The 72,089-nt window shown below is 43.7% G+C and overlaps 3 protein-coding genes and 1 long non-coding RNA gene across 4 annotated transcripts; 2 read left to right on the top strand and 2 right to left on the bottom strand.

Moving 5' to 3' along the window:
- Positions 1–33,528: 33,528 nt before the first annotated feature.
- Positions 33,529–34,178, top strand: LOC146701151 (uncharacterized; the record flags this gene model as incomplete). The annotated part of the gene is made up of 1 exon (XM_085469304.1): positions 33,529–34,178. A coding segment is annotated over exon 1 (615 nt), but the record flags the coding sequence as incomplete, so codon positions are not given.
- Positions 34,179–36,167: 1,989 nt separating this feature from the next.
- On the bottom strand, positions 36,168–37,103 carry LOC146701150 (uncharacterized). The gene is made up of 2 exons (XR_014922140.1): positions 36,590–37,103; positions 36,168–36,415 (listed from the first exon to the last, which is right to left on the bottom strand). It is a non-coding gene; the product is annotated as an uncharacterized LOC146701150 (long non-coding RNA).
- A 566-nt stretch (positions 37,104–37,669) lies between these two features.
- Positions 37,670–39,416, bottom strand: LOC146701149 (uncharacterized). The gene is made up of 5 exons (XM_085469303.1): positions 39,316–39,416; positions 38,974–39,205; positions 38,740–38,877; positions 38,558–38,617; positions 37,670–37,843 (listed from the first exon to the last, which is right to left on the bottom strand). The coding sequence occupies exons 1-5, from the start codon at positions 39,399–39,401 to the stop codon at positions 37,670–37,672; spliced, it is 690 nt and encodes a 229-aa protein (XP_085325429.1). The 5' UTR covers positions 39,402–39,416.
- Positions 39,417–44,201: 4,785 nt separating this feature from the next.
- Positions 44,202–45,905, top strand: LOC146701148 (uncharacterized). The gene is made up of 3 exons (XM_085469302.1): positions 44,202–44,432; positions 44,472–45,177; positions 45,742–45,905. Exons 1-3 carry the CDS (start codon positions 44,202–44,204, stop codon positions 45,903–45,905), a joined length of 1,101 nt encoding a protein of 366 aa, XP_085325428.1.
- The last annotated feature ends 26,184 nt before the right edge of the window (positions 45,906–72,089 follow it).

Genomic DNA, 72,089 nt, shown 5'->3' with positions numbered 1-72,089 from the left:
GAAAGTTACGTGGTCTGTCAATCTCTATACCAGGTTGAGATGCAAATGAGGAGACTTCACTCAGGCAAGTCTGCTGGACCAGACGGAGTGAGTCCCCTCGTCCTCAGCTGTGTGGAGTCTTTCATAAACTGTTTATGCTGAGTCCGAGTCTGGAGAGGGTCCCAGTGATGTGGAAGACATCATGCCTCGTCCCTGTACCAAAGACGCCACGTCCCAGTGGCCCCCAGGATTACAGGCCCGTGGCACTGACCTCCCACATCATGAAGACCCTGGAAAGGCTCATCCTGAACCAGCTGCGACCCATAGTAAGACCACACCTGGATCCCCTTCAGTTCGCTTATCAGCCTCGTCTTGGAACTGAGGACGCCATCATCTACCTGCTCAATCGTGTCTACACCCATCTGGACCAGCCGGCGAGCACTGTGAGGGACATGTTTTTTGACTTTTCCAGTGCTTTCAACACCATCAGGCCGACCCTCCTGGGCGATAAGTTAGCAGCGATGCAGGTGGATGCTTCTCTGGTGTCCTGGATTGTTGATTACCTGACAGGAAGACCACAATATGTACGTCTCCCACAGTGTGTGTCTGACAAGGTGATCAGCAACACAGGGGCACCACACGGGACTGTCCTCTCCCCCTTCCTCTTCACCCTCTACACCACAGACTTCAGCCACTGCACAGAGACCTGCCATCTTCAGAAGTTCTCTGATGACTCTGCGGTGGTTGGATGCATCAGCAGGGATGATGAGACAGAGTACCGGGCTGTGGTCGACTCCTTTGTCACGTGGTGTGAGCAGAATCATCTGCAGCTCAACGTGGCAAAGACCAAGGAACTGATCGTGGACTTCAGGAAGACCAGGAAACACTTGACCCCTGTTTCAATCCAGGGGGTCAGTGTGGACATTGTGGAGGACTATAAATACACATTGACAATAAACTGGACTGAGCTAAAAACACCACAGCACTTTACAGGAAGGGCCAGAGTCGTCTCTATTTTTTGAGGCGACTGAGGTCCTTCAACATCTGCCAGAAAATGCTGAGGATTTTCTATGAGTCTGTTGTGGCCAGTGCGATCCTCTATGCTGTTGCATGCTGGGGGAGCAGGCTGAGGGTCGCAGATGCCAACAGACTTAATAAACTAATCCGTAAGGCCAGTAATGTTGTGGGGATGGAGCTGGACTCCCTCAAGGTGGTGTCGGAGAGGCGGATGCTGTCCAAGATAAAGATAATGTTGGATAACACCTCCCACCCACTCCATGACATGCTGGTCAGTCACAGGAGCTCGTTCAGTGAGAGACTGAGATTACCGAAAAGCACCACTGAACGACACAGGAAATCTTTCCTGCCTGTGGCTCCCTGTACAACGCATCCACTTAACACACTGGTTACTGCTACAACTACACGTTTCTTTTCCAGCTATTTATTAATGAGTGACTTATGTATGTATATATATGTATATATTGTACTATTCGTAGTTAGCGTATTGTCTGTCTTGTCTTAATGTTGGTTTATGTTGGTTTATAATGGAGCACTATAACAAAAAATAATTTCCCCCAGGGATCAATAAAGTATTCTGATTCTGATTCTGATTAATAGCTTTCCATCTTTTAATGAAGCTTATGAAAAAGTTCAGTCAGGAAGATCTGCCATCAGTCATCTGTCTGCTTCCCCAGGTGTTTGGTTGCTAGTCTATTAATTGCATCTGTGGCACACCCAAAATGCATGGCCACTTTTGTGTTAATCATTTAATTTAATTTATTTAATTTGTTTATCAGTTATTTTCTGTGGCAATTAATATTCAAAATGACTTTGGTAACATGACCAATTTAACCAGTATATTATTTTGTTGCATGAACTGTACAGAAGGTACAAAAAATGGTGCAACACCTCAGGTGGAACTATTATTTCAAGGCAGGTGCAACCCAGTTGCTTTAGGGGGATGGACTTCCGCCCACTATTCAGATGCAATCTGAGAGGCAAACTGTCTTCATTGCTCCTGAACTTTACCTGTATTTGCAGGTTAGTACCTGGTAAAAAATACTACCACTGTTTGTTACATAGCAATGTTTCATCTCCATGCTAAGTTGTAAAGAAGTAAGACAGTACCTGTAACACTTATGGGCACAGCCGCACGTTTGACCCGCATCAGTCTGAGACAGCGGGGTCAGGCTGCGCAGGCCGCTAGCAGAAACGTCGCGGTAATGTTTTGTATTGTGGGTCGTAGCACCCAGAGCATTGTCTTGTAGGAAGGTCATTGTTACATCCTGGGAGGCTGTGGGAGTGTGTGGGCGTGGTGTTGTCTTCTCTCTCTCCTCCTCCTTCATTCTGGCCCCTCCCCTTGTCTCTCTCTGCCCCTGCCCTCTCCTTTAGGTCACACCTGCTGCTCATCTGCTCTCGTTACAACCAATTACCCTCAGGGGTGATATAAGCTGGAGAAGAGCAGTGTGGAAGAGGAAGGGAGAGGTTTCTGGTGGTTTTCCTCTGTGCTGGGCAGAGTGTGCTACTGACTTAGGTGTGGAACAGCCTGCTGCGTGTGACCAGCCTTCTGGTGTGTGGCTCTGGTGTGTGAGTAGTGCTTAACTGAGCAGTGATTGCCCATGAGTGACGGCGGCCTTCATTAGTTTGTGTGGCCTGCCTGGATATTGTTTGTTAGCAGCGTTGCTGTCTCTTTCTGTTGAAGCCTTATTGTTGCTTTCTTTGTTGAGTGGTCATTACCTTACATCATATAGATTGATTTTCTTTTCATTATGAAGGTTGGTACTCCCGCACACTACTATTTTATATAAAGTTTATGATACAAAGATGTTTTATTGTTAAAGTGTCATTGAGGGTTTGGAAAGTATAAAGCTGTTTAATATGTGAGTGTTAATGACATGTGAAATAGAAAGAAGTTGCCCATGTTATGCAAAAGTGAGTTTCATCTTCAGTGTGCTGTAAATGATGTGTGTTTATTTTTGCTCAATTTCAGTATTCAGAACCGGTACAGTTGTCCACTTTAATTTCAACCAGATAAGAGTGTGGTTTGCTTTAAATACAGTTGTATATTGCTGTAAATTCATTGTAGATTACAGTGGCTTTCAATTGCTTAAGCAAGAGCAGGTGTGTACTTTTGTTTTGCTTTGACTGAGCGATCACATGAAGCACATGTAAAATAGTGGAAAGTGTAGAGTGTGAATCCATTTATTTTTCTACTTGTGACTTTGGAAAAATGGACAGATATGGACACTGTGACTGGAAGAGTCATGCACACATGGATATTGTTAATGCTGTTCATGTTTATTGAAACTTGAATAAGAGATGCAATCTGAGAGGCAAACCGAGTGCACTGCTTCATTGCTCCTGAACTTTACCTGTATTTGCAGGGATTTCTTCTTTGTTATTGTGGCACCATTCCTGGGGCCCGTAACACATCACTTCCACTTTCCAACACTAAACAACTCAATGCCTACATAAATGCTAAGTCCAGTCATTTCTGCCCACCTTCTTGAACCCAATCAGCCTCAACTCTGCATACTTTAAATCGCAAAGCTCATTTTTCATTCCCCTTGCAGCATTCTTTCATGTAACCCATCTCCTCTGCATCTTCTTCATCTGAGCTGCCATTTTTTCTTCACCTCCACCAGCAGCAAGACTCCAGGGGATCCTGCCCTAATTCCTTTTTTTTTTTTTTTTTCTTTTTGGCCTGTCCCGTTTGGCTCTTTTGCCATCAGAATTGTTGTCTAAAGGCAAAGAAAGATGCCCAACGGATTTACTTTACCAAATTGACCATCCCAGCCTTGCCATAATGGTCCATTTGATTCACCTTTTATTGTTTATTTTATTTTCACTTACTGAATACGGGACAGACTTGACTGGGGGAAAGAAGGGGAGAAAGAAAGAGGGAAAGAGAAACAGCTGAGAAGAGGGACGGGGGAGAAGGGCAAAAGACAAAAACCAACAGAATGAGCAGAAAAAGAAAACAAAGAAGAAAAAAAGAAAAAAAATGCATATATCGATCACCTGGATCACCTGCTGAGAAAGAAAAAAGAAAACAAGCAGAAGAGAACAAGAGTAATAGAATAAACAACATCACAATGATATATGGGAATATGACAGTAAATACTAAATATTAAACATTATTGTGCAGCACATAAGATCAACAGAACGCAGTGTGCTTTGAGGTAGGAGCCAAAAAGGGTGTAGTTTGTGGGTGTGATCACCCGTGTGTACACCTCTGAGCATGGACGCGTTTGTTTTTTGTTTTTTAAAAGGTTCCTTCATGTAATGATCTGCTTGGGGGGGGGGGGCACAGCCCCGTCCTCCAGGGCATGAAGCAGGTATGGAGGAGATCAAAACTCCAGACATCCAGAGGCCCCCAGAACACAAGAGACCAAGGAAGACCAACAGAGGGGCAGCCGCGCCACTGTCCCAGAAAGAGCTGAGGAGAGTCCCAGATGAGGGCTCACTCAGCAACCGCGGAGCAGAAGCCAGGGGGAGTTGCAGTGACGCGCCCGTGAGCTCCGCCGGCAGCCAGCCGTGCCTGAGTGACCGAGCCCCAGGCCGAGAGGCCGGGGGCACCCCACCTCCGAAGTGGCCCGAGCGAGCCCCAGGCTCCAGGCCCCGATAAGCGGCCGCCAAGGAGTGAGCCGGTGTGTACCCGGACGCCCATCCCCGGACACAAAGAACCACCAACGCACCGATGTCTGAGGGAGTCCGGCACTGGCAGGGGAAGTGGTGGTAGGGGGAGATAGGCCTCCATACCTTGGAGGGCCTAAGATGTCCCCAGAGAGGTGGCGCCTGACACCCAACCTGACATATAGACACAGAAATACAGGTACACACAGATACAAACATCCATTCCCACCCTCATGCTCTCATATACACTTACTCCACACTCAACCAACGTGGAGACAGACATAAAGAGACGCTGTACACACGATCACACAGCGGTGGGGGGAGGCAGACCGCCCCGACTCCGCAGCAGCAGGGAGGCCCCACACTCCAGACCGCAGTCGGACGGCCAACTCCTCCTCCTAGCCCCCCCGGTCCAGCAGGTCGCAGAGAATGGGGGTGAGCGAAGACTCCAAACCTCCCTCCACCCGCTCATTGTAGTGTTGATGCATGTGTGTTCTAAGGTGCATTTAAAACCCAGGAGGGCATGGAGCTACCTGCCAGAGAGCAGCAGGTAAGCGCATGGTCCCTCCTGCTGGCCCTCAATGTCTACGTGTATTTAACATTGAGAGGTGGGCAACGACGCCAGGGGTGGGGTGTACACCCTGATGGTACTTTGGATTCCGTGTATCGTGCCCTAATTCCTAACACCGCTGGGATTTTATTCTGCTGTGATGGGCCATCGCAGTGTAATCTCCAAATAGCAGAATTCTGTATCTCAATAAATCCGTTACCTCTAATGATCTCTCCTTATTGAATTACCCATGTAGTGTAGTTGATAACAAAGTACCAAAAAACAACCACCAGAAATGAGAAAGAAAACATACAATGCATTAGAGATCATTTTGGTCATTTTGTTATATATCCACGAGGCAATACCAGAAACATGCAAGAGATAAAGTGTTTAAATCTCATTCCCAGATCCCATTTCATCTCCATTACTCTGTTAACTCAAGATAATACTTGGCTACTTGGTTGAACCTGACATAAGAAGTGATCAGGGGAGTTTGGATGTATTAAACACCTTTGGCCACACAGTACCCACATGTAGTAAGATAAAGCTGTCCTTGAACTGACAAAGTTCAACTAGAGAAAATCTGTATCCTCTCTAAAACAAAAGCTTTTCAAGCAATGCCCAATTTTGCCACATTCAATACATATGTCCCAAATAATAACTACAGCGTGGAATGGTGTTGAAGAGACTTAACAAGACTGTATTTAAGGCTTCCTGTTGTACAGCTTCTTTACGATGTTGTTAGCATTGTTCAAGTACACTGGCCATATTAGTTTTGTTGGTTAAACCTAAATAAGCTGGAACCGAAAGATGGTTTGAAAGAGGTTTGAAAGAAGCCATCTATGTCCACTGTGAACAACCATCTTTGAACAGTTCTGAGATCCTTCACAGACGCCTTAACGCCCACTCACATCTTGGGCCATCTGACCTCAGGAAATCACTGATAGAGTGGGGCTAGGTTTCACAGCAGGTTCACCCAAGACCTTAGGTGATCGTGACCTACACCCGTTTTCACACGTTGGCTCGTATGATTAGGTTGAGGATCAATAGGAGGTTCACATCCCTCTTGGGGGGACACTACAAAGAAGCACGAGAGGCAGTCTGTGTGATGTTTCATGTCTGTGCATGCGTTTGGACTTGTGTTTTAATTTATCCTCAAATGTTGCCAGGTCTGACCCAGTAAAACTGCAGTCACGACTTACAATGTTGCTAGGGTGCTTTATGAATGACTTTAAAATATCTAACTTTAATACAACTTTAGAATATATACGCCTGCAGTAAAGCCTTTCAGATGTTTTCCTTTTCCTATACACAATTTCTTTTTGTTTACGCACATGTCATCTCTATAAATTCTAACTTTGCATCAGAACGGATGAAAAGCAACCAGGTCATTTAAATTCTCCTCTCATTATAGTCTGGGAGACACAGATAGAGAGGTCCAATTTACATTTAGATTGTTTCAGCAGAAGTAAATTAATCAACACGGCAACCCAGCCAATTCACTTGTACAGAATACCTATAAGAATGGCACGCATGCATATGTGTGTATATATACATTTTCATCTTTTTGTATCATGTACTGTATTTTCACATGTACATGATACAAAATGAGGTGAATCATATACTTTGACTCATCTCTGTTGATCAGGATAAACCAATGACAAAATCGACTGAATCAGCTGTGAACACCACGCTGTGAATTCTTCGCACAGCAGCGTGGTCAGTTATTTGTAACATTAAAAAAAAGGCTTTTATCTGTCATTACCATGGCATGGTCAGGGCTTCAGCGTGAGTGCTTCAGAGTTTCAATTTGCTGTGCTTGATAAAAGACTTGTACACCTCTATGACTGATCATTCAACACGGACATCCTGAAAAAGCACACCAAGGCCAGTGTGTTTTTTTTTTTTGGGTACTGATCTTGTGCAGAGGACCAGTGCAGTCCTCCTTTTTAACAATTCCCCATGGTGTTAATCTGAACGCTGCCAAAGTGCTAGCTGTCTTTCAGTCTCATGTTGGCCTCCTTCACTTGCATGGTAAATGGTAAATGGCCTGTATTTATATAGCGCTTTACTTAGTCCCTAAGGACCCCAAAGCGCTTTACACTACATTCAGTCATCCACCCATTCACACACACATTCACACACTGGTGATGGCAGCTACATTGTAGCCACAGCTGCTCTGGGGCGCACTGACAGAGGCGAGGCTGCCGGACACTGGTGCCACCGGGCCCTCTGACCACCACCAGTAGGCAACGGGTGAAGTGTCTTGCCCAAGGACACAACAACTGAGACTGTCGGAGCCGGGGCTCGAACCGGGAACCTTCCGATTACAAGACAAACTGCCAACTCTTGAGCCACGATCGCCCAAACACTGTCTAAGTACACTTTTGTCATATTGCTTGGTCTTGTAATTATCCATTAAAAACAGTTCATGCTTTATACAGAGAAAGTCCTTTAATAAATGTCCGGCAGCTGGCTGTAGATATTTCTGGATTACATATTGAGAGTTCAGTTACCAAATGCAAAACTTGGGATTCTTTTATCTGCTTAATTTGTTATGAAATAACAAGGAAAAGGTCAAAATGGGGACTATGTGAAAAAATGTCCCTAATTTCTCCAGATTTAATCAAATGCATTTGTTTGTCCGGCAGAGCTTCAACAGCATTCCGAGGGAGACTGGGGACATTGAGTCCGAATGGACCATGTTCAGCGTCTCCATTGCCGAAGCTGCTGCATTGAGCTGCGGCCGCAAGGTGGTTGGTGCCTGCCGTGGTGGTAATCCCCGAACCAAATGGTGGACACCAGAGGTGAAGGGAGCCACCAGGCTGAAGAAGGAGGCCTATCGGGCTTGGTTAGCCTGTGGGACTCCGGAGGCAGCCGACAGGTATCGACAGGCCAAGCGGAATGCGGCTCGGGCAGTGGCTGAAGCAAAAACTCGGGTGTGGGAGGAGTTCGGAGAGGCCATGGAAAAAGACTTTCGGACTGCCTCGAAGAGATTCTGGCAAACCGTCAGGCGTCTCAGGAGGGGAAAGCGGTGCTCTACCTGCACTGTGTATAGTGCTGGCGGAGCGCTGTTGACGTCGACTGAGAAAATTGTCGGGCGGTGGAAGGAATACTTCGAGGACCTCCTTAATCCCACTGACACGTCTTCCGGGGAGGAAGCAGAGTCTGGGGATGAGGGGTGTGACCCACCGATTTCCGGGGGCGAGGTCACTGAGGCAGTTAAACAACTCCTTGGTGGCAGAGCCCCTGGTGTCGATGAGGTCCGCCCCGAGTTCCTGAAGGCTCTGGACGTTGTAGGGCTGTCTTGGTTGACACGTCTCTGCAATGTTGCGTGGAGATCAGGGGCAGTACCTGTGGACTGGCAGACCGGGGTGGTGGTCCCCATCTTCAAGAAGGGGGACCGGAGGGTGTGTTCCAACTACAGGGGGATCACACTCCTCAGCCTCCCCGGGAAAGTCTATGCCAGGGTGCTGGAGAGGAGGGTTCGTCCGCTAGTCGAACCTCGGATACAGGAGGAACAATGCGGTTTTCGTCCTGGTCGCGGAACACTGGACCAGCTCTTTGTCCTCTCGAGGATACTTGAGGGTGCATGGGAGTTTGCCCAACCAGTCTACATGTGTTTTGTGGACTTGGAGAAGGCATTCGACCGTGTCCCTCGGGGCGTCCTGTGGGAGGTGTTGCGCGAGTATGGGGTGTCTGGCCCATTGCTACGGGCCATTCAATCCCTATACAACCGTTGCAAGAGCTTGGTTCGCATTGCCGGCAATAAGTCGGACTCGTTCCCGGTGGGTGATGGGCTCCGCCAGGGCTGCCCTTTGTCTCCGGTTCTGTTCATAATTTTTATGGACAGGATTTCTAGGCGCAGCCAAGTGGCGGAGGGCTTTCGCTTTGGTGGCCTCAGAATCTCATCTCTGATTTTTGCGGATGATGTGGTTCTGTTGGCTTCATCGGGTGAGGGCCTCCAGCTCGCACTGGAGCGGTTCGCAGCCGAGTGTAACGCAGCGGGAATGAGGATCAGCACCTCCAAATCTGAGGCCATGGTTCTCAGCCGGAAAAGGGTGGAGTGCCCACTCCGGGTCGGGGATGAGTTCCTGCCCCAAGTGGAGGAGTTCAAGTATCTCGGGGTCTTGTTCGCGAGTGATGGGAGAAGGGAGCTGGAGATCGACAGACGGATTGGGGCTGCGGCTGCAGTAATGCGGACGCTGCACCGGTCCGTCGTGGTGAAGAGGGAGCTGAGTGTAAAAGCGAAGCTCTCAATTTACCGGTCGATCTACGTCCCTACCCTCACCTATGGCCACGAACTGTGGGTAGTGACCGAAAGAACGAGATCGCGGATACAAGCGGCGGAAATGAGCTTCCTCCGAAGGGTGGCTGGCCTCTCCCTTAGAGATAGGGTGAGAAGTTCGGCCATCCGGGAGGGGCTTAGAGTAGAGCAGCTGCTGCTCCACATCGAAAGGAGCCAGCTGAGGTGGTTCGGGCATCTGGCAAGGATGCCCCCTGGGCGCCTCCTGGGCGAGGTGTTCCAGGCATGTCCCACCGGGAGGAGGCCCCGGGGCAGACCCAGGACACGCTGGAGAGATTATATCTCTCGGCTGGCCTGGGAACGCCTTGGTATTCCCCCGGACAAGCTGGAGGAGGTGGCTGGGGAGAGGGAGGTCTGGACCCCTTTGCTTAGGCTGCTACCCCCGCGACCCGACCTCGGATAAGCGGATGAAGATGGATGGCATTTGTTTGTCCACTGTGATGGTTTACAGAGAGAAAAATTAAAAAAATAAAAGGTGTTACTATCCACTGCAATAGATGTGACTTACAACACCGAACTGCAGAGCTCATTTTGCAATCTTTGGTGCTTACATGTGTGACTATTTTGTCTTGTGTAAAGAATTGGATGGAAATTAATGGTGACACCATGTCTTAACGATATGAAGACAAACATGTTTTGATGGACGAGCATCATTCCAAGATCTACGTACTAGGGGAGCAACGATACACAAAATTCACGGTTCGGTTCGATACTTTGGTGTCACGGTTCGATAGTTTTTCGATACAAAAAATGTTCATGGTTTTTTAATTTGTCATTTATTAAAATTATAAATATATATTTTAACTCAAAAGTACAGTTTTTAAATTTAATGTTGCTGAAACAACAAAGTAATAAAAAAATAAATCTATCTGATGGAGGAATCACTCATCTTTGGAAAAGAGAGTTTATTACAGAGAAATGTCTCTTTCCAAAATAAAAGCTCTACTATACGCTTCTTCTGGGCTATATTCTCAGCAGCATATTAAACATATCAGGTCCCCATAAGGAGAATCATGTGCTAACGGCTGTCTAAATGACTCGGGTAAAGTTTGTAGCATGCGTGCTTGTTGTTTTTGTCTGCTTCCACTTGTCTTTGCACTAGGATGCTGTCGGAGTAAATGTGCAGTCATATTTGTTGTGTTCCCACTAGTGCTGTCAGCGTTAATCTGAAATGACGTTAACGCCACAACACGGCAAATCTCCGTTAACGAGCTACCGCGGATCGCCCGTGCATGGGGCTGGACGGCGGCAACACGTTAACGAGCTAACTGTGCTAACACACTAGCTCCCACCCATGTAATTGAGCATTGCGTGGCACATCCAACATACTGTTTTACTTTAGTCCATGACGCGCTTACCTTCAGAGTCATACTTCACATGAAAACCAAAATAGTTCCAAACGCCAGATCTGAATGAGGGTGGGGGGGGTTCAATTTGCCATCTTTTTTTTCCTTTTTCTTTTTTTTTTTTTTTTGGCCTGTCCCATTTGGTTCTTTAGCCATCAGAATTGTTGTCTGAAGACCAACAAGGATACCCAATGGATTTACTTTGCCAAATGGATCATCGTGGCATTGCCGTATTGGTCCACGAGCGATCGTGGCTCAAGAGTTGGGCGTTCGCCTTGTAATCGGAAGGTTGCCGGTTCAAGCCCCAGCTCGGGCAGTCTCGGTCGTTGTGTCCTTGGGCAAGACACTTCACCCGTTGCCTACTGGTGGTGGTCAGAGGGCCTGGTGGCGCCAGTGTCGGGCAGCCTCGCCTCTGTCAGTGTGCCCCAGGGTGGCTGTGGCTACAATGTAGCTTGCCATCACCAGTGTGTGAATGTGCGTGAATGGGTGGATGACTGGATATGTAAAGCGCTTTGGGGTCCTTAGAGACTAGTAAAGCGCTATATAAATACAGGCCATTTACCATTACCATTTGATTGATCTTTGTTTTTATTATTTATTATATTTTATTTTCAGATGTTACAGACGGGACAGACATGAGTGAGGGATAGGAAAGGGAGAAAGAAAGAGGAAGGAAAAGAAAAACAGAAGGGGAGAGGGAGAGTGAGAAAGGGGGGAGGAAAAAAACAACCTCCTGGATCACCTGTTGAGAGAAGAAGAATAGAAAACAAGCAAAAAAAAAAAAAAAAAACCAAAGCAACATACTAAACACAACACCATCGCATTAATCTAGCTAAGTGTAAACAGGAGTAAATACTAAATATTCAATGTTGTTGTGCGGCACGCAGGACCGACAGCGCACAATGTGCTTTGAAGTAGCAGCCAAGAAAGGTGTAATTTAAGTCTATGAGCAGTGAACACCCGTGTGCACACCTGTGTGGATCAGCGCGCTTGTATTCAAATGGTTTCCCCATGTAATGGTCTGCAAGAGGATGTAGCGAGCCATAACCCCGTCCCCCAGGGCATGAAGCAGGCATGGAGGAGATCCAGGCCCCAGACATCCAGAGGCCCCAGAGTGCGAGAGCCCAAAGAGGACCACCGGAGGGGCATCGTGCCACCCTCATGGGAAGGGCTGAGGATCCCTAGACGAGGCGTCACCCAGTATCCACCGAGCAGAAGCTAGAGGGGGCTGCACTGGCATGCCCACCGGCTCTGCCGGCAGCCAGCTGTGGCAGAGTGAACCGAGCCGCAGGCCCAGAGGCCGGAGGCCCGAGGGCCCCCTGCACCCCGGAGGAGGCCTGACCGAGCAACAGGCGCCAGGCCCCACCAGGTAGCCACCGGGAGTGAGCCGGTACATACCTGAGTGCCCAGCCCCGGACACGAAGAACCACCAATGCACCGACCCCTAAGGGCATCAGTCACCGGCAGGGAGTGTGGTGAGGGGAGACAGGCTTTGGAGGGCCTGGGAGTTCCCAGAGAGGTGGAGTCTAAGACCCGACCTGACATATAGACACAGACAAACAGGCACACACAGACACAAACATGCATTCCCACCCTCATGCACACATATACAAACACTCAGCACTCACCCAACGTAAGGATTGACATAAATGGACATGTACACACAATCACACTCCCCAAACATACTCTAAACCCCGGGTCCAGGTACCCTCGCCCCCAGAGGGGGAAACAGAACCCAGACCCAAGAGATGTTACCCTTCCCCCCGGGGTGGAGGCAAGCAGACCGTCCCAGGCTCCGCAGCAGCAGGGAGGCCAATCGGACAGCCAACATCTCCTCACAGCCCCCCCGCCCCGATGGCTAGCAGAGAACGGGGGTGTGTGAACACCCCATACCTCCCTCCTCCTGCTCATGTGGGAGGAGGGAGGTATGGGGTCTTCACACACCCATGTTGCAATTTGCCATGTTTGCCATGTTGCAATGAGCTTAGCTTCTGTCTTGCTAGCTTGCGCTGCGCTCAGTGGATCTGCGCTCGACAGTGCAGCCTAGGCGGAGTAGTCGAACGCAGATCTGCTGAGCTCTCAACACAGACAGCATCGTCAGAAGGAAAGTTGATAAAATAAATTAAAAAATTTGTATTCTTCGATACATATGCATACCAAACCGAAAGCACTGTATCGAACGGTACAATATCGATACGAGTATCGTTGCACCCCTTCTACATACACGTGACAATGTAATGGGATACATTTTACTAATACTTTAATATTATCACAGGATGACTTTTGGTGGGACTGAATACAGAAGTGTGGGCTTTGTTTCGAGGACATATAAGCAGCCTCTAGAGAATAAGGAACCTAAGCTGAGCCAAGCCACTAATAACACTCACAGTAGTGCTGCTTCACTGGGGGCACATAATGCACACAAAGACCCAGGGAATCTAGAAGATTATTTCTGTCCTGTGCAGTTATTCATTCATAAGTCAACTCCAGCTCTGACGCCACTATATTTCAAAGCCAACAGAATCCTGCTGCTGTGAAGTGCATTAATTGATTAATCCAAATTGTCACTAGGTGTGAATGTGAGTGTGAATGGTTGTCTGTCCAGGGTGTACCCCGCCTTTCGCCCTATGACAGCTGGGATAGGCTCCAGCGCCCCCCGCGACCCTGAAAAAGGATAAGCGGAAGCGAATGGATGGATGGATGTTATTTTAATGTTAGTCCTGCAGACTTACACCCAGGAGCACTGCAGCACATATGCCACTGATCCTGGGGTCATTTTGGCATGCCCTAAATGGCCAACTGATAATTTAGGAATCAGGAATGTGTTGATGAACCTCATGTGCCAATCTTAATCCATTTCTCTTTGACTATCACCAGCAAAAAGGTACATTCAGCCACATTTCCATATATAGTATTGTTTGATTAATATTGCTTAGGTAATGTACAGGATGGGCACAAACATACAATATGTGATTATTTTATGCTGTTTAAGCTGAAAAGAGATCACTTTTATTTTGGTCTAATTTTAATCAGGGTTGAATTTTTATCTCATTTCCAATGACTAAGCTTTACTGGGTCAACAACATGGGTCAGACCAATATGACCAATGTACCTGTAGTGTCAGATTTATAATCAATTTCTCTGATTTTGCAACAACGTGCACAATGATTTGTAAAGCATTTCCGAAGTGTGACTTTCATTGCTTTTTTCTTAGCATGTATATACTCCATGATACTAAAAATCCAGCGGCATATCACCTACCTACCTAAATTGCCAGTGCATCTGCCAAAGGTTGTGATTAATGTGACCTAAATGTCTTCTGAACTTTGATCTTTTGGGCTGATTAGCAGAGGCTCCTCCAACTCCTCCACAGAAATCTGAAGTACATCAGGACTTTAAAAGATCCATCTGCATACTCCAAACTTAAATTATGCATCAACACCAATGAATTTTTTAGTCACAGGCTCATCATGTTTCACTCTGTCTTTCATGATGTGAGGAGCCTTTTGGTATACAGACAGCAGGCAGAGGGCCTCTGTCGGTTGCACAAATTAAAGTGCAAATGTATCTTTTGTATATTCAGACTGTCACAGGGTGCCACAGCAGGGTTTTAGATTTGTATGCACAATTCAGTATGTATGGTACAGCTTCTTTAAGTTTTCTTTAAAACTGCTAAAGCAAAGGAACGTTCCAACTGGATTTATGCAAATGCTCACAAACTGCTCTAGATGTATGGAAAATAAACAGTGCTTTTTTTTTTTCATCAAAGTGCAGCACGTCCATTTATGGTTTGCATTTTGAAGGGCAACTGTTTAAAACCCTAGTGAAAGCTGGAATACTGAATTCTGTGCCGATGGACCCCCGAGTGCCAAAAACAAAAGTGAAGAACATGACTTGCTGACAGCAATGCAAAGTATCGAGGTATGCTTAGCTAGCTGTGCTCAGGAATCCCAAGTTTATGATAGGGCTGTGCGATATGACCAAAATTCTTATATCCCGATATAAGACGTTTATTGTCCCGACAATGATATAACAATATATATAAAAAAAATCTTATATTTTCTGTAAATTCTGCAAATCTCGGGAAACTCAACTTGCGTGAAGTGTTCTTAGCTGGGCGTCGTGTACCTGGAATAGAGTTTTTTGACCGATGCATGAAACTATACATTTTCAGACATAAGTTGTAACAGCCGCCATTTTCTTTGTGAGTATTTATTACATGGCGTTCTAATGTTTGAGTCTAAGGTTGATTTTGAGCCCTTGCTGACTCTTTTTTTGCTTCTCCTCCCTAAACTCTCTTTGATTACTCTTTCACGTGATCCTTGCGTAGGTGGTAGAAGAGGTTTGTCGTGTTTGAGTCTGGGGTGGGGACCGGTTTCCTACATAATTTCCACAGTTTTCTGGTCCGTGTCAGACTTTTCATAACCAAACCATGTCCATGCCCGTCATTTAGAAATAAGGTCCTCGATTTGTTTTGACTGGTCCTTCTGTTTGTCATCATTTCAGTTTATTTTGAAAAATTTCAACAGGATCTTCAGCTTTATTGTGAACGGTTTATGTGGGAAATAAACAAGCGGACGGTGGCTGGTTTACCACCGTTGTCACTAACGACAACGAGCAAAAACCGAACTTTAAGAAAGTAATATAGCCACTACAGTGACCATCAAAACACTGAAAAAATATTGCCGTAAACATTGTTATTTGCAACACCACGAAACAAACGACAGTGTAATAATAGACATTTTCATATTGAATCGTTATATCGAACAGCCCTACTTTATGCTGTTATTACAAATAAAGGATTGATATCCAAATCCACCATTTGGATAAATGAGAAAAAAACGGTTTTCATTTATTCTAAATGTTGTTGTTTGATTTTCTAAGGATACAGTTCGTTTATAATGCATCCTGTTGATTAAGGAAATAAAATAGAATAGAAATAGAAAACCCAAATTAAAAAAAAAAAAAAAAAAAAGAAATGTTCAGATCATCATGTTTTATCAATTGTTCGTTTTTGATGATATAATCTATAGTATGACTTTTACTTTAACGTCATATAAACTAAAATTATATACTGAAGAAGGCTTATAATACTGCTGTAACACAGGATTTCAAGATTTTGATTTACAATGTTTATATTTTGAAATAAAAAATAAATAAAATTAGTTTTACATTGACAACTCTTAAACACTTTGGAGACATTTGCTTCCTCTTCTCAACATTTAATTCTGTTAACAAACAGACCATGACAGAAAACAATTGCCCCTGTTGTACTTGCGTTACATTGTAAAATAATTAAACTCGCTGAATATCATTATTTAATTTCAACAATTTGTCTTCTAAACGTAGAAGTAAACTCTGCCGCTTTAACATCGCTGTAGTGCAGCTGCGCATCATTTCGCATGAGTTTTCAGCACAGTCGTATTCTACAGCGGAAGATGTCGGACTCGGCTGAAGCGAGTGGCTGTTTTATGAAGTGGGAATATTCCCGTCTCTTCACTTTTCTGAAACAAGCAGACAAGAACATTACAGTAATATGTAAGCTATGTCCTGGGGAGAAAAAACTATCGGCCGCTGTTAATAGCACGAGTAATCTACTGAAGCGCCTGACACGAGAGCATAGACAAACACTTCTGAGCGATCCTTGTTCATCATCCATGGATAACACCGCGGCAACTCCTGCTAAGCAGGCAAAACCTGATTTTACTTCAGCAGCACAGAAAGTGTCTGAAGGTGAGCTTAAAGAATGATTGCAGGCTACAATGTGGAAGAGATGCTACCTCTGCATACTGTAGAGTCTCCGTCTTTTAAAAAAATGATTTATTATCTAAAGAGTTTAATTTCTATTGTTTGCCCACTCTAGGTTTATAGGGATTTTAAAAAGTATTTAGTTAAATTACTTATTGAGTAATTAAGTTACTTTTCTGACACAGTAATTAGCTAAGTATTTTATATACAATATTGACTAAGTAATTAGTAATTAGTTATGAATTACTTTTTTGAAGTAACTTACCCAAAACTGATCGACTGGCACTTTCCAGAGAACAGCAGAACTGGCAGGCCCACCGCTGGCGCCCCGTTCTCTGCACAGATGAGGGCGGGTTCACAACTTCTTTTTGTCAGCTGCTGGCTGGTAACATTCTTGTCTTTCTTTTCATCTTTTGCTGGGATTTATCTTGAAAAGTATCTGGTGAATTAAAAACAACAACACAGTAATTTATAATCAAATAAAAGTTTTTATAACTTAAAAATAAAACAAAAAAAAAAACACTGGGAAATTGAAAAGAACAAGATGGTGGTCTGAACGTTCTTTCTGTACCACAATAGCGTGTTTAGCCCAGCAGGGTTGGGTTTGGGTTTTCTTTTCCTTTATTTCTCTCTCCTCTCCAACTCTTGTCAAGTGGAGTTATTGGGTTGGATCTGCCGCTCGCAGGCAGTCTTCTTGCTCAGGCCAACCTTTCTGCACCTGTACTGAATGAAGTGATCAAGTCTGGTGTATTTTAAAGGTATAGTCAGTTGTTTGGTTCTCGTGTTTTCTAAGATTTGCTTCCAACATTCTCCAGTATCCCACTGTAATTTAATTTACACCATAAAACCTAAAACGATATATTACAAGAAAGATGTGTATAGTTGAATCGGATCATTTTCAAAAAGCGGTAAACTGAAGAGAGTTCTTGAACTAATCATGACGTACAGACTGATACACTGCTTCTTATCCCACTGCACTGCTTTGATTGGTAAATCTGCACAAACTGAATCCTGACTCGATGTCCTGGCATGTTAGTTATACATACTTTTGGACATTTTTAACACTGTGCTTTAGTAAAATGTTGCTAATTTTTGTGCTATATTTGGTAGCAAACACAACAAGTAATTACAGATTAGTTCATTTTTATCCACTGTGTGAAAGTAGCTGTTTTAGCTGTTCTCCCTTTAAGCTACCCTTCTGTTGATATACATGCATCCATCCATAAGGCTGCTGGTCCATTGCAGTGCTAACAGAGGGAGACGGGCCAGCATTCACTCGCTCACAGCAGTTTATGTGTAAAGTAACATTTCACATAAAAAGCTGTGCATAACCACAACTATGTTTGTCACAAGGGGAATTTGGTTTTTGCTTAATCTCAATATTATGACCTTCTACTGCAAATGGAGATATTCACCTTTAACTTTTATTGGATGGTTTGAATTGTTGGTTTCACTATAGAGTGTTTTTCCCCAATGATATCATAATATTAGTAAAGACACTAAAGGCAACATGCTATTATAAAACAAACAAAAACCCATCCCATGCAGGTTCTCAATGTTTCTCACACCAAATAGGTTTGGAATATTCTATCCATGTGAAAGTAATGATCCACCTTGATATTGCAATTCTATTACGATTCACACAAAAGCCCCATTATCGGCCACAACAAGATGTGATGGAACAGTGTGTGTTCAGCTTGCAAAATGATGTCTGGAACAAACTGGGACTGTGTTCGACCAGCTAGGAACAGAGTGATAATGCTCCCCCGTTGTGTGGGGTGAACACAGATAGGTGGTACATCTGAGACACCATTCATCACACCTAACTCCACACACGCAGGGAGAATTTATAAGCAGCCTCCAAAGTTTCTTTTTCAGCCTAACTGGTAGAAAGGGTATTTAATGCCAAGCCTCTGTGAGTGGAGCCAAGCAAGTTGTGCTCTCAGAAGTGTGAAAACCAAAATCAATCAACTATTCCAAAATGGTGTACAACAGCACAAGAAAACAATTACTGTCGTATCTATCTCTCCATCCAGAAAAAGAAAGAAGTTTGTGAGGGATACTGTCTCCAACAGTATTAAATACTGAAGACAGTGTGTGTGTGGACATGATATATATATACAGTCATTTCTAATTGATCACATATTGATAAAAGTGTGATTAGCAATCTAATTACTTGACCAGCTGCAAACTGGTAGTCTTCTAGTTTTATACCTATATAAATGCAAAGTTGAGTGCCTTTATCATTTTGAGGTAAACTGCCATCCTGTAGCAACTACATCACTATTTGTGGAGGAATTTGAAAAATTCTGTTTCACATCTAAGAGGTTTTGGGTGGACTCTGAATGTAAATAATGTTTCTCTTTAATGTAAACTTGAATACTTGAATTTTGGTTTAATATCTGTGCAATTAAACAACAACTGGTTTGCAGATTATCACAATTAATTGGCACATTATCCCAGACATAATACATGTAACTGCAAACTTGAACTAACAGCAGACTCGATCGTATTAGTGTCTAACAGTCCTGATGTTGCTTTCAAGACAGCAACTGATTTCAAGTGGTTGCAGATCAAAGACAACCAAACTGCAAATTCATTGAACACACTCTCAGTGATGTTGGTTGGGTAATTGTCTCCAACCACCATGTGGCAGGGCGTGGTCTGTGATGCTGCTGCAGCACCTGCAATCACGCCTCGCCGGCATAAAAAGCTGTTCTTGCCTGTGGTTGTTGTTAGCGTGTATTTTGTTCACGTATAGCAGCAACCGAACAAGTAGTGTGTGGAAGAAAGATGCCGAAAAGCAGTAAAATGTCATCAGGTCTGTCGTGGTCGTTCACACACCGTTTTGGATAATGTGACTGTAGCATCAGCAACGATGCTAAACGTTTAAGATCTTGTTTGCAAGCAGTAGTTGTTAACATTACTGGCAATATCACTGATGGGATTACAGACAATAAACACGTTCGTTTGTGTTTGAAAAGGTTAAAGAAGATATAGTTGAGTGAATTTTGCCTATCAGTGGATGATTACTTTCACACAGATTATCTGCTATTCACCTGGACACATTTTTAACCGATGTTTACCTGGCAGTGTTTTGAAACGTGTCTAAAATTATAGCTTTACCTAAAAAGGCAAAAAAAACCCTGATTTTTTTAAATAGTAAATTGTACACCTCAGACCTTATGGTTTCACAGACGTAACTTTTCATCGAGACAGGAGCTATCTTTATCTTTATGGCAGATTATAATGTTTTTAATGGTAGCTTTTCTGAGAATATAAAAATAACTTTTTGTGCTTCACTATGGAGTTGTGGTTTCAGTAATTATGTATTCTGATCATTTGACTTGCATTGTCAAGGTGACCTGTTAACAGGGAGGACTCATACGCAGGGCTCCAAGTGAATACGGTGCATTTATTTACAGTGAACTACAGTGAAACATAATTCTGATGGTCAGAGCAGTTTGAGGGTCCAGTCTCCTCGAGTCTGGATCCAAACAGTGACACTATTCTCCCAGAACACACTGCCCTGTCTGCTCACCACTCGGCGTCCTGCACAAAGGAACAAAAAGGTGAATAAACTTTGCAGAACATCCAAAGAGTTGGAGAGGAGCTTCACTAACTGCTGCTAGTACAATAATCCTGCGAAGCAGCTAGAGTCGATCACCCGTTGCATTGGGTGTGTTTGCTTCGCAAGGCAGGGAACTCCTCCGAATCAATCAGCATATGTCCACACACATACACACACAAAAGGGGAAGGACAGAGAATGAAGACACAACTGGGGAGACTGGAAATAGAAAGGAAACACAAACATTGCCTAACCTAATAAGGAACACAGTGTAGAAACAAAGGAAAGCTAACATAATAGAGCAAGAAACCATGAACCAGAAATGGAGATTGTCACATTATTACTGATTACACTGTCTTTAAGATGGCAAAGGGCAACGGCTGTTTTAAGGAAATGCTCCGCATATGTTCCTACTTCAGTTTTGACTGATGCTTTCTCGCTTGTTCTGTCACATCTGGAGTCCTGCACGATCATTTGATATGTGCTGCATAAAATGATCTTAAAAAACAACACTTGGAAAAAATACAAATAAAAAATGTCAAGTTATGCAGAAGAAGAAGCCCGATTAGTTCTTAATTCAGTGGATGATAAACTAAAACAAGTGTTCTGCTATTCATGCAAGCATACTAATAGAGTGAAAGTTATGTCACAGTTCCAGGGTTTTTTGTGATAAATTCTTAAATATATGGGTGAATGTGGACCCCAAGGAGACTAGGTGTGCTCTGTATTGTACAGCGAACTGAAATATGAATTAAATTAACTAAGTTAGATGCTGACCATATGTTTGCTAAAGAGTCTTATAAATACAACAAAACTGAATTGTCCTCTAGGTTTCAGAGCAGTGATACAGTGAACTGTATCACAAGAGTCCAGAGAGCAGGTGTAGAAGAGAGACGAGTGCAAGAAGGAATGAAAAACTCCAAGGAAACGATAGCAGCAGCAGCAGCAGCACTCGGGGCTTTGCCTGTTTTCTATGCAGACAGCTGCACTCTGAACATATGCTCCAACAGATGGAGGTCCCAAGGTGACTTTGCCTCTGAGATATAGCCACCCGCCTCTGGTATTCTTAGCATTTCTGATTACCTGTTGAACAGAAGAGACTTTTGCATGTGCCGAGTGATAAAGTGCGTTCCAAATCAAGCGGTGCCTCTCACCTTCCGCAGAGACAGACTGCTTGCCCTCAGCATTTTTTGCAAAATGCCAGATATTCTAGAGCGGTAAATTAAACAGGAGCCATTTAAAATTCATAACATTGTGGAGGGGAAAAATGAACAAATGCAGCCATTAAGACATTTGTCGCAGCCTTTGCTGGTCCACAGGGGGCAAAGAAGGAGGGGAGGAGAAAAAAAATAAGAGCTGGATGCCAAATGCTCAATATGAGAGTGGGATAACCATTTAAGAATGACAGATAAGTGATTTCTGCAGAATGCTTCTGCTCAGTTGAAAGAGAAATTTATCTGTTGGGAAATTGTTTCTGCAAGGGGAGAGAAAAACATTAACTGAAGAGCCCTGCTGTTAAACGACAAGTACGCAGAGCTTTTGTTTTAACTTTCATGATTGACGAGACACAGCAAAGCTGAAAGTGGAATGTCATTAAGAGATCCCAGAGAAGCTGGAGTGGATGGAGAGGGAAGCGTGAGGTGAGAAAAAGGTGCAGAGAAATGCATGCTTGCACACACACACACATACACACACACACACTTTCTTCTCTCTGACAGGAAATCTTTTGCTTCGCTCACCGTGTGGTTTTTGAGTGCCAGCGTAGGGAACAGGCTGTGTTAAAGCTTGGAGACAGCCACTGCAAGTCTCTGCCTGGGTGGGAGGGAAGTTCATGTGTTCTGTCAATGCCAAATGTTTTTCTTCGGCCTGTCGCTTAGATTAAAGTGGGCCAGCACCTTCAGTCAGTTTCAGACGACCTTACTCATACTGCATCACTGCCAGCTGAGAGCAGGCTTTAGCCATTTTAACACACACACACACACACACACACACACACACACACACACACACACACACACACACACACACACACACACACACACACACACACACACACACACGGCAGCCGTGAACTTTTCTCAACATAGCCAACCATTAGAGGTGAATGTAAGAACACAAATATATGGCACAGTCAAATTGAACGTTTTAGTGGTTTTACTTTGTCAGTACCTTGTCTAATTGTGCCAGCAAATGTGTGCTTGGCGTGGCCCCTACACACCTTACTCGGGCAGCTGCCTGACTCTATCAGTTTTTTTCTTGAGTTCTTTGTGGGTGCATAAACTGTTTCCCTGAGAATGATTAAAAGCATACGTTGAAGTACTTTATTTTTCAGACCATAAGGTGCACCGGATTATAAGGCGCATTTTGTGAAACAAAAGAGTCAGATAAGTCAAACTTTACTCAACTCATTCTGCTTTCTTTATGAATTCTCCCCCTGCTGCTCTATTTCCACGTTGTTGCAGTACATTAATGACTAACCTCGTATTGTGGATGGATTATCTCAGTTGTTCTCCTGACTGGAGTTTGGTCCGTTTACAGCATCCTGCCATGCGATTGCATTTGTCCCTAACCATCGGGAACCCTCACGTTAGTGAGTGAAAAAATTTAGCATTCATCCTCCTGCTTCACTGTGTTTATGTTATGCTAACATAGCTGTGTCGCTAGCGATCACATAGCACATCATTATATAGCAGCTAGCCCAACTTCAGTAACCCTACAAACGTCACTGCTGTTTAGTTTTCTGTCTTCATTTATGTTGGAAGTGATAGCAGAGCTGTACGTTTGAATTGTTCAGAAATCTCTCAGTCAGAACATGCTACATCATGCTTAGGTGGAAACTAGCGAGCTAACTTCCTGCTAACTTCTAACTCTGTTAAATTTAATAAATTCTGTTTTCATGGATGCCTGGATGTTAAACTTAATTGTTACACCTGGTAAAGCAGCAACACTGTTCATTTTATTAGATGAAAGAATTTAGACAGTTTGACTTTGGGACCTGAAGCGGACGGAGTTAAGGACCCAGATTATTCCGTGAGGCTCCTGACTATGGCAGTCGTAATCCTCAGACAATCCATCAAGCGGTGCGGCTTCCTAGCTTACCAAAGTCGTACTAAAACATAAAATCGGTTTGAGGTCAGTAAGCACAACCAGAATTCATCATAAGGCACACTGTCGATTTTTGAGAAAATTAAAGGATTTTAAGTGCACCTTATAGTGGCCTGGAAGTCTTACTGTCAAAGTAGGATATGTCTCAATGTCTCAAATATGACACAGTGGGAATTAAGGCGTTAAGATTTAAGATTCACATTTGTCAGAGGGTTTGAGAAGCACACTCATACAGAGACCTACCCGTTTCTAGCTCGGACTCTGTTTCCACTCACAGGTTCACTTCTCTCTCTCCGTCTTCCTTCACCTCTACCAGAGTGTGATTTGAGCACGAGCCAGTGGAACCATACCTTCCAGGCTGTCTCTCCTTATCTTACATACACAGTATGAATTGTGTTATCAACTTGTGTTTGTGCTTGTGTAGTGTCCACACATATATTGTAGCCTGCAATTATTCTAACTGAGGTGGAGTGACAGCAACCAGAATTCCATTCTTTTCTATGTAACTCAGTCATTTAGCACTTAGCCTGAACGGCGTTCTGCAACTCCAGCCAAAGGCAGCATAGCACAGATTCCTATCTTTGTCAACAAAAAGCACTGATTGTCTCACAGAGAGAAAGATGTAGAGAGAGTGAACATGACAGAGTGAGCATGCTTGCAGTTTCTGGTTGATTTTAGATTTGCTGGAGTGAAGATAATCAGCTTTCATTCCCCCCCATCTCCTCTTCCACACAGAGAATTAGAGGATGGGAAATTGGGAGGAAACAGGTAGACGTTGTAATTATTTGCCTCACTGTCAAAGACATTAACCATGGCTGAGAAAACAATGCAGCTTCAGTATTGGAGCAGAATAGGAAGCAGCGATTTAGTCGCACACTCATTTTCAGTTGCAGAAAGCTGCGCTCTGCATCACGTCACGCTGTTCAGCAACTTCACAGAGCTGATTAGTGTCACGACGAGGCAGCAAGGCTGATGCAACTATCATTACCTCTCTGGTTGATCTCTAAAGCTTTATTCAGCTTTTCAGCTTAAACACAAAGGCTGGTTTGGGGTCAGTATGTTCTACATTTGCTGTGACAAGAAAAATGCATTATGTACTAAACAACATTAAAAATAGGATTACAAGTGGCACAGTGACAGTGGTTAGCACTGTGGTTAGCACTTAACTAACAGCAATGTTCCTGGTTTGAACAGCGTCGTCGGTCTCCTCGGGCCTCTCTGAGTGGAATGAACAAATACCTGTGTGAGTGTCTCCTGTAGTGTGATGTCATACATGTTGTAGGGATGGTTGTAAATGTGTGTGACTGTGTGTTCGTGTGTGGATTAATCAGGTAATGACTTGCAGGGTGTATAGTGGGCAAAATGATGCATAACAGCAACCTTAAATGAATGAGTAATTAAGTCCTAGACATAGTTTAATATAATAATATAATAATACAGTATATGGGTCCTCCGGACAACTTGGTAAGCTATACCAAAGTCCTCTGTTCAGCTTTGTTTATGTAGCACTTTACATTGTAAGGTAAATGCACTACCATAGTGAGAAAACCATAACAATTATACAGTCCTCTATGAGCAAGCACTTGGCAATCTTTGTAAGGAAAAGACTTGAACATGTAGAAACATCTAGCAGAGCCAGGTTCAGGGATTGACAGCCTGTCATGACCAGATGGGGTGAAGGGAAAGGGTGAAAATGGAAACAACACAAAAGACACACCATGGGAGAGAGAGAGATGGAGTTTATTGGTATATAAACACCTGGGGAGTAAAAAGAGCTGAGTGGAAAAACTGGAGACGTACTAAGTGCATCATGGGAAGCCCCCGAGCAGCCTAAGCCTATTGCAGCATAACTAAGGGCTCTAACTATGACCTTTACCAACAAGAAAAGTTTTAAGGCTGTTTTTAAGAGTACAGAGGATGCCTTTGTTCCGAATTCAAAATTATGCAATATCTTTAAAAACAAATTAATTTCTAATAGTTTTGTGTTATTCGCATAAGTAAACTTAACGATATTCTTGCAGATTTCACATTAATGAACTATGTTTTGCTGATGCAGAGCAGGCTGTGGCGTCCATGCTTACTGTTAGGTTAGGTCAGTGGTCGAAATCATGAATTTAAATATGACCGCTTGCCATTATACCACCTTTATATAGTTAGGAGTTAGAAAGCACCCATAATAGCTCCAGTGACGCCTGGACTAAATGGTAAATGAACTCTTATATAGCACTTTTCTACTCTACCTCAGCACTCAAAGTGCTTTATACAACATGCCCCATTCACCCATTCATGCAAGCACTTTTTTCTATGCTTATGTACTTTATGTCTAACATCCAGACACATTCACATGATATTTGGCATGCAGACTGGACCAGCAAGCAATCGAACCACCAATCTTCCAATTAATAAATGACCTACTCTATCTCCTGAGCATGGCCGCTGATAAACTCTGTATTGATCATGTGTATAAACTCTGTTCTTGACACTCAAAACATAATTATTTGCTTACAACCCAGAAAACAGATGTGTGATTAATGATGTGATAGGATATGCTTCAGTCCAGACCGTGACCACCTCTTGTAGTAAATTTGATGAGGTCATTAGAAGCAAATAGTTACAGGGGACTACATCTTGTATCACCTAAGTAATATTCATACATAAAAATTCAAATCCACGCACTGCATTGTACATTAAAACAGGTAGTTTTGATTGTCTTTTTCAGAAGAAATTAAAGAATATTTTGTCTCATTTCGTTTAAAACATGAAAATCCTGCAGCTGTGTCAGTTAGCTTGGTTTGATGGAGGATTGATTTGATAAATACTGACAGAAGTAAAAGTTTACTCTCGGCATAAATTATGATACGGTTTTCTACGTTCCCTATTTCTTCACTAGAAATTCACTAATGAGATCATATGCTATTATACAGCTATACAGCTAGCACAAAGAGCAGTGGTGAAAGTGGGCACCCCTGGCATGTGTCGCTCAAAAGCATCAATGCTAGTGACATCAGATTATTAGTGGAAACCTGGCTTATGGGGTTGTGTAAATTATCTGTAGCCCTCAAATGGCTTTTCAACATCTGAAACTTCAGTGTCTTCAAACACTCAATAACCATCTAACATGATGAGGCACATTTTTACAAAACCGTCCTGATCTAGATTCATCATTGCCAGAAGGACAGGATACAGTCTTCTCGCAAGGAAGCAATAATCTTAGTAACTATTACGTAGTGAAACAACCTTTATGATTGTGAGTGATAACCATGTCAGAAAGCTTCTTCACATAGCAAACAATTTTGTTAGGATAAGTTAATCAATATATCACAAAAAAAAAGAACTTATGATAATTCACAAAAAAAAAACAAATCAAAAACAATTCACAAATTACTTATTACTTTAAAAAAAACACCTGTGTCTTCATTATTTTGTTTCTTTTTGCTCCACGACCATGTGTACATAATTTCGTTCCACCTCATGTTAACATGTGATGTGAATGACAATAAAGCTCCTTGAATCCTTGAATAGGTTTAAATGCTTTACATATTGTAACAGTTTCTTCCTGCTCTGAGTGTGAGAAAGGTCCATTTTAGATGATCAGTCTAATTTAGGATCTGTGCTCTAATTGAATTCCCCAACCTTGAGGATTTTCTTGGGTGAAGAAAGAATTAATGAAAAACACTTTAGAAAAAAAAATCAGGACTGTCATGGTTATAAATTGTGTTTAGAAACTCTGCTGTTTGGAGGGCTCTGAATTAGTGGCTAGCGTGTTTTCTCCTGCCTCTATTCCTTCCATTCATTCTGTGTCTTATGGGCCTTTTTCTAGTTACCAGTTTGTGTCCAATGGCAATGTTTGCCAGAAAGTTGGGGATTTCTGCACACTATTCACTCCACTCTGTGATTTTATGCAGCCTACTTTTTCATGGCTAAGATGCTGTGGTTGTGGCCAATGATTTGGATGGGCGGATGAATACCTTTGGAAATATATTGTAGGAAGCTGAAATGTTCCATGTTTTGATAGCATGCTCTTCTAAGTGCTGTGTAGATTGGGCTAATGCCTTTGGGCACTGACAGCAACATTTAGTTGTGGTAACTGCTGCTTGCTTGTTAATCTTTGCTTAATAGGTATAAGATGTGCAAATCAAGACATGACAAGGTGAAAATGAAACGAGATAGTATGGATGATTAGAAAATTAAATTAAAACCGTTTTCATTAAGGTGAAAGCTGAAGGAAAGCTGCACTCTACAAACACTTATAGAAGCTCTATGCTCATTTTCTCTCACTTCTGTTCCATTTCCTCCTGTCACCACACTACTTTGTATGTACTTAAGGTGGTGTTTTGATGGAAATCTTGATTACTTAGAAGGAAACTTTTCATCTTCAGTTTCAAGCTAAGAAACATCTCTCTAGGTTTGGATTGCAATCAGTGAGCGATTGTCTGACAAGGCTGTAAAGTGAATACTAAACAACTTTCTGTCATTGTTAACCATATTAGAGATGGACCTGGACAGGGATACGACAAAAAATATCTCAGGGGCTGCTGATGTTCCCAAACAATAGCCAAGAGCCTTGTTTGTTGTTCGACTCAAGACTTTAACAAGAGATTTGTTTAAAATGATTCGTTAAATTCTGCTAGCGGCCTCTACAGGTTTCACAAATAAGTACACGCACAACATCAGACAAAATGAGAGTATATGTGTGTAAAACAATGTCATTAAAATCAATTGGTAATGTCAGAAACTGTGATGTAATTCATAGTTAATCGTTTTCAATTCATTTTTGACAGGTGTGGGTTCTCCCTAATCCATCCCAAAACACTTGTCTAAATAGATGTTGAATGTACAGGATGTATCCATATTTGCCCGTTTGAAATTTTAAACTACACAATTTAAATTTAAGTTTCACATACAAAACTTACAATGCTGACAAATGCTCAATGTGTCCCCCCCTCCCGACCCACATCCGTGCACGGGTCGTAACAGCTCTTTCTTTTTTCTTTTCTTTTTTTGTTTTTTGCCTGTCCAATTTGGTTCTTTAGCCGTCAGAATTGTTGTCTGAAGACCAACAAGGATACACAATGGATTTACTTTGCCAAATGGATCATCACGGCCTTGCCGTATTGGTCCATTTGATCAACCTTTGTTGTTATTATTTATTTTATTTTATTTTCAGTTGTTACAGACGGGACAGACATGACTGAGGGATAGGAAAGGGAGAAAGAAAGAGGAAGGGAAAAACAGAAGGGAAGAGGGACAGTGAGAAAGGAAACTTAAAAAGAGAAAGAAGAGAAAAAAATATCCTGGATCGCCTGTTGAAAGAAAAAGAAAAGAAAACAAGCAAAAAAAAAAAAAAACCCAGAGCAACATACTAAACACAATACCATCACGTTAATCTAGCTAAGTGTAAACAGCAGTAATTACTAAACATTGAATGTTTTTGTGTAGCAAGCAGGACCGACAGCGCACAATGTGCTTGGAAATAGCAGCCAATAAAGGTGCAGTTTACGTCTATGAACAGTGAACACCCATGTGCACATCTGTGTGGATCAGCGCGCTTGTATTCAAAAGGTTTCCCCATGTAATGGTCTGCAAGAGGATGTAGAGAGCCATAGCCCCGTCCCCCAGGGCATGAAGCAGGCATGGAGGAGATCCAGGCTCCAGACATCCAGAGGCCCCAGAGTGCGAGAGCCCAAGGAGGACCACCAGAGGGGCATCTGTGCCACCCTCCTGGGAAGAGCTGAGGAGAGCCACAGATGAGGGGTCACCCAGTAGCCACGGAGCAGAAGCCAGAGGGGGCTGCAGTGGTGTGCCCGCTGGCTCTGCTGGCAGCCAGCTGTGCCAGAGTGAACCAAGCTGCAGGCCCAGAGGCTGGAGGCCTGAGGGCTCCCTTTGCCCCGGAAGAGGCCTGACCGGGCAACAGGCACCAGGCCCCGCCAAGTAGTCACCGGGAGTGAGCTGGTACATACCTGAGTGCCCAGCCCCGGACACCAAGAACCACCAACGCAACAACCCCTGAGGGCATCAGTTACCGGCAGGGAGTGTGGTGAGGGGAGACAGGCTTTGGAGGGCCTGGGAGTTCCCAGAGAGGTGGAGTCTAAGACCCGACCTGACATATAAACACAGACAAACAGGCACACACAGACACAAACATGCATTCCCACCCTCATGCACACAAACGTAGGGATGGACATATATGGATGATGGACACAAAATCACACTCCCCAAACAAATTCTATACCCCAGGTCCAGGTACCCTCGCCCCTGGAGGGGGAAACAGCACCTAGACCCAGGAGATGTTACCCTTTCCCCCGGGGTGGAGGCAAGCAGACCGCCCCAGGCTCCACAGCAGCAGGGAGGCCCCGGATCCCGGACCCCAATTGGACGGCCGAACTCTCCTCCCAGCCCCCCCGCCCCGATGGTCAGCAGACCTCCCTCCTCTCGCTCATGTGTAGTGTTGCTGCGTGTTATTCTAAGGTGCATTTAAAACACGGGAGAGCATGGTGCTGCTGCCAGAGAGCAGCAGGTGTTAGCATGGCCCCTCCCAAGAACCCTCAATGTCTACATGGATTTAAAATTCAGAGGTGGGCACCGGCGCCAGAGGTGGAGTTGAATACACAGACCGTCCACTGGACACCGTTAACGTGCCCACCCTCAAGGCCCTATATGTATGTGTTATGAGAGTGTGAGTAATGTGGAAGTTGTGGAATAAAATTGAGGCACAGGTGGCCAGAAGGGAACAGAGGGAGGGGGGGAATGCCTCCCCTGCACCCTGGTGACACACCCGCACCCAAAGGCCCTACTTGTGTGGGTGGGTGTGTTGGAGCGGGAAGAGGGAGGCAGCTGGGGATGGGGAGGAAAAGAAGATCAATCCAAGATCAAAAAAGAAGGGAGGGGCTAGATGCCCCTCCCTGGGGCCAGCTCCCCTGCTGACCCCAGTAGGCACCCCCGTCCTTCGGCACCCACCAAGGCAAGGGAGCCCAGGCCCATTCAGACCAGGGCCTACAGCAGCAGGACCGCCCAGCCCCACAGGACCCGGGGTAGCCCACCCGACCCCACCGCAGAGGAAACTGTACCCACCCTAACATTCAATCATCTCCCAGACTGCACAAGATGGTAGACACCCAGGTTAAGTTTATTCTCCACCCCTCCTATGACTCTCCCCCACTTGCAGAGTGGACTCCTGCAAGGATGGAACAAACTCCCTGTCAGTTGAAGAGCCCCCTAGTTAGGCCGATGCGCCAGAGGCCCCCTGCACCAGGGCTGAGCCCCCGTGCACCCACCCGCCCTCAACCTCGGCGACACACCAACAAGGACCCCAAGGCCCAGCCAGAGCCCTAGCACGGAGGCGAAGCACCCCCGAACCCCAAGCCCCCACACCTGCCCCAGATCCACTCAGGGGCAGCCAGGCTACCAGGCCAGTAACCTATATCCGCCAGCACAGACTTTCCCCCAGCCCTGCTGCATGCAGCCACAAGGAGAACACCCTCTAAGAGCAACCAGAGCCACTAACCAGGTTATGACCACAACCCCTGGATTAAGCCCTCCAGGGATAACGTCCCTAGGGATTCTCCAGACGCCCTAAGCCTGTCCCTACCTCCACATCAACCACAATGGCGAAGGCGGGACCAAACCACAACCCCCCACCCCCGCTAGGTGATGGAGCCGATCAAAGGAGCCCAGAGGGATTGATCTAATGTGGTGGCAGCGGCTGTCTCGAGAATAACGAGATCTATTAGATGGTTTCTATATTGGCTAAAATTAAGATTATTTTTATTTAGAGAGTGGGAATGAATAAGAAAAGAGTGTAGCGGGTTCTTGTCTGGAGTGCAGTCAATATAACCACGGTGTGGTGCCGGGGTCATGGTAAAGCTGTCCGTCCATGTAGAGCCGGTCCACGGCGACGACAGCGCGGGAGCCTCTCTGGATGATGCTACGTCGAACTGGGAACAGGACCTTGTGTCGTTCCAGGATCTCTTTGGGGAACTGGTCGTTCACGCTGAAGTCCGTTCCTTTCAGCTCCCTGCTGCGACTCTTCACCTGTTCCTTCTGTTTGAATTGGCCAAATTTGGCCACAATTGGACGTGACCTCACGGCCCCCAAGCGATGCACTCTTTCGAAGGCGATGTGCTTTACGGTGTCCTCCGGCAGCTCCAGGTGGGTTTTAATGAAGCTTTTCACCGTTGCCTCTGCGTCCTCTCCGGCAGATTCTGGAATACCAGAAAACACAAGGTTGTCTCGCATGCTACGGGCTTGTAGATCGATAACGGATTCTTTTATTTTTTTTATTTTCTATGTTTAACTGGGTCACGTTATCGGTGAGAGATTTGACCGACTCCCGTAAGCATGGCATTTTCAGCAGCGAGCGTTTCCACCTGCTGCTGGCTGAACTCTAGGGATTCTCGCAAGGATTTAAATTCCCAGGGACAGCCTCGCATCGAAACTGGACAATCACTTGTCGATTGACTCCAGGATGTCTGCAATATCTTTGCCGGCAGGCGATGTTGTGCCGGGGGAGTCTGCCGGGCGACATCTCTTCGATGACGGTGTCTCAATTTTGGCCGGGGAAGATGCACTCTGAACCTTCTTCATTACTAAATCTTGAAAACAGCGGTCGATGTAATCTTGGAGAGGGTCTAAACTCTCCCCGTTGTCTTCCAGGGTGTTAGAGATGATAGGACAGATGTTGTTAGTTATATGACAATTGGTTAGTATATTTGGTAATACTGAAGCTTAAAGAAACTTTGTTAAATTCTACGCTACCATTGGCTTTTTTTTCCGCCAAATCTCTGGCGTCTGACGTCACCTACAACATGGGTCGCTTACCTTTTCCCGTCACTTCTGTCACTTCTGTTTCTCACAGCTCTTTCTAACAATATGTGTTTGGATCATTAAAAGCTAACAGCTGCAAAACTAATTGGATGATTCTTTCGAAAACTCTGGTGCTGTGTGAAAAATGTAAGCACTCAGTATCGATAAGTTAATGCTGTGATGTTTTTGGCTGTGACACTTATCGGATAGTGCATAAATGTTATGGGACGATGGTCATAGTTGACATGAACAATGAAAAACATTTCAGCCATAGACTCCATAGTGTAGTGGTTAACACACTGCCTAAACATGAAGTAGGTCATGAGGATGCACTAAAGGATGCAAAAAAGTTCCAGCAAACTAAAAACAACATACAACCCTTCCCTCACAGTACAGGTTATCCTTAATAAACACAGATTAGGAGAAATTTTATAACCACGTGTTATTTTATAAGTACCCCCTGAAAGCAGCTCTGAGCCACTGGGGCAGGACTAGGGATGGGTATTGATAAGATTTTCACAATTCCGATTCCATTTTCGATTCTGTTTAACGATTCGATTCTTTATCGATTCTCTTATCGATTCTTATTTTTAAAAAGAGGAGAACACACAGGTCGATTAGCTTTGAACTTTGTTTAGTATTTAGTATTTATTTATTTATTGTCATTGTCAAGAACAATGAAATTGCGTTTGGGGCTTCCATACAACCCCAAAAAAGAAGAAAATAATAAATACCCCTTAAAACCCAAGTGTACATATTTAACCCAGTGTGACTCCAATGCAATAAGACAATCCTTAGCAATAATGTTCGTAGAAATTCAGACAAAGACCTGAGAAACATGACAAAATACAACAATGCAACCCATTCAATATTATTGTACAATAATAATATTGTTTTATATCTTATCTTTGAACAAGACAGAAATGTAGGAGTAGCATGACCTTACAAACCCAACAGTGAGATCTTAAGCGATCCACAGCCTACTGCTCCTCGATGGGGGGCCACAAGGACCCCAGAAAAAAAGAAGTTGCAAATAATAATGAAATAAATATTCTGTTATAGCAATAACAAAGTATAACATAAATTATTCAGTGGCAATTACACAAGAAAGTCCAGTAACATTCACACTCTCCTTTTTAAAAGTATATATGAGCTGGGCACTCAAAAATAAAACTATATCAGCCAGCAAAAAATACAATCAACTCAAGTCCAATGGAACTGTGCACTGTGCAATTCTGCATCCATCAACTATGGAGAATTAAAAATTATTTTGCAGAAATATAAGCATATCTGCTTTTTCAGGAAGGATACGTGATCTTTCTGGACTTATTAAATGGACATGATAAAAAATTAAGCAAAAAATTAGCAATCCGTTTGGCTCTTGGCGAAGGCGGTCGCACTTTTCTCCTCCTCCTTCCCCTTATCTTCCCTGCTTAGCCTCTTGTGTCCTTGTCTTGTCTCGTGTGTATTACTTTCCCTCGAACAGTCTCTCACTGTCGTTCTCTAAAACCTAAAAGAGAATTATGGATTTGATCAACTGGTCTCTGAATGCTATTGACACCCTTTTCTCAATGAGAAGTCTGGGTTCGGGAGAGCCCGAGTGCCCTGGAGGGACTTTCCCTGCTGGATACACGATGGACGGGTGGCAGAACTGGAGGATCATGTGCCTGGCGGGATTGTCGATTGAGGACGCTGAAGATATCTATCTATTCGGAACCATGATAACAGGGTTCTTGCTGATCGGAGCTGGCTTGGCCCTGGCTTATCGGAGAATTAAGAGAGCGGAACCGGCTGTTCAAACCCCCCCAAGGCTGCCCGCTGGAATTGAAGCGATGGGACGAGGCGCGACCTCTCACACCGAACGCAGCATGGTTAACACCTTGGAGACGCTTACAGCTGCCGTGAAGACTCAAAATAACACCATTGAGCATATGATGGGATACATCAGAGAGAGGCCTGCTCAAAATGAGACCCTTGAGCGAAAGTTGGATCACATCACCGAACGGCTCACTGCAGTTGTGGGGTCTCAGAATCAGAAGAATGACAACACCACGGACCAGAAGTTTGATGCCATCATGGGGAGGCTCGCGGCTCTACAACGGGAAATTGAGAGACCAGTGTCAGAGTGTTACGGTGTGTTCACACCGAACGCGATGGGCGCGTGAAAAAAGCCCCAAACGCCCCTAACTTGACGCGTGCACATTCGCACCTCTACGCGTGTCCAAGAAAAATCCATCGCGCCCCAAAATATCATATTTTAACGCGCGTGAACCGGAAATGTGGGAGGGATGTGGGAGGAAGTTTTGCAAGACCGGTATCTTTGCAAGATGGCAGCTGTCGAGCTAGCGCTTGAAGAGAGAGTCTCCCTTCTCTATTTACTGTGGAGAGCAGAGTAGCGGCGTAAAGGACATCCTTGCCGTACCTGGGTCCATCAGGTCCTCCAGAGGCGTGAGCAGTTTAGTGAGTTTCACCACTTGCTCCAGGAGCTGCGCCTGGATGACGGCCGATTCCAGCGCTATCACCGTCATTCACTCGGCCAGTTTGAGGACCTGCTGTCCCGCGTCGGTCCCAGAATCGCCCGCCTAGACACCAATTACAGGCGCTCAATCCCACCTGCAGAGCGCCTGTCCGTCTGCCTGAGGTTAGTAAAAGTGTTTAATACGGTAGTCCTTTATTGATACCTGTGCTAATATATGCTAAACCATCCATTTATACACTGCTAACATGGATGTGCTATGCTAACAGTGAATGCTCTCGGTGTTTACTGAAAGCAAACTGTGGTACAAAGACGACTGTTTGTAATATTTCTAGTGATACTCAGAAGCTCTCATCAAGCCCCGATTTAATTCGATTTATGCTGTTATCAGTGTTTGCAATGATAGCATGGCTGTGGTGTCCTATCAATGTATGCGCTCGGTGTTTGCTGATATCAAACTGTAGCATTAGCACCACTGAGTTAACCTTGTAGTGATACTCACTCCTTTTTATTTAGACCTGGTTTAATTCTGGGATAGTTGAATATTTGTATATAATCCCTGCAGCTGTCAGACTCTATACAGGGGTCACCAGCCTTTATTAAAACAGAGTTAGATAAAACTGTGAACAGTTTGGTTCATCTTTAGTTACATGGTTCTATCTTGATAAGCTGTCTTATCACAGATTAATTTTTCAAAAATATTAATGATTTAAGCAAGGAAAGGGCTACATGTCAACATCCAACTCTTTATTTCTATTAATGTCTTACTTCATTCCTGCCTGATTGATATGTTTAGGAATTATGAGTGATTGGCTCACTGTAGTGGCAAAAGTTGCTACCAATCAAATTATGATATGTTAAAGATAAAATAAAACACAACTGTTTTAGATATGATCTAATATACATTTTGTAATTATCCTTATAATTACAAAAGGTTTTATGTAAGATTTAAGTTTTGTGATTTAAATCTGACATCACAAAAGTATTTTGGAATTTGAATAATGTATTTTGTAACTGCAGTACACATAATACTGATTTTGAACAATTTTGTCCAGGTTCCTTGTCACCGCGGACTCCTTCAGCACCAAGCGTTCAGTTACAGAGTCGGTGTGTCAGATCACCCCCCAGGCAGCGACGGCCATCTGGGACTGTCTAGTGGACGACTTCATGGCTGTGCCTTCACCTGGAGACTGGCGGTCCATCACAGAGGGATTCCAGGAGCGCTGGAACTTCCCTCTGTGCTGTGCAGCTCTGGATGGGAAGCACGTCCAGACAAAGGCACCCCATATATCATATAGGAGACACACACATTGATATACACTAAATATTTATTTCATTTCTTTTTTTGTGGTGCCCAAATTTATGCACCTGCTTGATTTTGTTTAAACAATTATTGCACACTTTCTGTAAATCCAGTAAACTTCTTTTCACTTCTCAAATATCACTGTGTGTGTCTCCTGTATGATATTTAACTGGTATTTTTTTATTGTAACAACCAACGATTTATACAGGAAAATGATGTCTATTAACAAGGTTGCCCAAACTTCTGCATCCCACTGTATCAGTATATTTTGTCATTAGTATAATATGAAATAAATTCTACATGTGTCAAGTCGTGTGCCAACATTTGCTGTGTAGTAGAACTGAGACATTAGTCATTATAAAAATTTATTTGAAATAATATTAAAATTCTCACACAGAAATACATTAAACATAAATATATAAAATATAAGTATTTACAGAGAGACAGGAATAAAAAGGACCAGCTGCTCTCCAGAGTAGGAACCAGGCTGAGGAGGAAATGCTCCATTGGAGACTGGTGTGGCTCCAGCTCCACCACCGATGGACCGTCCTGGGACCCGTCCCTCATCTGCCTCGGAGCCGTCCTCCCCTGTGGGCCTGTAAAACAGCACAAAACACAAAGAAATGAGAAGGCTGCTACTAGATTTTAATTTCAACATTGAAAAAAACAAACCAAAAACAGGATATAATCAGATTGGTTGTAGATCTTTAGTAAAGGTGATCACAAGGGAACCCACCGACTAAAAAGGTATCAGTGCTTGCTGTACATACCTGTGGGTGCAGCAGCAGGAGCTCAGGGACTGGGGATGCTCTGCTGCAGAATCAGTTCGTTCTATCAATACAGTATTAAATGTTAACAGGTTGAATATAATAATCATAGAGTAGACAGTGGTCCCTCATTTATTGCAGCAGGGGTTCTCAGAATAACTAGCCCCTGGCCACGCACTTTATACACTGTTTTCCACACACACACATGAACATTGGTCACAGTTCTCACAATTGATTCTCAAAGTGCAAACCTTTGTAGATTGCAAAACGTAAAAGTATTATTATGCCGCGGTTTGTCTTCATCTGCCTGCCACTTTCGTGCGCCTTTTTCCCTCGCGGTGCAGGTGTCTATTTCCGAATGAGGCTCATAGTTATGGGTGTTTTTGTGCTGTTTTTTCTATTGGACGTGATGGTTATCAAAACCAAACATGATAAATTTGGCAAGCGCAGGAGATTTGTCAATCAGGCTGCAGAATGCAATGCTGTACGGTGCAAAAAAAAGAAAAAGAAAATCAAAAAAAAAGAGGCAGTGACAGATGAACAGCGGGACCACTGTGTGCTGTTTATTAATAAACAATAAAATATATTCTTAAATGACAACATGCCTAAAAGCAGAACGGTATTTGTACGTCAGTGGGAAAATAGCGGTGGCTTGCTAGCTTTTGTGCGGCTTCCCCGGGTCAGTGAAAACTTTAGAGAAAACTTAAGAAAAATGAATGAACTTACCAGGTTGCCCGATCTCTTTACATATCTTCCTCCAAGCTCGGTCCTTTATATTCCTGTCTCAGTCCAGAAAGCAGCTGATGTCGTACGGCTCCGGGTTGTTTGCTACGGCATTGATTAGCCTTCCTTCTATTGAAGAATAAAGGGTTTTGGCTGGATCTGCCCCTTTGAACTAGGTAACAGCCACGTCACCAGGCTCCTGATTGGTTGTCGCGGCGCGATTTGACGCTGGAGTTCAGATTTTTCCAACTCGAGCGGGGGACGCGAAACGCGTGTATGCACAAAATGCAACACATAAACTCACGCGCGTGGTTTTTTTCGCGAGTCAAACGCCTGAAACGCGCTACACTCACGCGCGTTTCAGGCGTTTTCGCGTTTTCGCGACGCAAATCTGCTTCCGAGTTTTCGCGGGAGCCGCAATCGCGGGTCAGCGCGCCTTTCCATTGACTTTACATGTAAGCCTGACGCTCCGCCTGCTTCTATCGCGTTCGGTGTGAACACACCGTTAAAGATCAGCTTTGAAATTCTCCTGAGCTGCTCGCATAAAAGAAAAATCAACAACATCAACATGCGAACACCACGGCGCCAGCTGCACGGCCCAAGGCTGGAGCCGAACAAAAACTCCCTGATAACGACTGTGTGATGACTATTCTTCCCATTCCATGCAACGCCACCTGGGTTGGCTAGCAGACTGTTTACTTAGCCTGATAGGGCGAAGGACACTGTCTCAGCTGAACTATGGACACGCACACACATACACTTACACTGATAAGCACTCACACATCCCCCCTCCCCTTCCAATGCCTTCGATGCTTGTTGCCTCCTGGGAACACGGCGGGTCTGAGCCCGCGCTGGTGAGTCGGCGCAGTGGCAGGATGGCTGCTGTGTTGCCTGGGATTACTCCTTTTCCCTACCCAACCCTGTTGCTGGTCACGTGCTCTATAATGTTGTGCTGTGGCCATTTATGTGCTTTTTTTGTGCAGAGGAGTTTTTTTGTTTCCTGTTCTCATGCTGTCCTCCTGTAGCCCAGCATGAGTAGAGGTCTCTGTTTTTTCCTCTTGTACTTTCCCATTGTAGTGTACATTTCAGTGGTTTTTCTGTAATGCAACCGCTCTCTGACTTGTATCCGCATGTGATGTCTGTGTTGTGTGTGTAAGGTCGGGGGCGGGTTCATTTCACTGCATGTGGCGAATAAAAGTTGATGATGATGATGACATTTAAATTATCATCACAATGAACTAAACTTACACAGTCTTCTTCATCCTCGTCTTTGAACAGCTCTCCCTGTGTGTCTCCTTGCTCCAGGTGCTTGAGTAGAAAGTGGCAAATAAACAAACAAATCAAACTAAGTACCACAGATCCATAGATGAAAGGTCTCACTCTCACAATGGAAATGTGCTACAGTGACAGACACCGTCATATTGAAATACCTCATCTGCTCCTGCCTCTGTCTTTGCTGCAGTTGCTGCTTCCCTGATCCTGTAACAGACTTCATCCTTATCCACTTTGGATTTAAATCGGGGGTCCAAGATTGTGGCCTCCTCCAGGAAGCTCTTGATATCAGCATTCTTAAATTTTTAAGAGGGAGGAAAATGTGACATCATGACAATCCTTCAGTATTATAACTGTTATTTTATTTATGATAAATAAATCATCAATTGTACCTGGTATCGTTTGGAAAGATCTTTCCAAATGTTGTACTTTATGCTCCTTGTGAAGGCAGAGTCATCTTCTTGTACGGTGTAGTGTTGCTGTAGCTTTTGCAGGATGGGCAAAATCTCACCACAGGTCGGACTTTTGTCACTGGACACTGCTAGTGTGGAGGTGTAGTGCTTCCGCAAGAGTACCACAAACTCCTCTGCTTTTCTTAAGTCATCATTGCCCATTGTAGCCAGTCTGCAATATCAACAAAGCAAAAATACAACAGATATGTTGCATAAAACAAACAAAAATAAAACCTGAGTCCAAATTAAGCCATGTTATGATTATTTTTCAATACCACTCACCTTTCCTTTTCTATGGACTTTCTTATACGTGGATCGATGGCTCCAGCCTGGATGGCAGGAAACTGCTCGCAGAATCTCTCCATCATCAAATACAAAGAGTTCCATCTGGTCTTTACATCTAGGAGCAGCATATGCTTGGGCAGCTCTGAGGGGTAACACGTTCTCAACTTAAATGCTAATGTAAGGTCCCATATGGTCCCACATATCTTAGTTTATAAATTTAATTTGATCATGATCTAATGATTATAATATACACAATCTTAAAAAAAATATTCATTATGCTTACTGAGCAACTCTTGCTTCTCCTTCAGGACCACTTTTGCCATGTGGGACCTCTTCATCCATACAATCACAGAGCGAATTCTTGCCGCCCAGTTGGAAATGGCAGCACAGTTGTAGAGCTTCTGAGCTCCAAGGTTCAGGGTGTGTGCAAAGTATGGAAACTTGAGAATTTGTAGCTTTTTGACAGCTACATCCATGTTGGCCGCATTATCAACAGTGGCTGCCACAACCTTGTCTTTGATACCATACTCCTCCAAGATCTCATCAATCTCCTCTGCTACAGCTGTCCCTGTCTGTGCCCGGTGGTTTGGTTTTGAGGACTTTTTCATGAGTCTGGCCATTCCTGACATAATGCAGCGTTACTGTGAGGTAATGATCTTGACAAAAACTTGTCCATCCATCTGCAGTGATGGCTGCCTTCAACGTGTTTCAGCAGAGAAATCAGATTTGCCTTTTTGACTGCATACCAAGCAGGGATCAAGTGGTTGGTTAAACTGTCTCTGTTTGGGGTTTTGTACTTAGGGTTCAGAGTCTTTATCATTTCTCTAAAAGATATAGAAATGGAAACGGATGAAACATCTGGTAAGAGGATAAAATGCAACTTTGACATTCCCTGACTTAGCCTACAATTAAACACATTCACTTACCGAAACTCGGGGGCATCTACTGTGGCAAAAGGGTGCAAGCCTTTTACAACAAACTTAGTCAGTGCTCGGTGACATTCGTCTATCCTGGCCTGTGTCATTTTACTTTTCCCTGCCTCTGTGAAAGGAGAAGCCACCCGTAGACTGCAGCGAGAACTGCCAGCATCTGAGCCAGACAGACTCGTCATGGTTATCTTAATGCAACGCAAAGTAACCCATATGGAAAAGAAATAGTAAAAACATATATGATTTACTCATGAAAGTGGCCACTTTCATGAGTAAATCATATATAAATCATATAAGGCTTACATGATTTACTCATGAAAGTGGCCACTTTCATGAGTAAATCATATATAAATCATATAAGGCTTAAATGATTTACTCATGAAAGTGGCCACTTTCATGAGTAAATCATATATAAATCATATAAGGCTTACATGATTTACTCATGAAAGTGGCCACTTTCTCATTACATTCATATATTTTTTAGTAAGTATACTCTTAGGTTTTGTATTGTTGATTGTCATTTATGCTTAGAAATATTTAACCATATATGCTTAGAGGTGTATAATCAATTGTGTAGTGATAGTCTGCAAACTTTGTGTGTATTAGAGAGCACTCTGGGAGCACGAGAGAGGTCGTACCTTGTCTTATTGTTTTATGGTAGGATTAACGTAGCTACGTCTGTTCTAGTCTAAGTGCTTTAACTGCTGGACTTCCTCACCATGTTATCTAGGGTGAACCATCTAGGGTGAGGGGGAGGCTACCCTCTTCCTGACCAAGGATGTTTGCGTTTGTGCTTTTATGTTATAGGACCCTTTGATCAGCAGTACACACACACACACACACACACGGTACTCTTTGTGTGTATGTAGACGTCATATGTTAATGAACCTATGCATATTCATGTAACCTCAATAAAAGAGCGGTGTTACGGGAGAACGGTCGAGAGCAACTGGGGTCAAGCGAAGGAACGGCGTCTGTCCGGTTCTCTCCCGTGCACGAGAAACATGAAGAACTTTGCCTACTTCGTGTCTTGCTTGCGGTGTAATTATATTGTCTTCAACGTTCCAGCGAATAGGTTCAAGCTACAAACCTATCATTAATTGGTCCTTCGATGCCGGAGCCCTGGAATCTGCATTCACCGAGGGGAGGAGGGACACGTTGAAAGACTGACGTCAGCCAGGAAGTTCCTGTGGATTAACTGTCTGTCTTTTCTCCTTGATGAGTGACGATCGGCGGGATCCGAGGCTGATATTACACGCTAAGCAACACCAAGTAAGTTGAGAGAGCGAATCTATAACCGCAGAACTGGGTTAGTGTCCCGAAAAAGAGTTTTTGGTAAAATCGCCCAAAGGCCTAAGCGTCCGGTGTGTGTCCGGTTTTGAAATCACCCTGGGTGTGTGTCCCGAGCGTCCCTTCATTGGGTTTTGTCGCGCGACTGGGTGAGGGTCCCAGAACTGGGTGAGGGTCTCAAAATTGGGTGAGGGTCTCAGAACTGGGTGAGGGTCCCAGAATTGGGTGAGGGTCCCGAAAGATTGGGTTAGTGTCCCGAGCGGTCCGGTGCGAGTCCGGATTAGGCCTATTTTGTGTTGTTGTCGTTGTCGTTGTTGTCGTCGTTGTTGTTGTTGTTGTGTGAGTGTGTGCGGAGCAGAACACGTGGTCTGTGACGTCAGCAGCTGTTGTTGTTGTCTGTTGTTATCATGGGTTCCTAAGCAACCAAGAGTGAGTCGGAGGGAGACAGACGTTGCTGGACTTTGCTCCTGGCAGCACAAAGTATTTAAATAAAAACGAAAGAGAGCGACGGCTCCTTAGCTGCGCGCGTTCACGCGAGCACGGTCGCGCGGGTTTCACGCGGACCTGAGCCGTGCGGTTAATCGCAGGCTTATAAATGGAAGAGATTCAAATGTTAGAAGTTTTCAGAAAACACACCAGCCTTGAAGAGCGTGCGGAGAAGGCCAGCCCACATCAGCAGCACTTGAGATGTGCTTTGGTGAATGGCTTTCCCCCCACCCCTTGCTGACACAATGTTTATTCTTTAGCTTGCCCTGATCGACAACAGCCTGTGTGCCAGACCATAGATTTAATTGAGGTGGATAATTGCTAAAAGTAATCTGCATTAAGCTTAGGGGTTGCTCAAATTCAGTATAATGACATATGAGGTGAAGCGATATAGGCAAATATTTAAACTAATAATGTGCATAGAGGCACTTGACCTGTGTGAAAGCCTGTCGTCTTATTATGAGCCATTGTTGAGATATAGAGCACACCTGTGAAAACAACTAATATGCTGAACCCTGTATGAAACATCTAAAAGTACATGATGGAGAAGCTGAATTGAATATGAAAGTGCAAGACTTTGCCACTGTGTGGCAAAGCATGCGACCACTGTGAGGTTGCGTTGCGTTTTTTTTTTCTGAGCTGATGAGCAAGCTACACATTATCAGATTGAGAGCTGTCTGAGAATTCCTCGAAGAGAGAGAAATAGAACTATGATAACTATGATAAGTAAACATACAAGTTTCATTATATAATTTTTCAAGGGATATTATATGTGTTTTCACTCTTGTATGCTTTTCATACAAGTTTCATACAAGACAGATAAAAACTTTATAAGATTTATATATATCTTTTCCATATGGGAATAGCAGGTTTTGTAATAAGGTAAATCGCGCTAACATAATATGCAATGCTAGTTGATTAGTTACCTGCAGTATTAACGGGAGAGGACGTGGAAACGCTACCGCTGCTGTTGCGTTGAGCTTCGCTAGTCCGGAGCGGATCAAAAACACAACATTCGTTAAAAGCAATCGCATGTTTTTTGAGCAAATGCTTTTGCATATTCGTAGTGTTTCCTCCCTTTGATGAAATCTGTACTTTGCAAGTATTGCCCTGTTGTCATCCTGTCTCATAAAGTATAACCAAACTTTTGAGCCTTTGAGCTGCTTAGGCAGAGACATAAGACAAGTATAAATAAAGAACGCAGGCAGTGATGAGACGCAGGTCGCAGAGTGTGCGTCACTGCCCACGCGTGTAAAGACAACTGCAGTGTTTGTGTTTTCTAACTCAGGTGTCTTAGCTGAAGAACTACGGGGTGATTTAAAGAAATCCCCCGTCAGGAGCTCAACAGATGGATTGGTGCTGCGGCTGCAGTGATGCCCACGCTGTACTGGTCCGTCGTTATTGTTACGGCCTCCGGCCTCAGGTGGCCCCGCCTTCCTCTAGCTAAATCAATGTGTTCCAGGACTCGTGTGTGATTGGTTACTGGGAGACCCGTGCCAACCCTCACTTATGCAGAATGAAGTGTGCCAGACCACACGGACGATTGGCTGCCCCGGGATCCCATGATGCTCCAAGAGGCAATCAGTGGCTGATCGTACCCACCTGTGGCTACAAAAGGCTGGAGGTCCTTCACTCAGTGGCGGCTGCTTAGGACTGAACATGCAGTTTGCCCTTCATGCCTCCCTCGTCGATCTTTGTTGAACTTATTCATATTGCTGACCTTTGTCGAACCTTGGTGCATGCTTTAAACCTAGCCTGATTAGAGTTTTGAGCTGCTAGCTGGCTGTGAGTAGGATTGCGTGAAGCTGGCTTGCCTTAGTTAAAACCCTAGCTTTTATTTTGTGTGCGGCCAGCCTGCCTTAGTTACCCTTTAACTTTTACTCGTGACTGTTCTTTCTTTATGTAATAATTGTCTGCCCAGTGGTCTGTTGCACAGCCCTGTCGGTTTTCTGTTTAAAGTTTGGAATTAAAACCTTTTGCTTTACTCAGTTTTGTGTTGGGGGGCTCGTGTATGTTACTCCCTCCCTGACGCCTAGCAGAGGGGGTCGTAACATAAGTGGGGGCTCGTCCGGGATACCTCATAGGGGGTCTTTGTTCCTGGGAGTGGGGGTTAAACAAAAAAAATAAAAATAAAAAAAAAAGGAGAAGAAGAAAAGGGGTTTAAATAGGTTAAGCACTATGTCGGCTGCGTTTTGTTTACAGCACTTTATAGCTGCCCCATCTCTTGAGATTATTAATAGCTGTCGCAAAAATGATTTGCTGCAAATTGTGGATCACTTTCAGCTGCAGGTTTCAAAAACCCTCCGTAAGTGTGATATAAAAGCCTTAGTGGTGGACAAGTTGGTGGGAGCTGGTGTGCTTCAAGTGCCTGTTTCACCTGTCTCTGGTGTGCCAAGCCAAGCTGCCGTAGTTGAAGAGGGCCAAAATGGTTCTAGTGGGGATGGTGAGGGGGATGAGCGGGGAAAAACGCCGCACACGCTTCCTCGCTATGACCCACTCTCTTCTGGGAGTTCAGAAGGCAGAGAAGGAGCTCGGCTGAAGGTGCGGCTGGCACGTCTCCAATTGGAGGCTGAGGAGAAGGCTCAGAACAGGCGGGTTCAGCTCGAAATAAGAAGGCTGGAAATAGAGGCAGACAAAGCCGTTAGGCTCCGAAAGCTTGAGCTGGAGTCTCAGTCTCAAGCCTCATCTGTCTCTGCTGACAATTCCGGTCCCACCTCCTCGTCCGCTTCTGCTTTTAAAATTAATAAGTGCATTTCTTTAGTGCCCACTTTTAGAGAAACTGAGGTTGATACATACTTTGCAGCATTTGAACATATCGCTGGCGCGCTGCAGTGGCCTAGTGAGATTTGGCCTCTTTTGCTACAGTGCAAACTGTCCGGCAAAGCCCAAGAGGTGGTGGCTGCACTTTCTTTAAAGGACAGTTTAGATTACGCGTGCGTTAAAACAGCTGTCTTGCAGGCATATGAGCTAGTTCCCGAGGCCTATAGGCAGAGGTTTCGCCAGCAAAAGAAATTGCCAACTCAAACTTATGTGGAGTTTGCAAGAGAAAAGGGGGTTCTCTTTGATAAGTGGTGTGTTGCTTCAAAGGCGAGTGACTATGACGCTCTGCGCGAATTAGTTTTGTTAGAGGATTTTAAGAAGTGCATTCCTGAGCGTATTGTGCTATATTTGAATGAACAGAAAGTGACGTCACTCGCATCTGCTGCTGTTCTTGCTGATGAGTTTGTACTCACTCATAAAGCCTCGTTTACTGACAGTGAGAAGCCACGGGTTAGCCCTGTGCAACAGCGCCACACAGCTAAAGTGTCTGGGTCTAGGGAAAACCGTGAATGTTTTTACTGTCATAAAACTGGACATGTGATTGCTGACTGTTTAGCCTTAAAACGCAAAACATCAAATGCTCAGCAACCCAAAGGGGTGGGTTTTGTAAAAGCTGAGGCCCGTCATGAGGTCCATGGTTGTGATGGTAGGGTGCCCGACCCCTGTTTCGAACCATTCATTTTTGATGGCTCAGTATCGCTAACAGACAATCCATCTGAGTTAAAACCTGTGCGTATTTTAAGGGACACTGGAGGTTCTCAAACTGTCATCCTCTCAAGTGTATTACCATTTTCTGCTGAAAGTGAATGTGGTTTTAATTCTGTTCTACGGGGGATAGAGACGGGTTACGCTCCCAGACCAGTTCACAGAATTTTTATTAAATCAAACCTTGCTACAGGATTTTTCCCTGTTGCTGTTTGCCCGGCCTTGCCAATAGAGGGTGTGGCCATGCTGTTGGGCAATGATATCGCAGGAGGGGTAGTGCTCCCTCGTCTGGAGGTTTTAGACAACCCCCTGAATCAGAAAGCCTCTGATGTTTCTATGCACCCTGGGCTGTATTAGGGCTGGGCGATATATCGAGTTTTTTAAAAATATCGATATATTTTCATACGAGATATAAGATGTGGCAATATCGTTTATATCGATATAGTCTATGTTATGTTATAATTATACTTGTGGAGCCGCAGGTTTGCCTGTCTTTCGTCCACTTTTGTCTCTACGCAACGTTACTCTGCCTCGCCTCTCCTTCACTGAACACAACTCCGCCTCCCCCATAGCTTCACCTGCAGGCAATGACAAGATGAAAGCGGAAAATCTCCGTTAGCGAGTTACAGCGGGTGGCCCCGTGCGTGGGGCTGGACGGCGTCAACGTGTTAGCGAGCTAACCACGCTAACGAGCTAACCGCGCTAACGACATGCAGCCAGGAGGGGCTGCACGGCCTAAAATCCTTTCATTTTCTCAAAACTCGACAGTGCGCCTTATGTATGAATTCTGGTTGTGCTTACTGACCGCGAACCGATTTTATGTGGTACACAGCGCTCAGCAATCTGTCAACAAAAGTTTTAATATGACTTTGCTAAGCTACGGAGCTGCACGGCTTGATGTCGGAGGATTACGGCTACCGGGGAGGAGCCTCGCGGAGTGATATGTACTGTGTGTGTATAAGGACCACAAATGGCACTTGTTCAGAGACGTGGTGCAGCTGTGAAATCTGTCTCTTTCTTATTACGCTCAGCGTCTATTAGTTTACATTTTGACTGCACAATTGTGAGCTTTTTGTTATGCACAAAAACAACATTGTTTTCTTTTATTTATGGACCATGATTATTTAATAAATGCTGATAATTTTTTTTGAGTAATTTCTTCATATACATCTACGCTGTATGTAAATAAAAGTGCCCGTGTGACATCTGGGACACAGTGTGACTAAGAACTCTCTTTTTGTTCTTAACTTATGGCTTTAAAAAAAAAAATCGAGATATATATCTTATATCGCCATCCAGCTAAAAAATATCGAGATATGAATTTTGGGTCATATCGCCCAGCCCTAGGCTGTATCCAGCCTGTGCAATTACTCGAGCACAAGCTCGTAAAGATACTGATATTGCCCTCTCTGATTCTGTGTTGATGTCCTCATTTTCCGGGGAGAATGATGTGCCCACTAACAGAAACAATGTTCTGTCACCCCCAGACTCTGTGAAACCTGAGGAGCCTGATCCATTTCCTAAGGTCTCTTTGCTGCCCTTGACTAGAGACCAGCTATCAGCAGCTCAATTAGCTGATGAAACACTACAGAGCTGTTTCAAACGTACGGTAAGTGCTGAGCAAGTCGAGAAAGAGCAACAAGCCTATTTTGTAGAACATGATGTTCTAATGCGTCAGTGGTCTCCACCCGGTGCAGAAGGTGCAGATTGGAGTAAGGTCAAGCAGATTGTAGTTCCCTCTGTGTACCGGCAAAAGATCCTGGCCCTTGCCCATGAAAGCCAGTGGTCGGGACACTTGGGCATCACGAAAACATACCAGCTACTATTAAAACATTTCTTTTGGCCTGGTATGAAGCGTGATGTTTCTAAATTTTGCAACAGTTGCCATGTATGTCAGGTTGCAGGTAAACCTAATCAGGTCATACCCCTGGCTCCGTTGTGTCCCATTCCTGTAGTGGATCAGCCATTTGACCATGTCATAGTAGACTGTGTGGGTCCACTACCTAGAACAAAATCAGGAAAGCAATACCTTCTCACAATCATGTGTGCAGCTACCCGTTTCCCCGAGGCTGTCCCGTTACATAAGGTTACAGCAAAAGCAGTCGTTAAGGCGTTGACAACATTCTTTTCAGTGTTTGGCTTGCCAAAGGTCATACAGACCGACCAGGGCTCAAACATTCAGTCTAAGTTGTTCAACCAAGTGGCTAGCACTCTAGGTGTCAAGCATGTCGTGTCCTCTGCGTATCATCCTGAATCGCAGGGTGCATTAGAGCGGTGGCACCAGACCTTAAAGACGATGCTACGCAAATACTGCCTGGAGAGTGAAAAGAGCTGGGATGAGGGTGTTCCATTTGTGTTATTTGCTGCCCGTGACGCCGTTCAGGAGTCACTTGGTTTTAGTCCTTCTGAGCTGGTATTTGGCCATAGGCCATGGGGACCCCTCAAAGCTCTGAAAGAGGCGTTTTTAAGCCCACATGGGGTCTTCAAAGTGAATGTCAGCAGTTATGTAAAGCACTTCCGTGAGCGTTTGAATCAAGCCAACGCTCTGGCTAAACAGCACCTTGCCGCTTCACAGGGAAAGATGAAACGCCATTATGATAAGGCTTCTGTTAAAAGAACCTTTCAGGTGGGGGACCAGGTTCTTGTGCTCTTGCCTGTTCCAGGCTCAGCCTTGTCTGCTAGGTATAGTGGCCCCTTTAAAGTTTGTGAAAAGAGAGGGGAGACAGATTATGTAATTTGCACTCCCGACCGCAGACGCAAAACACGCGTCTGTCACATAAACATGTTGAAACTGTACCATCCTCGGTCAACGCCAGAGCCTGCGGGGTTCTGTGCTCCTATTGTAGCCTCAAGCCACCTAGAGGAAGGAGGGGTGGACGAGGTTGATGGGTTAAAACTACGTTATCCCACCTGTTCTAGACCCCGCCTGCCTAACTCTGAAATGCTAAAGGCATTGCCGCGTTTGCTTGAGCATCTGTTTTCAGAGCAGCAAGAAGACATAATTGCCTTGATTAGGGAACACCCCTGTTTATTCGGGGATGTGCCAACTTCCACTACGGTGCTGGAGCATGACATCGATGTCCAGGGAGCTAAACCTATTAAGCAGCATCCTTATCGAGCCAGCCCCCATAAGCGCTTGCTCATGAAACAGGAGGCTGACTATCTGCTGCAACATGGCTTAGCGAAGCCCAGTCAAAGCCCCTGGAGCTCGCCTTGTATAGTGGAATCTAAGCCAGATGGCTCGCCCCGTTTTATTACAGACTTCCGGAAGGTGAACTCTGTGACTGTGGCTGACTCACATCCTCTCCCAAGAGTTGAGGATTGTGTGGACAGTATTGGGACTGCTCAGTATGTCTCAAAGTTAGATCTTCTTAAAGGTTACTGGCAGGTCCCTTTAACTGAACGTGCCTCTAACATCTCTGCCTTTGTTACACCTGATGATTTTCTACAACAACAACAACAACAACAATCTTTATTTATAGAGCACATTAAAAGCCCGGGGCATGCCAAAGTGCTTTACATGAAACAATAAAACAATAAAATGATTTACACTAAAACATCAGAATCATATAGGTGTGGGATTATGTTCACAGGTAAAAACCACTAATAGGAACAGTCAATAGCACACAGCTGTAGCAGCAAGAGAACTGTACCATCATACACAGTGATAGAGGACATAGGCAACGCAACAATAAAATAATAAAATAATTAAGACTATAACGTCAGAGTCATATAGTGTGAGATTATGTTCACAGGTAAAAACCACTAATAAGAATAAACTATAGCACAGAGCTATAGCAGAGTAAAGCTGTAAAGCTGAACCATCAAACACAGTGATGGAAAACATTGACAGCACAGGACAACGCAAAACAACCAGACACATTAGAACATTAGAACAACACACTAGAAGCAAGGCGAGAAATTAACTGGTAGGAAAAGCAAGTTCAAACAGATATGTTTTAAGCCGTGATTTAAAAGATTGAATAGAATCAGACGCCCGGATGCCAATCGGGAGACTGTTCCACAGCTCAGGTGCAGCTAGAGCGAACGCTCGATCACCTCTAGACTTCAAGCGAGATCTGGGCTGAACCAACAATGACTGTGAGGAGGATCTTAAGGCCCTCGTAGGAAGATATGAATTTAAGAGTTCCTTAAGATAACTTGGCCCTGTGTTATTAGTAATTTTAAAAGTAAACAACAGAATTTTAAATTGAATACGAAATTTCACAGGCAACCAGTGCAGATCAGCAAGGACGGGAGTGATGTGAGCAAACTTCCTAGTTTTAGTTAGAATGCGTGCAGCGGCATTCTGGACTGTCTGTAATCTATGTAAAAGGGTAGAGTGGAGACCATAATAAAGTGAATTACAGTAATCTAGTCGTGACGTAACAAAGGCATGGATAAGCTTTTCCAAGTCATTGTGCGGGATGTAATGTTTGGCCCTGGAAATAAGGCGAAGTTGGTAGAAACTAGATCTAACGACAGCAGATACTTGTTTGTCAAGTTTAAATGAGCTGTCAAGTAGCACACCCAGATTCCTAACAGTGTCAGGGAAAGAACTGGTGAGAAAACCAAAAGCATCATGAAGTTTGGCACGAAGAGCGTCACTGCCAAAGATCATAATTTCAGTTTTCTTATCGTTAAGGATAAGAAAATTTGCCAGAAGCCATTGCTTGACCTCGCACATGCACTCTCGAAAGTTACTCACGGACATAGCTAGATCATCATTCAGCTCAAAATAGATCTGGATGTCATCAGCATAATAGTGAAAGGCAATGTGGTATTTCTCCAAAATGACACTTAAAGGAAGCATATACAGTGAGAACAGGGTAGGGCCTAGCACAGATCCCTGGGGAACACCACAGCAAACAGGTACAGCGGAGGAGGAGGAGGTAGCCAAGTGAACCGAAGAGAGCCGATCGGAGAGGTAAGATTTAAACCAATCCAAGGCGGTGCCCTTGATGCCTACAGTGTGCTCTAGTCTCGCCAATAGTATGTTATGGTCAACCATATCAAATGCCGATGAAAGATCCAATAGCACTAGGACAGAGGGGCGTCCATTGTCAGCCATTAGTAAAAGGTCGTTAAAAACTCGAAGCAGTGCTGATTCAGTGCTATGGTGTTGTTTAAAGGCCGATTGATATTTATCATTAATGTTATTCTCATCCAGGTAGGTCTGAAGTTGAAGCAGAACTACCTTCTCAAGAATTTTAGCCACAAAGGGAAGTTTGGAAATCGGCCTATAATTGGCATAATCATTTTGATCAAGATTACTTTTTTTTAGAACAGGTTGGATTATGGCATGTTTAAGAGCTGATGGTACATAGCCGGACAGCAAGGAGGAGTTCAATATGGACAAAAGACAAGGTCCAATTGTACTAAAACAATCCTTGACTATACGGGATGGAAGAACATCATGTACAAGATTAGTATTATTGAGTTTCTCAATTAGATGCTTCAGAGTAGAGAGAGAAACGGGTTCAAATTGACAAAAAGTAGTGGAACAATTGGGGGTGGGCATACGGTCGGTCACCAAAGGGAGGGTAGATTTAAGAGATGCGACTTTATCCAAAAAATAACTTGAAAATTTTTCACAAAGGCCCGGGGAGCATGGCAGAGGCATAAAGGGGCAGGGGTTTACCACAGAGTTGAAAATTTTGAATAAAATTCGAGGGTTGTTTCCATTTGTGGTGATAATTTTAGATAGGAAAGCAGCTTTAGCCATTCTGGCAGCTGATTGAAACTTCGAGCGGCTAACGCATAAAGTGTCATATGATGACTGGAGATTATCCTTCCTCCACCTCCTCTCATCCCGTCGACACATACGTCGTAAGGCACGAACAGAATCATTTAACCAACATTGTGAGTAGGTTCTGGGGCGTTTCATTCTGATCGGTGCTACAATGTCAAGGATAGAGGAACATGTAGTTAATAGAGTATTGGCGAAATTCTCAAGCGTATGTGGGGTAAGACAGTCTGACGTAGTAAATGAAAAGTTCACAAAAGAATTAGAAAATTTCAACAGAGTATCGGCATTCACAGTACGCGTAGGACAAAGAGGAGCCTCAAAGCGTGATCCGGTGTTGCCAAGGTCAAGATCGAAAATAACCGGAGAATGGTCGGAAAGTCCAGTGTTTCTAATTTCCTTAATACATATATCCACATCGTATGAAAAAACCAAATCAAGGGTGTGGCCCTTAACATGGGTAGGCTCATTCACCCATTGGGTAAGATTAAAAGAAGCAGTTAGTGCTAGAAAATCGTTGGCCAATTTGTCATCCATACAACAGACATGAATGTTAAAATCACCAGAAATAATAACAGAACCATATTTAAAAAGAATGGATCCCAAGAAGTCAGCAAATTCAGAAATAAACATCTTGTGGTATTTAGGCGGACGATAAACCACAACACACAGAGTAGTCCGAGGGGCAGTCAATTCCAATAACTGGGCTTCAAAGCTAGAATAGGTTGGGGAGGGTAGCAGCCGTGCTTCATGTTTGTTTTTAAAAACCGAGGCTAGGCCACCACCTCTACCAGTGAGCCTTGGTGAGCTAAAGAAGGCACAGTCAGGAGGGAGAAGCTCAGAAAAGGGGATAAACTCACCCGGAGAAGTCCATGTCTCCGTCAGAAATAGAACATCCAGTCCCGTGGTAAGGAAAAAGTCATTTAAGAGAGAGGCCTTATTTGAAAGAGACCTAACATTAAATAAAGCCATCCGAGTCCGAGGAGCTAGGTCATTAGCGGTAGCCCGTCGCAGGGTGTTTAGATTGCTGTGTTGAACACCGCGGCCAGGCGGTGTAATCCAAGACCGAGCAGAGTGATAGGCCACTGGGCAGGTAGGATAGGTATGAGGGCCAACAGGGCATATCCAGCGATGACTTAACAATTTAGCCGCAAAGCAGCTCCTGGAGTAGAAGATAAATCGTGACAGCTCACGACTTGCAGAAGGGTAATCCATAGCCATGGCTCTAATATAAGCCTTGACGCGAACGCGGGCACCACTCCTTCTACCCCGTTTCCTGAAGCGTTTCCTATGCAGAAAGGGAAAAGGTAAGTAGGTCGTTCTGGTGGAGGAGACGGGCGGCAGAGGAGTGGCACCACCCATAGCCCCATAACTGTCCAGACGTTGAGGACAGGAGAACCGAAGATTCAGGAGCGTGTCTCTATCATAAGTTATTAGCGTACAATCGCCTATAGAACATAAAACCAAGGATAAAATAACAAAGAGTACTACGCCGAAGCGCAGTTGAGGTCGCAGACGGTCAGCCATGCACACCGGCGCCATCTTGATTCTACAATACACAGTCATGGCGTTCGGCATGTGTAACGCTCCTGCCACCTTCCAGAGGCTAGTAAATAAAGTCCTCCGTGGCCTGTCCAACTGCAGTGCCTACCTAGATGATCTAGTAGTTTACACTGAAACATGGCAAGATCATTTGGAAACGTTACAGCAGGTATTTCACCGTTTGGCTCAAGCTACTCTAACTCTCAACTTAGCTAAGTGTGAGTTTGCCAAAGCTACAGTGACGTACTTAGGCCGGGAGGTGGGACGTGGACAGGTCCGGCCCATAGATGCCAAAGTGGCAGTGATTAAAGAGTTTCCCACACCTACCACCAGGCGTGAGTTGCGTAGGTTTCTAGGGATGGTGGGCTACTACAGAAACTTTTGTAAGAATTTCTCCTCTGTAGTCAAGCCATTGACTGACCTACTCAGCCCGAAGGTTGAGTTTGGCTGGTCAAGTGAGTGTCAGGATGCTTTTGAGAGTGCAAAAGCCCTCCTCTGCCATACTCCTGTGTTAGCTGCACCTGATTTGACGCGACCATTCAAACTTGAGGTTGATGCCAGTGCTGTCGGGGCTGGGGCAGTGCTGTTGCAAGAAGACTTGCAGGGTTTGAACCACCCCGTTTGTTACTTTTCCCGCAAGTTCAATAAAAATCAGCTAAACTACTCCACCATTGAAAAGGAGACCCTGGCTTTGTTGTTGGCTCTTCAGCACTTTCACGTGTACCTGGGGTCCAGCATGTTGCCTCTTGTTGTGTACACCGACCACAACCCACTTGTGTTCCTTGCTCGTATGTTTAATCATAACCAGCGCCTTATGCGCTGGGCTTTGTTGTTGCAGGAATACAACTTAAGTATTCGCCATAAAAGGGGGTCTGAAAATGTTTTAGCTGATGGTCTGTCCCGCTTGTAAACATGTTTTACTGTGTTTGTTCTTTGTTGTTGTTCACATTCTGCAACGTCCGCTTCTGCCCGACTTAGTTGGTGTTTTAAGGGGAGGGGTGTTACCGCCTCCGGCCTCAGGTGGCCCCGCCTTCCTCTAGCTAAATCAATGTGTTCCAGGACTCGTGTGTGATTGGTTACTGGGAGACCCGTGCCAACCCTCACTTATGCAGAATGAAGTGTGCCAGACCACACGGACGATTGGCTGCCCCGGGATCCCATGATGCTCCAAGAGGCAATCAGTGGCTGATCGTACCCACCTGTGGCTACAAAAGGCTGGAGGTCCTTCACTCAGTGGCGGCTGCTTAGGACTGAACATGCAGTTTGCCCTTCATGCCTCCCTCGTCGATCTTTGTTGAACTTATTCATATTGCTGACCTTTGTCGAACCTTGGTGCATGCTTTAAACCTAGCCTGATTAGAGTTTTGAGCTGCTAGCTGGCTGTGAGTAGGATTGCGTGAAGCTGGCTTGCCTTAGTTAAAACCCTAGCTTTTATTTTGTGTGCGGCCAGCCTGCCTTAGTTACCCTTTAACTTTTACTCGTGACTGTTCTTTCTTTATGTAATAATTGTCTGCCCAGTGGTCTGTTGCACAGCCCTGTCGGTTTTCTGTTTAAAGTTTGGAATTAAAACCTTTTGCTTTACTCAGTTTTGTGTTGGGGGGCTCGTGTATGTTACTCCCTCCCTGACGCCTAGCAGAGGGGTCGTAACAGTTATGAAGAGGGAGCTGAGTGTAAAAGCGAAGCTCTCAGTTTATGGTCCATCTACATCCCACCACTCAGGCCATCCGGGAGGGGCTCGGAGTAGAGCTGCTGCTCCTCTACATTGAAAGGAGGCAGTTGAGGTGGTTCTGGGAATGTCCCACTGGGAGGAGTGGCAGACCCAGGACATGCTGGAGAGATTATATCTCTTGGGTAACCTGGGAATCCCTTGGTGTCCAGATAAACTGGAGGAGGTGGCCGGGGAGAGAGAGGTCTGGGTTTCTCTGCTTAGGTTGCTGCCCGCATGACCCGACCCTGGATAAGCAGAAGAAGATGGATGGATGGGAAGATACTGAACCCAAAGTTGCACCATGAAATAATTATAGTGTTAATGTTAGATAGAAAGCATAGGTAAGTAGGTAGAAAAATTAAATGCGATATGCTTTGAGTGCTCAAGTAGGGAAAGCACTATAGAATTACAAGTTCATTGACAATTTTCTTCCTCTGTGTAACTTTATGCACAATTTCACCAGCAACACAAAACGGCAAAATCTCAGCTATCTGTTATTCCCCCACTCCTCCTAGTCTGACCACCATGTGCTCTGCAGATAGAGACACTGAAGTTCCAACTGCAGTGTCGCGAGATTAAAAGTTAGCAACCACAGCTAAAGCCCTCCAGCAGATCCTGTATTCAATATCCTCTGTACTTTCTTTAGCTACAGTACATTTCAAATTGAAGTGAACTGACATGAACCTGAGAGAGTTTAACTGCAAAGATATCTATTATATTATAAAAACCTTCTTAATCATCTTAATAACATTAAACATCTTTTACAACCAGAGTTGCAGTTTATTGTTTGAACACATTTCGTTTAGATGAAGTGTAGTTTACTGGTTTATGACTGTAATTGTTATACTTGTCACAAATGCTACCACTGACTTATAAATAATGCACTATCACTTTTCTTTTATAATGAGCTGTAATCAAGTCATGTCCATGGGAATCAGTTTTGAAATGAATACTATCATTGTATGCATTTCATGCATCAGCCATGCTTTGCTTCTTTAAATGCACATATGCATATCTTTTTGCACTGGTAAGTATTCACCATAGTCTTGAATCCAGTGTGCCTCTTCCATTGGCTATGTTGCTTTGTCAGCTGGCCATTCACGTTGAACTTTAGATGAATTGTAAAAATCAAAGGAAGCTTATGACTTTCATCTATGTTACATGCTACAATAGCGGTGTCGGGAGTTAGAATTTGATTTTCAGTAATTCTTGTCAAACAGTAATGACTGTTTGACATTTCCATTCTTGACCTGTCTTACTGGAAATTTGAAGACAGACTATTTCATCCCTGTGTTCACTGGGCACACTAATTCATAATGTGGTATAGGTCCCATGTTGAGGTTATACTCCTTAATCAAGAAGAGAACTAACACCCTGTACCATACACCAAACCATGCAGTGCATGCACTTGATCAGCCCTAGTCCTAACCTGACTGAGGATAAAACTGGTAAATGCCACGCCTGCCACTGCACTATGCAAAAGTATCAATGGCATCAGTTGCTACAATCTTCTGGGAAAAACGTTGGCAAAGACGAGAAAATTAATAAGAGTAAAACTTTGTTGACCTGACTAGAAACTAATTAAAAAAACTAAAAGGCTGCCTTAATTCAGAAGTTAACAGCAATAAACAGCCTGGTTGATATGAAGAACAATCGTGCTGCTAAACTGTCTGCAAAATGTTAGGACAGTGCAATGCATCCTGAAGGGCTCTAACATATAACATGGGCTTGTGACTGAACTTATCCGATTATTACTTAAACCGACAGGAGATTTAGAGATTTGCATGAAGGGAACCCATCGCAATAAATGCCAAACTGAAAGATAACAGAGCCCCTCGGAGAGATTGTTGTTCACTTTTTTTGACTGTTGTATATAAAAAAAAAACCAGCCTGGAAGCAAGAAAGAATTGTATGCCAAGGATTGAACATTTACTTCAAAAGAGACTGCACAAACGAGCTACACAAGAAATGGAAAGTCTTGTGGGATGTGATAAAAAAGCTCAAAGAACAAAATATGAAGGTATAGTCTGCATATCCTGTTCTGTTACAATAGTTCCTGGATGCTGTACCTGTGTTCAAGTAGATGGGGATTTATGCTGGATGAAAGAGGGAGCCCTGACTCACAGAAGTTAGCCCACTATAATGAAGGACATTGAGAAGAGTGGCTTCGTGAAAATGAAATAAAATAGCTATTTATTAATATTACAATTACATTTTTTTACAAATGTGTCTCCAATTAAATGCAGTGTTATAAATAAATCACCATGTATTCTTCAAGTTGTAGTTAAACGTGAAAAGGTGTTGCGCTTTCAATAACTGTGCAACGGTGCAAACTTAATACACAGTGATGTCAAAGCTGTGGAGTTAATGCAGTTTGAGTCCTTCTGTCAATAGATGAAAACAGGGAAAAACATGTATTAATAGAATTACTATTTATTTTTTCAAGAGTCTCCAGTTAAATCTACAAGTTTTCCTCCAAGTTGTAACTCCAAAGATGAACATTTGCTGTACACAAACATCAAATAAATTTATTAGCACACAAATGATCAACCTGGTAGCTAGAACAGCATCAATCTCTATAGTTGAAAAGTTAAACCATTTTAGAATTGCAAAAAAACATAACTTTCATGGTCAAACTCTAATGGCCAGTTAAGCATCACCCCAAAAGTCAACCTATCCACATAGACTTTCATGTTAAATGCCCTGTTTTATGTTGTTACAAAGCAAAGCATTGCTGTTTGTTACAAAAGAGTGATTTTAGCTTTTAATGACCTCTAGACAGTGTTGTTCTCTATGACCCTAGCAACTTTAGTGGCTTTGGAGAATTTTTCCATGCCCTGTTTAATTGGATGCTAGAATTACAGTGGCAGACGCAGACACAGGGACCTGTAGCTCTTGCTATCTACTTGGCCTCATTTGTACTAAGTAAACTCACTTCATGAACTGGACCTCTCCACCAGCACGTCTAGAAGTAGTTCGGTATTGGTGAGTTAATTTGTGGTAGTTTACTAGTCTGTTATTCAGCAATAGTCAGAAGATATGTGTTTGTGTATTGCGCATCAAGTTTATGCTTACAGCTTGTTAAGGTCACAGTCATACAGACCTAGAGACTGCCTGACCCTCTGGCAGCCTCTGGTCATTTGGTTAAAAAAGTCAGTTGCCAAACAGTTGGTCAGCGCTTACTAGATGTTGCTGGCTTTCGCTGGGTGAAACTAATCACAAACAGAAAGCTGCACCAAAAGCCTGCTAGTAATTGCTTTTGTAGCTAATGGATTGCCATCCTCGCCCACCTGGTTGATCCAGTTGGTCTCAACTTACTGTATCTGCAATCACTCATTAATCACTCTGCACGGTGTAGTAAAACTTGAAAAAGGGCCACACAAATCAGAAGTTAGCAGTCACTACTGTTTGGCAAGTAGTTTCCAAGTGCTTGTACACATGTTGCACAAAATACCGGTAACCGTGACAATCTGCTAGCGAGCTAAGCAATTACAATGAGATTTTCATTATAGCGCTGTATACCCCTTTGTGACCAATTTCAAGCTAGGCAATGAACCTCCAGCAACCACTAGCTAACTCGTTATGATATAGACACTTTTCCCTAGCAACCGGCAGTTGCTAACTACTCTCTACGTCTATATAAACGGAGCTTTAGTGATCAAACTCATATTTTCTGTCAGCAATAGCAATAGCTAACAACCAGGCAGGAAACAAACCACCACTGGTTGTTTCTAAATGTCCAATAATTAGTCTCTAGGAACACGTGACCAGGGCCTAAACAAGCTAACCAAAATTAGTTCATCACTCCACACTGTTAGCTTTTATAAACCATCTCATCCAACATCTTGTTCATCTTACTGTACAAAGCCGTTTGCTGTTTGCTTCAAAGTAAAAGCATACAACCAACATACCCAGTGAAATAAAACTCTTGCATATATTACTTGAAGAGTAATTTGAGCACATTTGAGCTGTTTGGGGCACAAGTGTACGTTGATATCCTGGTTAAAACAAAAAGCAAAGAAACATTTGGACAATCGTTCTCACTGCACAGCAATTAAATCACATCACAAGGTGTATAATATTTTTTGCTTACATGTGGTAGTTGTGCCTCCCTGGCTCTCAGTTGCTTTTGTGTGTCCCCTTTATCCCTGTCCCCTGTTATATTTGTTTTGTCACATAGACACACATTACGTATTCACATTTCTGCGGCAGATGAATCCTTTGAATATTAGCAAGGCAGGGAGCAGTCTGATTTGATCAAATATTGCCCTGCAGACGTTTCTTTAAACAAGCCGGGTTTTTTTCTCTTTTCTTTTTCTTGATTCATTCTATGCTCTCTCAAAAACAGAAGCAGAAAGAGAATAAGCACTACGTGTGTGTGTGTGTGTGTGTGTGTGTGTGTGTGTGTGTGTGTGTGTGTGAGTGATATGGGCATGTGTGAGTATGTGTTTGCATTCATGCATGCTTGCACAAGCAGGGTGCAAATAGTGGCCCAGAGAATCTATCATTGGACTCATGTATAATTAATGTCCAGTGTGTTTGTGATAATTATGGTACTGTAAAATATATATTTATCCCAGAGTCCTGATCCTACTTACTCAAGCATTTGTGTTTTTCAAACACTGAGGAAGGATACTGTTTTAAAAAGTCCGTTACGGCATTACCAATCAGCTATTCCGGTTTAACTGTTGCAATTCCCTGTTTATCACTGTAGCACATCAGCAGAATAACATGAGATTTTAAACCCAGAACTCTTCCAGACTTCCAGAACATTATGATAAGGCTGTAGCTTAACCCCTTGAGATGACTGGCAACCAGTCTAGGCTTGTGCTTGTGCTTTTATATAATTATCAAAACAGAAAAGGGACATTAACTTACCCTCCCTGTAATTTTGGGTTGGTCAGAATAAATGTGTAGAGTTTCAGATTATTCCAACATTTTTTGCACCATTGCATCATAAATATGTAACACGTGTTGTTGTCTGTGTCATGTTATTGTCACACAGTCAGTATTTTTCTGTTGTCTACTCTGTTATGTACACAAAGAAATAGCCAGAGCCAGAGCAAGGCTGAGATATTTTGGACATATTGGATTTATTGAAGAGGGTGGCTGAATATGAAGCTTCCAGGCAGGAGGAAAAGTGAGAGAAGAGGATCTTTGATGGAGATGGAGGCATATATCCTCTAAATGTAGCAGCCTTTTAGATGAAGGACATTATAGCTCTTGTATGTTTTTCAGGTATGGACATCTTTGGTTAAGTGCTTGATTTGCAGGCATCGGCAGATACTTGTATTTTCCTTTGTGAAACTCTTCTAGGCTCAGAAATTTTGAAGACTCTCAGCTCAAAGTCTGTCGTTCAGCAAGCAGAATGCACATCAGTCAGCTGAGATCAAGTGATCCTGACAAGCTCTTTGATTGCTTTGGCTATGAGTTTACAATCAATGTCCTATGTGCTGACAAATAAACTGTGATGAAAACAAAAGTGAGCCCACAGAACACCATTATATATCTCCTAATTTATCATCCATACATGTCCAACTCCTAATAGAAGCAAAACCATGTTTGATAAATGAGTTGTTGCTATGGGTGGTTCCTTGTTCTCCACCTTTTCACTGTTTATTATTATGATAAAGTTCATTTTTGTTTCTGGTTTCAGTCACAGCTGTCATCCAATGCTGTCTTATGGATGTTGCAGTTCACTGGTTGTTTGAAAGTTATGACTCCTCTGAGTTTTTCATCATCAAGTATTTTTGAAGCTGTTGCTTCTTGCAAATCATTTCTGTAATTCCTTCTATTTCTGCCGCATTATTATCTCACATTGTCACAAGTTTACCTCTCATGCTTACAGATAGCACTACTGCAAATGAAATGGCAACTTTTAGTCAGTCAGCTAGAAATTAAAAGCTCATGCAATGTCTGCCCTTTTTATTTTAAGATCTATTCACACATATATTCATGTTCATAAGTGTAAGTGGACACTTTGGAAGTTTTGTAATTTTCCTCTTTACACCCCACAGTAACTTATAAATGGAGCAATAAAGACATGGTTCAATGCCAAGATTGATTTTTAACTCAGGAGTTTATTTTAAAAAAACATTCACCAATTAGGAAGCAGCCATGTTTATTCAATGACTTTATTGTTACATTCTCAGATCTAATTGGAAAAACAAACCCAGCAATAAATGTTATTTTTTAAATGTGTAAATGCAATCCAGGTGACAGATTTAGTTATTACAGATAATGTCATTTCCTTTATGGCAGTGGTTCCCAAACTTTTTTCACTAGGCCCCCCGTTTTACAAGAAAATCTTCGCACCCCCCACACAAACACATCCTCCAACCACACACATCAGTATTTTCTTTTCATACTCCACTGCAGTGTCCTGCAGTGATGTGACATTTCACATCTCAAACCTTCTGTAAACAATTAAACAAATAAAAGCAAACTACAATAAATTACAGTTTGCAATAAAATAAGCTACTATCTCTTTTAAATAACAGAAAAACAAACGGTCTTTATGGTGTCATTATTTTACGTATTGTTTTTGTTTGTTTTTTTTACTTTTTTTTACTCTGTAAGAATATTCAAAATTGCTACCAATACATTTTTCAAAACATTTCTCTCTGTGCAAAATGGCTTTAAAAACATAAACAGCTGTGGGATACTGTCTGTCTGTGATTTGGACAGGGGGAACAAACTGTGGCAGGACCAGCCTGATATTATTTGTATCCCACTGTAATGTTACTGTTTAAAGAGCTAACATCTCCAACATGTCAGGAGTAGTTAGTCATTACAAGAAGTGTTTGTGAACTAAAAATCAAGAATGTGGGATCCTGTTTGTCCGTGACTTGAAGAGCCCAGCGCTGCTCCCGACGCAGGGGAAACAAACTCTGTCGGGGAGACCTACTTTGGCAGCAGTGTCCAAGCAGTCCTTTTTTTAAATTCATACCCCCCCCCCCCACACACACACACACACACACACCCCTGCAATATCTCTGACCCCCCCCCCCCCCCCCCCCCCGGGAGGGCAACCACCGCCTTATGGACATGTTGGGTTGATTTAGTCCTGTTTTTTCTGTCTTTAGCTGAAAAAAATTATAATATAAAAAAGAAAATGATCACAGACAGAGTTGATGCAGTTGCTGAGCTGAAAACAAGTTAATGTAAAAAAGATCAACAGCTTATAGTTTCAACGGAGCAATAAATAGACAAATTAGGACTCCCAGCTCCAAATTTGAGCAACCCAACAGATTTCCAGGGAATATTAATAACATCCTGTATCTCTCCTCCCAGTGATGACAGCAGCTCTGTTGTCTCATGTATCACATTTAGACAACACATCCTGAGTACAGTAGTCAGATTACATCAGAGCATTGTTGACACATGAGTACCAATGCACGTACGCTTCCCTTAAGCCCTGTGCAAATAAATGATTTCTGTTTCCACAGGTTTTGAACTGCCAGCGGTGAGGAATTCGTGAATGCCACCAGTTGTTCTCATGTGCCATTGCTTGAAGCCTCCGTGGTATTTAAGTCACCTCTAAAGAATTAATATGGAGGTAAGTGCGATTGGAGGGCTTATACAAGCTTCCATGTGGTGTCCAAGGACACCAGCTTTCTTCTGGAGTTATTCCTGCAGTTATTCAGCATAACAAAGAAGGCACATAGAAACACAGTCGAATCCAATGACAACATGCTTTTAATAGGAGCATGTAGAATATTTGTTTTGTGTTTTCAATCAACTGATCCGCTGTGACTAATAGAAAGGAAAGTACTCATCATTTATCTGTTAGGTCAAAAAATGGAGGATGAGCAACATTATTGGTGTCTTTGAAATTAGACCACAGCATCTTATTGAAGAATAAGTAAAGAAATGTCACCAAACATCAATACCAACTTTCAAATGTACAATGCCACGTAGGTTTGTTGGCCTCTAGACTTTATATACTTCAAACAAGCAATCCAAGGTCAAAATCCACAGCAAGTGGTGGGGTTGGGTGGACTGTCCCGGGCTCTGTGGGGCCGGGAGGCGCTGCTGCACCGGGCCCCGGTCTGGATGGGCCTGGGCCCCCTTTCCCTGGCGGGTCGCAGAGTATGGGGGTGCCTACTGGGGTCAGCGGGGGAGCTGGCCCCAGGGAGGGGTCACTTGCCCCTCCCTTCCTTCCCTCCCCATCTCCAGCTGCCTCCCTCTTCCCGCTCCACCACAACCACCCACACATGCAGGACCTTGGAGTAGGGGTATGTCAACAGGGGGCAGAGGAGACTACCCCCCCCGTCCCCTTCTGGCTGCCTCTGCCTCAATTTTATCCCACAACTTAGACATTCACATTACTCACACTCTCATTACACATACATATAGGATCTTGGGGGTGGGCACGATACACGGAGTCCAAAGTACCATCAGGGTGTACACCTCACCCCTCGCGTCGTTGCCCACCTCTCAATTTTAAATACACGTAGACATTGAGGGCTAGCAGGAGGGACCATGCGCTTACCTGCTGCTCTCTGGCAGGTAGCTCCAAGCCCTCCTGGGTTTTAAATGCACCTTAGAACACACATGCATCAACACTACAATGAGCGGGTGGAGTCAGGTTTGGAGTCTTCTCTCACCCCCGTTCTCTGCGGCCTGCTGGAGCGGGGGGGCTAGGAGGAGGAGTTGGCCGTCCGACTGCGGTCTGGAGTGTGGAGCCTTCCTGCTGCTGCGGAGTCGGGGTGGTCTGCCTCCCCCCACCGCAGGGAAAAGGGAAACACCACCTGGGTCTGGGTGCAGTTCCCCCCTCCAGGGGCAAGGGTACCTAGACCCGGTTCGTAGAGTACGCTTGGGGAGTGTGATCGTGTGTACAGTGTCTCTTTATGTTTGTCTCCACGTTGGTTGAGTGTGGAGTAAGTGCATATGAGAGCATGAGGGTGGGAATGGATGTTTGTATCTGTGTGTGCCTGTATGTCTGTGTCTATATGTCAGGTTGGGTGTCAGACGCCACCTCTCTGGGGACACCTCAGGCCCTCCAAGGTATGGAGGCCTATCTCCCCCTACCACCACTTCCCCTGCCAGTGGCGGACTCCCTCAGACATCGGTGCGTTGGTGGTTCTTTGTGTCTGGGGATGGGCGTCCAGGTACACACCGGCTCACTCCTTGGCGGCCGCTTATCGGGGCCTGGAGCCTGGGGCTCGCTCGGGCCACTTCGGGGATGGGGTGCCCTCGGCCTCTCGGCCTGGGGCTCGGTCACTCAGGCACGGCTGGCTGCCGGTGGAGCTCACGGGCGCGTCACTGCAACTCCCCCTGGCTTCTGCTCCGCGGCTGCTGAGTGAGCCCTCATCTGGGACTCTCCTCAGCTCTTTCTGGGACAGTGGCGCAGCTGCCCCTCTGTTAGTCTCCCTTGGTCTCTTGTGTTCTGGGGGCCTCTGGATGTCTGGAGTTTTGATCTCCTCCATACCTGCTTCATGCCCTGGAGGACGGGGCTGTGGCCCCCCCACACCCTCTAGCAGATCGTTACATGAAGGAACCTTAAAAAAAAAAAACAAAAAACAAGCGCGTCCATGCTCACAGGTGTACACACGGGTGATCACACCCACAAACTGCACCCTTTTTGGCTCCTACCTCAAAGCACACTGTGTTCTGTTGATCTTATGTGCTGCACAATAATGTTTAATATTTAGTATTTACTGTCATATTCCCATATATCATTGTGATGTTGTTTATTCTATTACTCTTGTTCTCTTCTGCTTGTTTTCTTTTTTCTTTCTCAGCAGGTGATCCAGGTGATTGATATATGCATTTTTTTTCTTTTTTTTTTCTGCTCATTCTGTTGGTTTTTGGTTTTTGCCCTTCTCCCCCGTCCCTCTTCTCAGCTGTTTCTCTTTCCCTCTTTCTTTCTCCCCTTCTTTCCTCCAGTCAAGTCTGTCCCGTATTCAGTAAGTGAAAATAAAATAAGAAATAAAAGGTGAATCAAATGGTCCATTACGGCAAGGCTGGGATGGTCAATTTGGTAAAGTAAATCCGTTGGGCATCTTTCTTTGCCTTTAGACAATAATTCTGATGGCAAAAGAGCCAAACGGGACAGGCAAAAAAAAAAAAAAAATCCACAGCAAGGTGCCTTTTTTCTGGCTAATTTACGGAGACAACTACTAGCTACGTAACATAGCAAAACCCTTCTAGCATTTTCAATGGTCTGCCTAGCTGTAAATACGTCAAATTACAAAAGCTAACATCACTTAGAATCATGCAGTATGGCTAAGATATGGCTAACGAAAGGCAAATATCAAGGGAACGCCCATACCATGCTTCTTCTTTTTTAAATAGCAATGAAAAGGCAGAGCATATCTAAAGGTTATGTATTGAGTGAACGTAACAACTAGGAGCAGCCAGCAATTATTTTAATTCATCGTCACCTATGTGATCAGAACTGTGAATTAATTGAGTCCACATGAAGAAATGAAAAAGATGAACACAAAACTCCGGCACTGTCATGTGTGCACAGAGCTAATTCTATTGCTTCTTGGAGCAGGGCTGAAATACTGCTGCCTGGAGCCCCCATTGGTGAGGTTAGCACTGTGACCAGCCCAGGGGTGATGCAATTTGAGGGGAAGGGGCAGACGCAGTGCCACAGTTCACTGCGTTCACCATGCACTGATGTGACAGACGATGGTTACCTGGAGAGCTGCTACTACCATCTGCAAGATGTCAAAGCTGCAAGCCTGCATATCCTGAAAACCTTGTTGCTCTGGTCTCCCATGACCACTCATGCCCTTTAGTGCTGTTAGACTGCTCTCTTTTGCTTGCCAAATAATTCATTTCTTTGACCTTCCTAAGTCTGGGTTCAAAGGAGGCCAACAATTTTTTTTTAAATATTTTGTACTGGCTTTGCCCTTTACCCATTGTTACCTCTGTATGACTGCTTTGTGCAAGCCCACTCAGCTTGAATATCATCAGCAAATGATCCAAACTCATGAGGACTCCTGATTAACAACCAGTGATGAAGGTAATTAGTGCTTTTGTGTAATTATTAGTGATGCACTGGTTGTAAAAACCTAGCTTGAGAATTATGTTTAAATGTAACAATTTGACCACAGAGGTGATATTTTTCTTAATTAGTCTGATTTGTACCAGGGAAACAAAAAGAAAGAAAAAGTTTTAATAAACAAAGTTTTTAAACAATATTGGCCACTTACCATATTTCACAATCTTAGAAATATGGTATCTAACCAGATTCTTACTCTGGATGGCATTACCTTGGCCTCTAGTAACATGAAATCACATAACTGCTCAAAAGTCTGAACTTCCTTCACCAAACACCAGCAAAAAGTAACTCTTTTTCATGTCCGAATTCAACATCTGTTTCCATCTGTGTTCTTGCAAAATGTTTGGTGACGCGCCCCAGGTACTAACTTGTATGCCCTAAGGACTGCACCCTTCACCTTTGTTAGTAATCAAGTCTAAATTCAAATGAAAGGAAGCACAAGTCTCCTGTGCCTTGCCCGTGAGCTTTGATTGCAATAACAAATGCAGCACATCCCTTGGCCGTTTCAGTGTCTTAGCCACCTGTTCAAACAGGACATTATTGTCCTGTTTGAACAGGTGGCTAAGACCTGTTCAAACCATCCTTGTCACCAAATCGGGGTACGAGACACATGCATTTGGATATGTCAGACTAAGCCCCAGCTCTTTTAAATGAAGTGTTTGACTTGATTTTCTCCTTATATCCTGAGGAGCTGAAATTCTTCCTGCTTTTCTTTAAGCAGAGCTTTGTGAGCAAGTTTTCTCTGAGCTCCAGCTGCTGGAGGTCGGCAGAAGGTTTTTCTTCAGAAAAAGAAACTGGGTCAAGGCTAACAAGTGGCAAAATACATCTTTTAGCAAGAGTAGAACACAGTTCAGACTTGATCACCTTCTTTTTAGATTGTTTGGTCACAGGCACAGAAAAATAAGCAGCAATAGTCAACAAATACTCCTTAGTATACACTTATCAATGCTTGGCGGAGCAAGTAAGTTCTCCGAATCAAAAAAAGAGAACCACTTATTGTGGACAAAATATTTCCTCGACTAACAATCAGCAGCAGCAGCATCAATTAGCCTAAAACACAATCAGCCAAGCAGAGAAAAATATTGCTTCAAATATACTGAACTTGTCACCTTTCCAGGATGTAACTGAGCTGATGGTACAAGTGACAAAGACATCATAAGAGAATCAAGCTGAAAGTATTACAATTAGAAACAAAGAAACACACGATGCTCAGACACAACTGGTTATGATGAAGCGCGTTTAATTGTCATCTTCACACCAAACCATAAATCCATGAAACTATTTTTACAGAGATTAAACTAACTTGAGTATCATTATGTAAAACCAAAGCTCTCCAGTGCACCCAGTCTGCCTAGACATAATTGGAGTGACATAGTCAATTTAGGTCTGCCAATAACATTCAGATGAAATCATTTAGTTTGAAGCAAGGACAGGATATTGTTGAGCCTCATTGTTACATTTATGAAAGCACTTATATTTGTAATTTTATGTGATTCGAGGAACTGATAGCTTTAATCTTCTTGATAAAAGTCCAAATTGACATTTCCTTGCTTCCGGTGAATGTCTCACTTTTCTTTGATCAGCTCTTTCCGCTGGAGAAAATTACTATGGATGGAAAGGTTAAAGAATATGATTTCCATGCCTTCATATCCGCTTCAGGATGGTGGAACCTTAATAGATCCAGTCACAGCAGACGTACCATTCTTTTTTGTAATTGTCAATGTACTGTTTGAGCACTTCTACTTTTTTTTTACCATTTTGATCTTCTCTGTTCTTTTCATTTGCTCACACCTCCCATCTATCACTGTAGACCTCTAATACAGCCATTTTAAAGCAAGTAAAATATTTTTCTCCCAATTGGGGGGGGGGGGGGGGGGGGGGGTGTCGAGCCTCAGATGGGTGGCTGTGATGTGCAGTCTTGTTAGTGTCTCACCCTCAGGGAGTCTCGCACAGGTGGGAAGCCATCAACATGAATCTACGGTGACAAGCAAGCATATAGCTGCACGCCAGCTTTCAATTTACATCTGCTCCCCATCCCTCTCCAAGCTTGAGAACATAATAAGCACAAACAACTCACAGGAAACAGAGATAATTGAGGGCTATAATTGTGTTTAGAATTGCAATTACTGTTATCACAGCCTTTTGTTGCAGGCATTTAGTGTATCCAGATGTGCAAATTGGAAAAACTGCCATTGTTTGAGTGGACTGGATCAACCCTACTCCTAGCTTCCAGCTCTATCAACTTGTAATTACTGATTTTTATTGACCAACCACAGCTGGTGTGAGAAATAACAGTCAGACTCAGTCATTGGTAGCAGTGACTAATGCAGCCTTGAGGTGAAGTTCTGTCACTGCAGGATAATAGCACTTTTTTTTCATCCTGATACCCACTGCATGCTGTAAGACTTGTTAAGGAACCTTTATGGACTAGTCTAGCCTGGAGATGAGATGAGCCCTTAACCTGACTTTTGTTGAAAATGATGATGCAACAGTAGAAAAGGTGTGCGCGTGTGTTTTCTGTGTGTGTATATGAATGTGTGTATTTTATTCAATCATTTTTTCATTCAAAATAGGACTATTTGAAGCCAATAAACATCTTTAGTGTTTAAAGTGAGATATTTTACTATTTTATAAAAATATTCGCTCATCTTGAATTTGATGGCAGAATCGTGCCTCAAAAAATGTCAGAGTTTTTCAGAAGATGGGCAGAGGAAAGTCTCTATATGCAAGGGACAAGGCTGAAAACCATTACTGGATGCTCGTGATCTTCAGGCCATCATGAGCCTTTCTGTCATGGTAATCACGGCATGGTCTCAGAAACACAACAGCTATGTCCCAATTCATAGGCCGCAGACTGGAAGTGCGAGGTTGTGAAATGGGACGGTCTAGCCTTCAGATTTGCATTACCAGCTGTCTCTGTAGAGTTTAACAAACTCAGACGTCTGCTTCTTGCGCCCTCAAATATAACAGGACACTGGAGTAAATTCTCAACCATCTCACACTTCTATTTAATCAGTTTTCTGTTTGACGTTTATTCAGCTGTGTGAAAACTAGAACTTTAATCTCAGCCAAACTGATTTACTCAGGAACAAATAAAATACTGAAAAAAGCCAAACAATAACAATTGAAAGCTATCTAAGTGACTTATATATCCTGTTTAACGTGAGTAGCGAAAGACCGCGGGGGGTTGTAAACGATGTGCCGGGAGTTCGCTGTTTTCGCCAGCTCTAGCGACTCTTGACCTCCCCGCTAGCTATCGAGCTGGTGGGTAACAGACATCTCCAAAAGTGTAAGAGCATGTGGAGATTAGAATATTATTTTACTGTTACTATTCATAACCATTATCATTACTGTTGCATTACTTATCATTTATCATTATCATTTCATCAGAGCATTTATTGAAGCTGTTGATGTTACATTAAAGTCTGTATTTCAGGTGTGAGCATAATTACATAATAATCTTTCATTGCAGGTGCAACTGTAATCATGTTATACACATTGCATTTTTGTGCTAATTAAAGCGTTGAAGCTCAGTCAGTTAATGGTCTTAATGGTCTGAAGCTTCGGTCAGCGCGATGTCTGGCCGATCAATTGGAAAATCTATCGAGCTAATGAAAGGATTGCATACATGCTTACAATACAATACACCACATATTGTCATGATTCGGCTGTGTGGCAGGCAGGAGAGGACCCAAACGCAAACTCACGGAGACAAAACGTAAACTCAAAAACACAGCTTTAATGCTGGCAAAAAGTGAAACACAAAAACAGTACTAAACTAAACTGGGAAAGCTAAACATAAAGTATACCAGGAACCACGGGGAGAATCACACACAGCATGAGGGAGACTACGACACTGACAAAGAGAAACACAGGGCTTAAATACACAGAGGGATAACGAGAGAATGAGACACAGAAGGAGAGCACAGCTGGGAGAAATCAGGACTGACGAGACAAGCAAAGCAGGACACATTCACATAAGACACGGAACTTCAAAGTAAAACAGGAAGGATCACACAGAGATGCAAACTTGACACAGTGGAGACAGCAACTAAGAAACACAGAGACATAAACCATAAGGCAGAGGACTCTAAGAACCGAGAGACACAGAGGGGAAATCAAACATGCAGACACAGACTTACACAGAACAGAGGGGACATAGAGAAACATGAAGTGCAAGGGATCAAAACTAGAAACCATAAAATAACTCACACAAGTACAATATTACAAACATCACAAGAAACTAAAAACGCTGGGTCAGGGGACCCAGGACCATGACACATATAACCTGTAAACAGAATACAGGCCTGTGTGTGTTCAGCAGCCTGCTACATTGGAGTCTGCCTGGTAACAGATGACTCAAACAGAGTCAGGAAGTATACTTCTAAAATGTCTTTGTTTGTCGAGTGAGGTCATGCACTGAGGCCAAGACACATATAGGCTGCCTGAACACACATACATAGTATAGAGACTTGTTTTGCTCAAAACTGCAAAGTTGTTTTACCTGCATACGTGACAGTTTAGTTCCACAGATAAGTGAAGTGCAGTAAGTGAAATAACAGGAAGCATCTGGCGGTGGCGGAGGAACAGAGGCAGGAACTGTTCTTTTTTAAATGTGTCCAAGCTTGGAATTACTGGAACTGATGCATGTTTCTTATCTGCAATGTTATATATATGACTGCTCGTTTATTGTTCTGGGGAGATTGAGGCTGATGTTTTGCAGAGCTCATCTTCACCACACGCGTGTGTAAAAAAAATCTTTTTTTTGACGCACAATGGACCTCCAGTCGTTTGTCTCTTACCTCAAATACGAAATCAGGACAAGCACTTTTGCAAATATGTGATGTCTTGATAAACCGAGCAGATATTTGAAGTTTACACACCTACATTCTCACTTGAAAACATTTTAAAAGTTTATTTTGTGACCCAGAAGGAGTAATAAGAGTAATATTAACACTAGGGCTTCGATCCACGATTCGATTCGATTCTTGGAAATTTTGCCTCAGACAGTCAGAAATATTATAATTCAGATCATGCATCAGTACATTTCCATATATGTATATATCTATAAAAAGAAAGCTGACACTTGTCAGACTTTATCAAAGGTGTGAGCATCACAGCAGATGCCTTTGTGTCAAAGTAACTGAGGATAAAACACAGAAAAACATGAAGGTGGTTTTCCTGGCCTGGGTTTTTATACAAATATTCTGCTGTAGATCAAAAACGAAAGAAAACCATTAATCAACATATGAACATGACCTGATGCTGCTGAAGTGAAGCAGAGCAAAGCTACAGAGGTTTGATTAGAGACACAGCTGAACATTTTGCAATTTTGTATATTTTTAAAAAGTTTAAATTTGTTCAGTATTGAACGGCAGAAATGAGGTTTTCTTTTCGGAAGTAAGTAAACGGAAAAAAACAGCGGCCGACAGCCTGTAAACAACGGCAAACTTGTGCGTAACAAGCAAACGAATAATGCAGAAAAAAGATTTTTAGATGGGAAACTGCTCTTGAAGTACAGAGTGAGAGAGAGAGATGGAGAGCTGTGCATGAAGTGTGATTTTATCGTGCTGGAAGCAAAACAGCAAAAGTCAGAGGGAATTCATGACGATGTTTATGTAGCGCAGTTTGGATCTTCTTTTGCTGCTGGTTCAGTGAATTTTGGTTGGACAGAGATAAAACCTGCAGCTCAGAATCCAGCGCAAAAAATAAGTAAACACAAAGCGCCGAAACATCAGCGCTTTTTTCAGCTTTCAGCCCCGACTGTGTCCGTGCCGTCGGGTGAGAAAGACGACATCTCACTGATTCTGATGCGTCGGGGGGTGCGCGCTTTGTGTTTACATCTTTGTGCAGAATCCGTGTTCCTGCTGTCATTTACTGGTTTAGCTGTTTGGTGGTTGTTGAAATTTTGTGAGGTTTCACCTGAGATTCTGGCATTTCGGGCAAAATATATTTATATTAAAAAATCGATTCAGGATTTTAATGAATCTATATCACTTTATCCAAGCTAGAATTGATTTTAATTGATAAATCGATAATCAAAACCCACCCCTAATTAACACTAAGTAGCTGCCGCAATTGTTGAAAACTGTAATTTGCTGGGCCACGCTATAAATTCTGGGATAGGTTGGGCCATGAAGGATACACCCGACCCATCCTTCAAATCGCATTTGGAGCAGCCCTTGAAATAGGACAGCCTTCGTCGCCTGGCTGCGATGTAATCGGCCTACAAATGCGGCCTCCAAAGGATGCGGCCTATGAATTGGGACATACTTAATGTGTGTGTCTGTGACTACAGTTCGCGCCCAGTACTATTTTCATAAAGGATGGCAATTCTCCAGGGCTGAAAAATTCATGCGAAAAATTGCTTGCACTTCCTTTAGTAACTACTGAAGGCTGGCTTCCAAATAGAGACAACCTTCATATAGACTCCATGTTAAAACGCCACAGAGGAGAAACAGACATGTTTACACAACACACCTTATCGCATGATAAGGTGGGGCCAGGTTTCACAATGAACTCACCCGA

Source organism: Copadichromis virginalis, linkage group LG9 (assembly GCF_057382275.1).
Source record: "Copadichromis virginalis isolate Kocher_CV1m ecotype Utaka linkage group LG9, C_Virginalis_male_GT1.1, whole genome shotgun sequence".
NCBI lineage: Eukaryota > Metazoa > Chordata > Actinopteri > Cichliformes > Cichlidae > Copadichromis > Copadichromis virginalis.
Note: the sequence above shows the minus strand (reverse complement) of the source record. Positions and strands in the feature narration are given on the sequence as shown.

Coding starts and splice junctions, on each gene's coding strand:
- LOC146701148 (XM_085469302.1), top strand. CDS start 44,202: ATGTCGGCTGCGTTTTGTTTACAGCACTTTATAGCTGCCCCATCTCTT. Junction 44,433..44,471: donor TGCCAAGCCAAGCTGCCGTA/GTTGAAGAGGGC, acceptor GGGGATGGTGAG/GGGGATGAGCGGGGAAAAAC. Junction 45,178..45,741: donor TAAGAAGTGCATTCCTGAGC/GTATTGTGCTAT, acceptor ACCTTGCTACAG/GATTTTTCCCTGTTGCTGTT.
- LOC146701149 (XM_085469303.1), bottom strand. CDS start 39,401: ATGATGGAGAGATTCTGCGAGCAGTTTCCTGCCATCCAGGCTGGAGCC. Junction 39,206..39,315: donor AAGTCCATAGAAAAGGAAAG/GTGAGTGGTATT, acceptor TTGATATTGCAG/ACTGGCTACAATGGGCAATG. Junction 38,878..38,973: donor ATCTTTCCAAACGATACCAG/GTACAATTGATG, acceptor TAAAAATTTAAG/AATGCTGATATCAAGAGCTT.